The sequence below is a fragment of the Mauremys reevesii genome, linkage group 5, assembly GCF_016161935.1.
Source record: "Mauremys reevesii isolate NIE-2019 linkage group 5, ASM1616193v1, whole genome shotgun sequence".
Taxonomy (NCBI): Eukaryota; Metazoa; Chordata; order Testudines; family Geoemydidae; genus Mauremys; species Mauremys reevesii.
In genome coordinates this window covers 9,648,940-9,719,221 of record NC_052627.1, presented here as the reverse complement: position 1 = coordinate 9,719,221, position 70,282 = coordinate 9,648,940, and the positions used below count along the sequence as shown (strand labels likewise).

Sequence of the window (70,282 nt, the reverse complement as noted above, 5' to 3'; positions counted from 1 at the left end):
AGTGGACCAGAGGTGGCGACGCCGGGAAGAGGTTCAGAGGGTTTCAGAGCTGGAGTGTGCTGATTGCTAACTTGTAGAGAGACAGCAGGGCCTGCAAGGCCTATCGGGGAGGGCTTGTGTTGCCCCTGGTCAATGGAGTTGGGGAGCTGACTCCCAGCAGGCACAGCCAACGCTTCCTCACACCAAGGGCAGACAGCAGCGAGTGGCCTCACAACTCTGGGCATCCTTGGAAAGCATCACAGGGATGTTACTTGTTCAACTTCTTATTTAGTACCTGTTTTCCCTCCTCTTCTGAATGGTTGTGTATTTTGTTATTTTAGTCAGTCTAGAGCGTTTACCAATGTCAGTTATGCTGCTTCCCCTCCAGGTACTGAACAATCATTAAAACTTGTCCACAGATAAACATGTCAAATTATCAACTCACAGTCAATCCACCCATTTGTCCTGCTGACAAACCAAGTCATTTCAATCATTTTATGCTTTTTTCCTCTCAAGTGTTCTGCGGGGAGCATGTGATGGACGGCTCATGTGATTAGTGATCAAAAATTCCCTCTCCTGCACCATACCTTGTTCTTGGCTGTTGGAGTCCTCCTCCTCCTCCCTCTTCTCCCAGGGGATTGCGCTAGTGCCCTCCTCTTCTCTGTCAGAAAAACCATGATGTGCACATTCCTTTGCAGATCAACACGCTCTTCCAGAGACTCCAATCTCACTGCATAAAGCTGCACCTCATTCTCTTGATGCATGGGGACTCACTCTGCCTTCCTGCTTTTCCCACTCATTTTGGCAATAAAAAACTCTCTCCAGGCAGCAGTTTACTGTGATCTGCCCCCTGCTAGCAAAAGAACACAGATGTGAGGGCAAAGCTTTGCTGGCAGATGCTGCTGTTAGGGCTGCTGTCTGCATAGGACCAGTCATACGGGGATGATTGAGAATAGTGAATGTACGTAACAAACCTAGTTTGCAAATGGCCTCTAGTCCAGGAGAAGTTCACACAAAATGTTCCACAAACACACACATCTGAGAAGCAGCATGTTCTTGTGGATAAGGCATTGGACTGAAACTCAGGAGACCTGGCTTCATGTCCCAGCTCTGCCACAGCTTTCCATGAGCAGATTTCAAAGCACTTTACAAAAGAGGTCAGTATGTTTTATCCTTATTACACAGATGGGGAAACTGAGGCACAGAGAAGTGACGTGGTCAGCCCATCACTTACTCTCTCCGTGTCTCAGTTCACCATCCTTTCTCCATCCCTTGTCTGTGTAGACTGTCAGCTCTCACAGCAGAGGCTGGCTCTAGCTGTTTGTTCATAGAGTACCTAAAACCGTAGGGCCCCAGTCTCAGTTGAGGCTCATAGGAAGAACTGCAATAATGATAATAAATACATTTGTCAAAATCAAAGTCTTCTCATGACTCACTTCCAAACAGAAAAAGGCCAGCTCGGGCTGAAAAACAATTCATGGCACAGAGTTCACTCTGCTCTGTTTAAGAATGAACTAAACAAAATGCCATTACTAAGGCCCTACTTGAATTGTGGGATGTTTGTCAAAAAATTGCAGCTCACTTGCAGACAAGCTGTGGAAAAGTAATTACCTTGTTATTTGCAATAATAAAGTCCATTATTACTTTTCCGCCATTTTCCACTATCGGCCACCCGGGGCTGAGAGCAGGGGCCTGGGGCTGAGAGCGGGAACATGGGGCTGACAGTGGGGGCTTCCACTGTCAAAATCGTGGTGGAAGCCTAATATTGCGGAATCCCCAGTTTCTGCAAGTTAAGTAGGGCCTTGGCCAATACGCATTATAAAAGAGCTAAGCCCTAATGGGGACACAATCATGACAGCCAATCTGCAGCTGCCATCCTGTTTTCCCAATCAAGGCTAACATAGGCACCTGTGGTCTCCAAACAACCATAAGCTCAGTTAACTCTTCCACTGCCTAACACATACAGTAGGACTAGTGTAAGAATCATCCCTGCTGAGAGCTGCATGGAGATCCGGTGTGTGCATCTCCCCTCCTCCACATGTAACTGGAGCTCCAGATCCTCCCTGGCACCATCCCCCTGCACTTCCTAGACTCTGCAGAGGGCTCACTGCAGGCTCTAAGATCCACACTGGGGGAGGAGAGGGCTGGAGTAGAATCAGGGAGATGCATATCATCCACCCTCCAACTCCCCAGAAGATGCCTGAAAAAAATAATACTGTTCCAGGCCATATTGACTTATCTTGGCAGCCCTTGTCCCAGGAACCTGGGAACTTCCACAGCCACAGGGGGAATCCAATGGCACTGGCAGGGGGTTCGGGTGTCCAACAAACAAGAGAAGGAATGTGGGGCCTTTGTACAGATGGCCGTGGCCTCTTGCAGATCCCCCCAGGATCGAGGTGAATCTTGTGGAATCGAAAGGTCTGGGAGATGGCAACCTTGCTCCCTCAATGGGGCAATTTGGGTTCATCTTCATGAGGATTTTCAGTAAACATTCCCCTGTCATGGCTATTAATGCCAGAGGGGACAATCTATGTCAGTGCAATGTTAAGTCTGAGATTTTAAAACAAAAACAGAGAGAAAACTGTTGAATTCTCATGGCAGCATAAGCTGATGTGCAAGTGAATGATAGCTAGGGTGACCAGATGTCCCAATTTTATAGGGACAGTCCCAATATTTGGGGCTTTTTCTTATATAGGCTCCTATTACTCCCCACCCCGTCCCGATTTTTCACACTTGCTGTCTGGTCACCCTAATGATAGCAGGACCTTTCCTTACATGGTTTATTTACAGGCATACTCATCAGTATAGGCTGACTGCATAACAGTGGGTGATGTGACAAGTTATCGGGCAAATATGGCACAAATATGGGTTAATGAAAACTTGCAGCAGCAAAGACCTTTTCAGAGCTATTAACGTCAGTCTCTGGAGTTTGCTAATCTCTCATGACCTCCTACACCACAAAGTAAACAAGAGTGTTCTAAAGGAAACTAGAAACTCCTCTAATTACTGAAACAGCTTAAGCCACTGCTGAGTATTAGTGGGCTGAAAAGACAGAGGCCAGTACTTTTTCAACACTCTTTGTATTATGTATTATGATTTTCTCTATGGAGAGTGCTGCCATAATGGCTCTCTGGGTCTTTTGTGTAGTGCTGAGAGAGGCTTCCAAAATCAGTGATTGGGATGGATGTAGGAATCACTGGATGAAATTCTCAGGCCTGTGTAATGCAGCTAGTCAGATTAGGTGATCATAATGATCCCTGATGGCTTTAAAATCTCCAACGCAGAAAGTAACTTTTTATTTTCAAAAGCCAGTGTGATGGGGCAAGGCCGGATGGCTACAGTAAAGTACTGAGGAACAGGTATGTTAGCCCCAGGCTAAACAAATCCCTAGCACCGTGGTAACCAAATGGCAGTTTCTCCAGGTTAATCAAGACAGGCTAATCAGGGCACCTGGGGTCAGATAAGATCTTTCTAGAAGGCAGTGGAGATAGCTACACTGATTTGGCTGCTGCAAGCCAAACGTGTAGCAGTGACGTGTGTGCATGGGGCCATGAGCAATTACCCCACCATTCCAGTGGAGATAGAGGTTCAGGGGAACCCCATTGAGGCGACAGTGGGCGTTGTTCCTAAACTCCCATATCCTGTAGTTATTGGGAGGGACTATCCAGGGTTTGATAATTTACTCCCCCCGGAGAGGCTGGAGGGAGGTGGAGACCCTGTTGGCAGCGACTCATCATTGGGGGAATGTCAACCCCCAATGTTTTCTGAGTTTTCTCAGGATCTATTGTCAGCCGCCCAAAAGGCCCGGAAGACAAAAAAAGAAAGGAAGGCCGCGAAGGCTTTGGGAACCTGGATCCTGACCCAGGGCCGGAAGACCGCACTAGTAGGTAGATGGACACGAGCAGCCATCAGAGAAACTACCAACACGGAAGGTGAGCCGGAGACTGGCCCCAGCCGTGATGGCGACGAGCCGTTGGAAGAAGCAGAATCTGGCCCCTGGGAGCTCAGGCAGGTTAGTCCTGGGAGAGAGACTTTCGGACGGGACCAGGCAGAGGACCCTAGATATGATAACGTCAGGAAAGAGGTGGCTGAGATAGATGGGAAAGACTGGGATACCCTATTGCCTTACCTCATGTTCGCCATCCGGGAAGTTCCACAAGCCTCCACAGGTTTCTCCCCGTTTGAACTACTATATGGGCGCCACCCCCGAGGCATATTGGATATAGCCAGAGAAGCCTGGGAAGAGGACCCAAATCCCGGAAGGAACATAGTCGAGCATGTACTACAGATGAGGGATCGGATAGCCCAAGTTACACCCATTGTACGAGAACATTTGGAGAAAGCACAGGAGACCCAACGGACCCATTATAACCACCAAGCAAAGCTTTGACGGTTCCAACCAGGGGATCGAGTAATGGTCCTGGTGCCCACAGCAGAAAGCAAGCTGTTGGCCCAGTGGCAGGGACCCTATGAAGTGATTGAAGCCGTGGGAGAGGTAAACTATAAGGTGCGGCAGCCAGGCCGCAGGAAACCGGAGCAAATTTACCACATTAATCTTCTAAAACCTTGGCATGATCGAGAGGCATGCTTAGTCACCCAGGAGACCCTTCCCCAGAAGGATAACTTACATGAGCAAGTGAAGATATCACCCGACTTGACGTCATTCCAAAAGATTGAGGCAGCCGACATGATTAATCGCAACCGAGATGTGTTCTCTACAAAACCGGGGCAGACGACTGAGACCTATCACCATATCCGCACGATCCCTGGAGCCAAGGTAACACTGAGACCCTACCGAATCCCAGCAGCCAAAAGAGAAGAAATCAAGGCCGAAGTAAAGAAAATGTTAGAATTAGGCGTTATTGAAGAATCCTACAGTCAGTGGTGCAGTCCAATCGTTCTAGTGCCCAAACCTGATGGTACCACGAGATTCTGTAGTGACTTTCGCCGACTGAATGAAGTATCCCAATTTGATGCATACCCCATACCACGCATCGACGAACTGGTTGACCGACTGGGTAGTGCCCGATTCTTGACTACACTGGATCTGACAAAAGGGTATTGGCAGATTCCCCTGACCAAAGAAGCTAAAGAAAAGACAGCGTTCTCCACCCCAGACGGGCTATTCCAGTACACTGTCCTCCCTTTTGGGTTACATGGGGCCTCAGCCACATTCCAGCGCCTCATGGATAAGCTGCTGCGCCCCCATACTAGCTATGCAGCTGCATACCTAGATGATGTCATCATCCATACGCCAGACTGGGGAACCCACTTGGAGAAAGTTGAGGCAGTACTACGCACCTTAAGGTGGGCTGGCTTCACCGCTAATCCTGCTAAATGTGCCATAGGACTAGCAGAGGCTAGGTACCTGGGATATATTGTAGGAAGGGGTATAGTGAAGCCCCAAACTAATAAGCTAGAGGCGATTCAAAACTGGCCCCGGCCGACCCGAAAGAAGCAGGTCCGTGCGTTCCTAGGCGTGGTAGGCTACTACCGACGTTTTATTCCCCACTTCGCCTGTAGGGCGAGTCCTCTGACGGACCTGGTGAAGGCTCGAGGTCCAGACATGGTGAAGTGGCCCGACGCTGCAGAGGGGGCATTCATAGACCTTCGGACAGCCCTCTGTAATGACCCCATACTCATAGCCCTGGACTTTACCAAGGAATTTATTTTACAGACAGATGCTTCTGAGGTGGGGTTGGGGGCAGTTCTGTCACAAATGATTGGAGATGAAGAACACCCGATTCTCTACCTAAGCAGAAAGCTGCTGCCAAGAGAACAGAAGTATGCAGTAGTGAAGAGAGAATGCCTTGCTGTCAAATGGGCCATGGAGACACTGCGTTATTATCTCTTGGGCCGGCGATTTACTCTTGTGGTGGACCATGCACCCCTCCAGTGGATGCAGAGAAATAAGGAAAAGAATGCAAGGGTCACCAGGTGGTTCTTATCCCTCCAACCATTCCAGTTCCGCATACGGCACAGGGCTGGATGCCACCATGGCAATGCTGATGGTCTTTCACGAGCACACTGCCTTGCGTCCCAAGTTGCCCAACCCTATGGTGTTGAGCAGAGGGAGGGGGGATATGTGATGGGGCAAGGCCGGATGGCTACAGAAAAGTACTGAGGAACACGTATGTTAGCCCCAGGCTAAACAAATCCCTAGCACCGTGGTAACCAAATGGCAGTTGCTCCAGGTTAATCAAGGCAGGCTAATCAGGGCACCTGGGGTCAATTAAGATCTTTCTAGAAGGCAGTGGAGATAGCTACACTGATTAGAACACCTGCAGCCAATCAAGGCAGGCTAATTAGGGCACCTGGTTTAAAAAGGGAGCTCACCCCAGTCAGGGGAGGAGGAGCCAGAGGAGAGAAGTGCGTGTGAGGAGCTGGGAGCAAGAGGCACAAGGCGCTGGGACTGAGAGGGTGTGCTGCTGGAGGATTGAGGAATTATCATACAATCAAGCATTATCAGACACCAGCAGGAAGGACCTGTGGTGAGGATAAAAAGGAGTTTGGAGGAGGCAATGGGGAAGTAGCCCAGGGAGGTGTAGCTGTCATGCAGCTGTTACAAGAGGCACTTTAGACAGCTGCAATCCACAGGGCCCTGGGCTGGAACCTGGAGTAGAGGGCGGGCCTGGGTTCCCCCCAAACCTCCCAACTCCTGATCATTCACAGGAGGAGTTGACCCAGACTGGGGGTTCCACCAGAGGGGAAGATCACTGAGGTGAGCAAATCCGCCAAGAAGCGCAGGACCCACCAAGGTAGAAGGGGAACTTTGTCACACCAGGCAGATGAAATTTTTATAAAATCTATAGTTGCCTATTCCTGGTATTGACTGCAGAGTGGAGAGCTGCTGTAAATGGAAGAATAAATGTTGATATGTGCCAACTTTTCCCACCCCTTTTAACATGTTTTTTCTTATTGGCATCACTGAGACGTGTGGGCATAACAGAACCACCTATCCCCTCAATTTGTGCTTTGTTTTGGGTGGTTAATCAGTTAGCTAGAGTGAAAGGGATAAAATACAGGTATCTAGAGGGCACACCTCCACATGGTATTTTGCTCTTTTGTAACCTAATCAACTTACACCAATGCAAACTTTTAATGTACATGCAGTTAAACTGGTTTGTCATTTTTAAAGCAGTTTAGCTTGATCTGATTATTTTACTGAATTCAGAGAACCAGTATAAACATGGTTTAAAGTAGTTTAAATGTGTCTGCACTAGGAGTTTGCTCTGATTTAATAAAACAATTTAACATTGATTCACATATACTGGTGATCTTTGCTAATAGAGATAAGCCCTCATATTCGGTGAAAGGTCTGCTTTACAGCTACAGAAGCTAGAACATTCTCGTGCTTAGAGATTGTAGTCCATTATTTTGAGAGAGAGCTAGTCTCTTGCATGCAAGACACCGCCCAGGTTTAATGAGCTCTCATAAAATGATTTATTCCAGAATGAGGCAAGTTGGTTTCACCTGGCAACAACAATTTTTAAATCTACATGAAACGTCCACTAAAAAAGAAGTGGTTTCCACAGAAATGTTTATGCATTTTCAGTTTAAGAACATAAGAGTGTCCATACTGGGTCAGACCAAAGGTCCATCTCGCCCAGTATCCCGTCTTCTGACAGTGGCCAATGCCAGGTGCCCCAAAGAGAATGAACAGAAGAGGCAGTCATCAAATGATCCATCCTGTCGCCCATTCCCAGCTTCTGGCAAACGGAGGCTAAGGATGCCATCCCTGCCCATCCTGGCCAATAGCCATTGATGGACCTATCCTCCATGAACTTATCTAGTTCTTTTTTGAACCCTTGGCCTTCACAACATCCTCTGGCAAGGAGTTCCACAGGTTGACTGTGCACTGTGTGAAAAATACTTCCTTTTGTTTGTTTTAAACCTGCTGCCTAATAATTTCATTTGGTGACCCCTGATTCTTGTGTTATGAGGAGTAAATAACGCTCCTTATTTACTTTCTCCACACCAGTCATGATTTTATAGACCTCCATCATATCCCCCCTTAGTTGTCTCTTTTCCATGCTAAGAAGTCCCAGTCTTTTTAATCTCTTCTCATACGGAAGCCATTCCATACCCCTAATGGTGGTGAGGGCTACAGCTGGGGATGAAGGCTCTGGGGTGGGGCCAAGGATGAGGGGTTTGGGGTGCAAGCTGCCCCAGGGCTGCTGTGGGGAGAAAGGGCCCCCTAGCTCTCTCTCACTGCAGCAGCTTGGGCTGGGGGAGGGGCTTCTCCCTGGCCACGGCAGCTCTGGCGGGGCTGGGTTGGGGTGCCTCTCTGTGCAGGGCTGGGGAAATAGCACCGCTGTCCCAGCCCACGGTCACAAGCAGCTCCGCTCCCCGCAGCCCCTCCAGCTCAGAAAAGTTCAGGGTACGAGGCTGCCTGTGGGGCACCCCCCAACACAGCCTCCCCACACCACTGTGGGCACCTCCAGCTTCACAGGCTGCTGGCCTAGTGGGCAGCTTTGCACAGGGTGGGGTGGGGCTCTGCCTTCCGCCCCCTGTGCTCCCTGGGGGAGGTGCTCATGGGTGGGTTCAAGCTCCCCAGCTCCCACAGGAGGGGTAAAACCACCCTTGGCGGCATCAGCCACTGGAATTGCACTCACGGCTGTGCCCGCGCGTGGTTACACGCGCCTCACGAGCCACACAGGGGATCAGCCTTTGCCTCCCTGTTGCCGGCACAGAGGGCCCGAGGCAGCAGCAACAGTGGTTCGTTGCCCGGTGTGCTTCGCTCCAATAAACACACCAAGGTGGAGAAGCAGACAAAGTTTATTTGAGCCCAAATAAGGTGCAAGGGAGACATAGCAATCTCAAATCCTGCACACAGATACAAGCCATTTTCCCCTTTTTATACATGATTTCAGCTAAGCATTCCCATTACCCCCACACTACTTATCCCCCTTTACCCCCCCCCCCCCATTTCCCATATAGCAAATACATTATGCAGCTAGCGATTACACTAAGCAGGTTAAATCATACTTGGCAAAAACCACTTTAGCTCGTTAGTAACTCTTCTGTGAACAGTTACCTTGTTTTACTTTCCTGGATCTGTTATTCTGCCCCCCCTTAGCCAGGTGCAAGCAGGCCTCATCATTATCTCCTGGCAGTATCAGGGTTGAGCTAGCTGTTGCACATTCCATTCTCGGTTACTGGCCTGCTAGGTCGATTAGAGTTTAACATGGGGGGCCCTCTAGGCAAGCATAGAATAACTTTGGTTCATTCAGGCCTAATACAGATGCCTGATGACACCAACATCCCTGATCCCACCGGCTGACTCGCAAGGTTGGGCGAGCTCAGGGGCAGGCCTGACACGCTGGGGGGCAGCAGCCACGGGGAGCCCAGGGCAGTGTGGCATTTCATCCCGCGGTGTGCAGCTGGGTCTTGGGGCGGCAGCTCGGGCACTTCCCGCTAACTCGCAGTTGCTCATTAAACCCACCGCATGAGTTGGCTGAAGCACAATGGGCAGGGGTTGCCGCTGCTTGTCTTGGGGTTTTAATTCCTCTCCACTCCATATGACCCGTCCCGGACCTGGCCATGGCAGTTTCAGATAGGCTGGGCCAGGCGAGGGACGCTTCTCCCCGGCTGTGGCAGCTCTGGCTGGGCAAGGTAAGGCTGGGGTAGGCCAGGGGAGGGGACCTCTCCCCACCTGTGCAGCCCTTGGTAGCCTGCTGCATGGCCACACAGCTTAGAGAGAACTTAGGAGAGGACCTTCCCTTTTATCCCATGGCAGCTTACTTTGCTTAATAGCCTTTGGTGAGGGACCTTGTCAAAGGCTTTCTGAAAATCTAAATATGCTATATCCACTGGATCCCCCTTGTCCACATGCTTGCTGACCCCCTCAAATAATTCAAATAGATTGGTGGGGCACGATTTCCCTTTACAAAAATCATGTTGACTCTTCCCCCAACAAGTTATGTTCATCTATGTGTCTGACAATTTTGTTCTTTACTATACATTTCTGCGGTGATAATCTTTCTGTTTATGTAATGGATGCCTCTTTCAATATACCTTAAGTAAAACCATTGTCATATAGTGCAGCATGACCTGCAGCTAGCTTAATGGCATTCACCCAGCTGTTCATCGCTGAGTCAGGGGGTTGATTTTTGCATTATTTTTTATGTAGGAAAAAGAGTACAAGGCCCACATCCTCAGCTGGTTTAAATCAGCACTTACACTAGCACCAGCTGAAGATCTAATCTTAATAATAATCATTTCTATCATGGCTCGTGACGTTTTGTGAGGATTTCAAGTATCCAATCTACCTGCCTATTTATCTGTCAATCAGACTTACATGCCCCACAACATTTCCATAGGATCTGAGTGCCTGAACGTCTTTAATGTATTTGTATTGTGTGTGGGAATAATTGGCCAGGATCATAGCTCTCATCAAACAAAATTTGTTCTGAAAATTAGATACAATCAAGCTGTGTTTTAAAAAAGTGCAAATATACAAGTCTGGGCTATATGTAGTAACTTAGGCTATTTTATAGGATCTAAACGGAGACAATTCATTCAAATAAAGAATTAGATATATATTGCTAAAGATGAGGGATCACAATCTGACCCTCTTACTCATGTCGAGTAGGTGGCAGAATCTGGCCTTTTATAAATGAAAATGCTAGGTATCGTTATTGTTGTTTTTCTTCTTGGAGCATGCATAAATTCCCATTAATGTTCTGGCTAGAATCAAAATGTTGGTTCCCATTATAGTCATTTACTGTAGTGTTCTGAGTGCTGTTTTCCTGCCTTCTCAATAATATTTGCAATCGGTTCAAAATTCTACAACTTGCTTCATTTTTTCCCCCCTGTCCCCACTACTCTCATCTTGTTCCTTCCTTCAGCTGAGAGCATGGCTACTTCTGCTGCTGAGAATTAGGATAGAACTCTTCTAACATTCAGGACTTTATGGACCAGCTCTTCAGTAGCGTACAGTAGAGCCCCATTGACTTTATGCCAATTTAAACCAGCTGGGGATCTGGCCCAATGAATATGTAAATTGTGCTTCCCTCTTCTAGGGATAGGCTTAAGTCTATTTGCCACGTCACCTTCTAGTGGCAACATTCAACATTGCACACAAGCCCTAAAACTATTACACAAGCAGGAATGTTGCTCGGGTTATCACTAGCAATTTAATATTGACAAGTATCCCAAACTCCACTGTGCAAAATAAATGCTAAGTGGAAGAGAGGGTTCCCAGCACTTTTTAATGGGAGCAGACCACTTCCATTTACATTCTTTTCTCTTCCTTTAGCCTAGCATTACCAGGATGGAAAATGATGAAAGTGTATTAAGGAGGAAATTAGAAATGGTCTGTGGTGTTCCCCTATTCTGGAGTATTGTTGAAGAATGGGCCCAGGTGGAATCATTCCAAGCGAGGCCAGATGACCTTCTCATTTCCACCTACCCGAAATCAGGTGAGTGCCACTGATCTATTAGGAGATTCTTCTTATGCAGCTAAAAGGCACAAACCCAGGGCAGAAATGGAGGCTACTGCCCAACTCTTATACTACATATATGCCACATTCACATCATAACCCCTTTATCAATTCCTCAGTTAGGTATAGAAATCTCTTACTCAAAGCCTCCTCCATCTGTGCCTTCGTGATCCCTTTTTATTGAAGAACCCTATTCAAAACACTGCAGTATACATGGGTTTTACTTGACCTTGTCATGTAGGGAAGAAGCTAAGAAGCCTACCAGGCCAAAACTATAATGGGATTCAAAAAAGAACGAGATAAGTTCATGGAGTACAGGTCCATCAGTGGCTATTAGCCAAGGTGGTCAGGGATGCAACCCCCATGCTCTGGGTGTCTCTAGTCTCTGACTGCTAAAGCTGGGGGGTGGACAACAGGGGATGGATCACTCAATGATTGCCTGTTCTGTTCATTCCCTTTGGGGCACCTGGCATTGGCCACTGTCAGAAGACAGGACACTGGGCTAGGCGGACCATTGGTCTGACCCAGTATGGCCGTTCTTGTGTTCTTAGGAATGTAGTAGATTTACAGCCAGAAATTGGCTCAGTAGCTGGTCCCTGTGAGTAGAACTGGGCCCAGCTCTTCTGCATCAGAGCACGTGAGCCCAATCCATCCAATTAAAGGGGGCTGGGCTACTCCTGGGCCTATAAAGGGCTGCCAGAGAGCAGGAAATAAGAGGTGAAGGAAGTGGGTGGGATAGGCTGTGCCTGGGGAAGGGAAGCCATGGTGGAGTAGAGCTAACTCCTGCAGTGGGTCCCTGGAGCAAAGGGCTAGGTGCTGAGGAAAGCAGCGCTGAGCCTACTGCTCCAGGAAGGGAGCAGAGCTGATTAGAACTCAGTGGGGAACTACCAGGAGGAGAAGTGCCAGACTGTTTTCTGTTGCTCTTCTTGCCTGTGTTATGCGAATAAGCCTTCTCTAAGGTGACTGGGCAGGGCAGGGAGTGTTTGGAAGCTGGGGAGAAGCCATGCCCTGGGACAATGCTGTGCATAGAAAGAGAATAAGACCACAACCCCCTTTGTCCTAACAGGTATGTGTTCAAAAAGTGGCAAAATATTCCTTCCATGTTGCTCTCTTACCATCATTTACCATAGACTCTCCGGTTGCTGAATGCCATAGACTTTGTGGGCTAACACTGGAATGCCCTTACTCAGTGTTCAGGAAGGAAAATTGTCAACTTGATTCTGACCAACATGAGCCGGGGGTGAGTTCTTCTTTCACAGGATGGATGAAGTGGCTTTTTGCCCTCAACATAGGCTCAGCGCTGAAGGGTGGCAGGATTCTATCAATTCACACCTCCATTTGTGAGTAATTTATTTCCCACAAGCCTAGTGGGAAATTTGCACTGGGTCTTCAGGCAGTAGCAGAAACATTGTGATGTTATATCAAGTTTGTTGATATTGGACTTCCATGATGATAGGCCCTTTGAGTCACTTTGTTACTGACATCACATATTCAAGCGCAGGCCAAGAAAGCCCAGGAGCACTGATTTCACCACCCTCAGTCTGTTGCTAAAGGCCAGAGGCTAGAAGGGATCGTCATCTGGTGTAAATTGGCATAACTCCATTGTCTTCAATTTACACCAGGAGAGGATCTGACTCCGTGCTTATGACCTGCCTACTGCATGCTAGAAGAGTATTTAGTGAGGTTGCTTTATATTTCCAGGCACAACCTGGATCAGTGAAATTGTGGACATGATCTATAACAACGGTGACGCAGAGAAGTGTAAACGGGATGCGATTTACGTTCGGGTCCCTTTCATGGAGCTGATCATCCCAGGAATTTCAAATGGTAAAGATTCGCACACTGCAGGCAGGCTCCCGGAGAGATCGGAGCTGCAGCTTTGACAACCCTCCCTTTAGGAATTGTGTTGCCCAAAACTGAATATGAGGATATATACTTACCTGTTGGGAGGGTTGGTTAACTGGCGCCAAATTCTGTCCTCAGATATATACAAGCAAATCTCCTTGACTGTGCTGGGAGATGCACGTATAGATCTGAGGATAGAATTTAGCCTTTACTGTTTCTAAAGCACTCTGAGTTCTTTGGAATGAAAGGCACTCTGAATCTGATCCACAGTGCACTGAAGTCAGTGGAAAGATTCCCACTGGATCTGACCCTATATAAGTGCAAACTGTCAATGGCATTAGGATCCTGTGCACAAGGAACTTAAATATGAACTGAAATGTTTTAAAAATAACTTAATACAAAAATGGATTAAGGTGGGATTTTCAAAAGTTTATAGGAATTAGGTGCCAAATTCCCAGTTATGGTCAACAGAGGTTGAGCACCTAACTCTCATATTTTCTTTTGAAAATCCCACCCTAAAGTTAAGTTTTCCGCTGTTTGCAAGAGGAGTTGTTAGGTGCTGAGCTCTTTTGAAAATCTGGCCCTAAAAGGGGTATAGAATATTATATGTTCACACCCTGACATTTTTAAGATGTGCTACTATGTTTTTACAGAGCTATAGTCACACCCCATTAAAAGATGGGGGTGGGGGACAGAAGATTTCTCATACAGCTTCACATAAGTACATTTCACTAGAATCAGAAAAGTTAGAGATGCACAAGGCTGATTAGATGATCTAGTCTCACTTCCTGAAAACTACCCCCTGTGGAAACTCTGCCAGATGTGCACACAACTTGCCTACCCAGCAGTGAGGGAGATTTCACCAGCTTCACTTTCAGAACCAATGTATGGTTCTTTAGTTGCTTAAATCTACTTCTATCCTTATCCACATCTATCTGGACTTCATCCAGTAGAGAGAGACAGAATGGCAGCTCAGGATTATTAGTGGCTGCGGGCCCAATTCCTCTCTTCGTAACAATGGCCCTCTGAGTATAAACAGTTTACGATCAAAGCTGTAATAGTCCTGTTTTTTCCTTTAATCCCTTTTGTATTTTTTAGGTGTCGCACAGCTGGCTAAAATGCCCTCTCCCCGATTAGTAAAGACCCATCTTCCTGTTCAACTCCTTCCTGACTCCTTCTGGGAAAACAACTGCAAGGTGGTTATTATTTCTTTGCATTGCGGTAGCAGAGGCTCCAACCAAGATGGACATCCCATTGCGCTACACTCTGTGAATACACATGCAAGAGAAAATTCCTGCCCTGCAGAGTTTGCAATATAAATAGACAAAGGAAGCACTACTATACCCGTTTTACAGATGGGGGACTAAGGAATGGAGAGATTAAGTGACTTGCCCAAGATCACATAATGAACCTGTGAGAGATCCGGCAGCTGAACTTAGATCTCAGGCAGTGCCTTCTCCATATGAGCAGCCTTCTATCTGAGATTTGCCACTGGAAATTAATACACTAATGGATTAAGCTGGAGTTTCCATAGGATTCTAGTGCTACTGTGTGTTTAGTTTTTTTTTTAAACACACACAAAGATTCTCAGTGACTAAATCCAACCACCATCCTAAGTACTGATGGTCAAACAATGCATCACTCAAATGAGCCTAATTTGACTGAGATATCATCCCTGAATTTCAACAATCCATGCACTTTGCAGACATATTTGATACCCTCAGCAGTGCTGGAGAGGAGGATTCCAGGGCCAGGTTATAGCAGGGACTTAAGGTATGTCTACCCTGCAACCAAAGGAGTGATTTGAAGCACAGGTTGGCCTACTCACTCTAGCTTTAATCTAGCTAGCATGGCTAAGAATAGCAGAGAGGACATGGGGGTGCAGGCTAGAAATGTGAGTACATCCTCAGGATCCCCGGCATGCATGTACAGGCCGTGCTGAAGCCCATGTCCCGGTGTCCTCCCTGCTATTTTTAGCTGTGTTAGCTAGATTAAAGCTAGAACAGGTATATCTTCTGCGGGCTGCAATCACACCTCCAGTTGTAAACATACCCGGAGGGTGAAATCCTGGCCCCACATTGACTTCAGTGGGGCTAGGATTTCCCCCCTGAGAGCAGGGTGCTCTTTTCTAGGCAGCTGTGAAGGAAATTCTGATTGTTGGACTCAGTCTCTTTCTCTCTCCCCTCCAGCTTGATTCTTTGCATTGATGGGGGAGGCAGCAGTTATGGTTAAAGAACAAGAGTAGCCATTAGGCCTACTGGGTACTAGTCACAATTCTGCCACTCCTGCTTAGTGTACCTCCCTGTACCTCAGTTTCCCCATCTGCAAAACACTACATTACTCAAGGCTGTAAAGTGCTGTGACTTCCCTGGGTGAAAGCTTCGGTATAGCTGAGGAACAATAGTGTTGCCTACTCTGCCAGTCCCCATCAGTTGACTGTGACCTTGTGAATTTCTGCCACGCCCCTTTGGTTCTGAGCAGTTCATTTTTTTCACGATTTGGAGGGATTTTCCTTTTAATGCCATGACTAAGCCTGAAAGGGATTGCTCTTAGAGTGATTTGTCCAATGAGATTTACAGTGACTCTGGTGAGAGACCTACAAACAGCTGAAGTGCCTTAAACACTTGTAAAAACTGGTCACATTTTTTTTGGAAGTTTGGTTGGAAAATTGATGGAAAAATAGACACAGTGTTCATAAATCTCCCCACCCCTCTCTTTTTTTGGCCAATGTCAGAGCTAACTGAAATGTTTAGAATTGAAAATATGTCAGATTTCAATGAAAATATGGGTGGGGAGAAATCTGAAAATATTTTTGCAAATTTATTTTCTTGTTTTTCAATCAGTTTTGTTACTCTAACATTGACTCGATTGATCATGGTAAACATCCTTCTCTTCTCCACAGATCATCTATGTTGCCCGAAATGCCAAGGATGTGGCTGTCTCTTATTACCATTTCTACCAAATGGCAAAGATGCATCCAGAGCCTGGCACCTGGGATGAATTCCTGGAGAAGTTTGTAACTGGGGAAGGTAAAACTTGAAGCTAGAGTCTCCCTACAACACTGAGCTCACAGGCTGTGACACTGCTAAGCCAAGAACTATGGAGCAGATCCTCAGCTGCTCTAAAGATACTTTATTATACCACATGAGAATCTCTTCCCATGAGTGTATCCAAATTTCAGTTAGACAGAAGCCCCTACAGGGCAAGATAAAAGAACATTAACACATCTCCCATCAACCTCCACTTCTTGGTTTCTGGTCCAGAAACAAGAACAGGATCACCTAGAACATCTCTAAGGGTATGTCTACACTATGAAATTAGGTCGATTTTTAGAAATCTATTTTATACAGTCTATTGTGTCTGTCCACACTAAGTGCATTAAGTTGGCGGAGTGCGTCCTCACTACCATGGCTAGCGTCGACTTACAGAGCAATGCACTGTGGGTAGCTATCCCACAGTTCCCGCAGTCTCTGCCACCCACTGGAATTCTGGGTTAAGCTCCCAATGCCTGATGGGGCAAAAACATTGTCGCGGGTGGTTTTGGGTACATGTCGTCAGTCGCCCCTCCCTCCGTAAAAGCAACAACAGACAATCGTTTCGCGCCAGACACCAGGGCGATTAGAAGAGCACAGCCAGGCACGCTGCGCATCAGAGAGGCTTTGAAAACCAGTTTCATGAATGGCCAGGCTTCAGTGTGACAGTTGTGTGTGTTTCTCCTTGATGCAAACCTGCCCCCTTTGTTGATTTTAATTCCCTGTAAGCCAACCACCCTCCTCACTTTGAAATAAAGTAACTATTGTTTTGAAACCATATGTTCTTTCTTAATTAAAAAAAAAAGAGATAACAGACAAGATAGCCCCGGTGGGGTGTGGGAGGAGGGAAGGACAAGGCCACATTGCTTATTGTAGCCACACTAAAAATCAAACTGCTTGAATGACAGCCTTCTGTTGCTTGGGCCATCCTCTGCAGTGGAGTGGCTGGGTGCCCGGAGCCTCCCCTCCCCCCCGCGTTCTTGGGCGTCTGGGTGAGGCGGCTATGGAACATGGGAAGGAGGGCAGGCGGTTAGACAATGGATGCAGTGGGGGTCTCTGCTCTTGTTGGCTTTCCTGCAGCTCCAACAGATGCTTCATCATGTCCGTTTGCTCCCCCATTAGCCTCAGCATCATGTCCTGCCTCCGCTCTTTGTGCTCACTTAATTCTTTCCTGGCCTCTGCCACTGAAGGCCTCCATGCATTAAGCTGGGCCCTATCAGTGCAGGAGGACTGCATGAGCTCGCATGAGCATTGCGAGTGAGTTTTTTTCACCTTCTAATCTGCGATAACCTCAGGGACGGAGATGATAGGGGGAGCGTAGAAACATTCTACGCTCTACGATTCTGGGGGGACTGCATGGTCACCTGTACTGCTGAGCTCGCCACGCTGACCAAACAGGAAATGAAATTCAAAAGTTCCCGGGGCTTTTCCTGTGTACCTGGCTAGTGCAATGGAGTTCAAAGTGCTGTCCAGAGCTGTCACAATGGAGCACTCTGGGATAGCTCCCGGAGGCCAATACCATCCATTTGCATCCGCACTACCCCAAATTCGACCCAGCAAAGTCGATTTTAGTGCTACTCCCCTCACTGGGGAGGAGTACAGAAGTCGATTTTAAGAGCCCTTTAGGTCGACAAAATGGGGTTGGTTGTGTGGACACATTCATTTTTAAATCGACCTAACGTGGCTAAATTCGACCTAACTCCGTAGTGTAGACCAGGCCTTAGATGCTCAGGCAGTCAGCTTGCCTAGCTAAAGTCTCAAATTATCCATTCCTGGAGGGGGGACGGGAATGAGTTGTGTCAAAAGGGGTGTCATCCAGCACCCCCTTATTTCCCTATCAACCCATTATCCTGGTATGATTGTGCCATTATGGGGTTTTTTTGAGTCACCCAAAATATTCACTATTTAACCTGACTTCTTTGCTGATATCACAGTGAATCCATATTAAATGTGAATGTTTCCCTTCTCTTCTACTCCTCTCTTTGCTTTAGTTGCGTTTGGACCTTGGTATGATCATGTGAAAGGCTGGTGGGAGAAGAGAAAGGACAAGCCGATTCTGTACCTGTTCTATGAGGACATGAAAGAGGTGAGGGAGAGAAAGAATATAAACTCATTGGCCCCACATGCGTTGTTTGTTTGCATGAGTATAACAAGTAGGAAGCAGCTATGCCTATCAACAATACTTATTCAGAGAGCAAGAGAATCAGGCAAAGGGATCAGGCTTCACAGGTAATATGCTCAAGTTCTGAAAAGAGTTACATCACAGCTGACAATAGGCATGTCTCCAAGATCCAACTCCTGTACATTCAAATAAACAGAACTAGCCAATATAATTTGCAATAGTGCTATCTGGTGATTCCTAATAATATCACACAAGGGATCTCCCTTTGAAAGGAAAGGCCAAACCCCTCCATTCTCGCTGTCCCCAGTCCCCACCACCTGGGCTGAAAAAGTGACATTGTACCAGCACCTTTTAATAGTTTCCACATCATTCTGTATGGCATCTGACAAAGTGTCTTTCTTTCTAGGATCCTAAACGTGAAATACAAAAGGTGTTACAGTTTCTGGGAAAGGACTTGAAGGAGGATGTGGTGAATAAAATCCTCCATCACACCTCATTCCAGGAGATGCAGAAGAACCCCACTGCCAATTATAAGATGGTATCAAAAGCTCATATGGATCACAGTGTGTCTCCCTTTATGAGAAAAGGTGAGAGCCCCCTGACAAGAAAGGAGGAATGGCTGGTGTCAAAGTTAGACTCAGGACTCACAGTTTGTCAGACCACTCTGTTTTATTAGCACAGCGCTCTGCTAATAACACCCAGATAATGTGAGCACCATGCAAGACACAAACTATCTTATTTATACAGATAAAGGGTGAGAACGTAACAAGATAACAAAGGGAGCAGAATCAGATAAGTTTACCTGGGCTAGGCATGCATAGCTTATTTCCTTACTAACTATTACCCATCTTCTGTTAATGTTTCGCCATTAGCACCATTGTTTATGCCTAATGTTTCTTTTCCTGGCACCTGTATTTCAACATTTCTTATTTCTGCTTAAAGGTACATACAACATTTCTTTAATCCATTCTTATTTTTACAATATAATTCATTCTACTTTCACACTGGTAACATGGAAGCAGGGCCAATAACAGCTATAATCTGAGGAAAAACCAGCCACTAGTTCTGCTTCCATAGGTGGGGAAAATCTCAGGATCCAAGTTTTATTCTTTACCAGCCAAACCTGGCTAATGATGGAGCTGCCTAGGAAAAACACTGCTCAAGGAGAAATGGAACTAATGGGGAATTAGGGTGAAAAATTGTCACCATTTAACCAAGCCCTCGTGAGATCTCTGAAAGAGGCAAGAGACAGAAGAGGGAAAGTAGACTATAGAGTGAATCATTCCTTTGTTTTCACAGATTTATAGGCCAGAAGGGACCATTATGGTGATCATCTAGTCTGAACTCCTGCATAGCACAGGCCACAGAATTTCACTCAGTGATTCCTGGTTTTCTCCTCCAGGTATTGCGGGCGACTGGAAGAATCACTTCACCGTGGCCCAGAATGAGGCATTTGACTCAGATTATAAAGAGAAGATGAAGGGATCGACACTGCAGTTCCGAACGGAGATCTGATGCAGCAGTAGCTTCCTTCCCCCATCTGGCTTAGGTGTTTAGTTGGCTTGGACAAGGGAGAAACTGAAATTAAATGGGGGCACCAAAGCGAACAGCAACTGTTAACTACTTTAGATATGATTTTTTCCATATGTTTCTATTTTTGTGGGGTCTTCAGTTCCATAACTGCCATTTGGATAATGCAGATGGGACTTCAAGCCCCACCCCTCTGGACTGTCACTAGGATCAGTGATGGTTTCAGCTGTTGTGTGCTGAGATTCTCAAATAACCACATGACTCCAGGGGCTGGGGCTTGAAGAAAACCCACTAAACATCATGTGTCTTGTGGTAAAATCACAGGAGATGGCAATACTGAGGTTACTCCACCAGAGTGATTATGCAGCCACTATCATTAGCAAACAACAGCAAGCTATCTTTGGGAATCTTGGCCTCAGTTTTTAAGGTCTCATGTACAAGGCCCTACACAGTAAACTACATGGTACCGAGTTTGTCTGCTAAACCTGAAAAGCTGAGCTGAGCCTGCTGTGACTCAAACCACCAGGTTCCAGAAAGTCTAGCTGTGCCAAAGCTGATGTGTAGACCGTTAGGTGCTTTGAGAGGAAAAGCACTGGAAGAGCTAGATATTAAGTGATGCCCTCCAAAAGAGTCTTTCATTCAAACTGCATATGTATGTCAAATGTGCCTGCCTGTGAGCACACTCACACACACACGGATTAAAGGCTGTCAATCTGAGTTTGCTTTCTACTACATTTGACATTGTCAGTGAACCCCCATAATGTCTGGAGGCAGGTAGCCTGGGCGATGTGACTTCCCCATGGTTTTGTAACATGACCTGCCACACGGCCATGGGGGTGGCCCAGAAAAGGGGCATCCCTAGACCATATGGCGCTCCAGGTGAAGAGTGTCTTCAGCGTCCCCCCTCCATTTGTTAAACTTTTGAATACCTTGTTTTTTATTGCACAATTTGCATGCATGATTTATCCCTGTCATATAGGATGACAAATTTGCATGCTAGGATCTGTATGTCAGTATTTATAAATGCCCTATATAAGCAATTTTTAAAAAATGGTTTCCTCTCAGCTTATAGAACTTTTTAATTTCAAGAATAACTGAAATGTACTAACATCAAATAATTGAACTGTGCACCAACATTGGGTGGACCAGTACTAAACAGTGTTACAGCAGGGGACAGCCTTAGAATATTAACCCTCGTCCTTTAGTTCAAAAGTCCTAAGCGCTGCCAAACAGCTGTTAGGTGGCGTGGGGGGATGAGGCGTGCTCGGGCGGGGGAGAAGGAGGCGAGGAGGGGGGAACTTGGCTGCCAGTGGGTGCAGAGCACCGATAGTTTTTCCCCATGGGTGCTCCAACCCTGGAGCACCCATGGAGTCAGCGCCTATGTTCCCATCACATTTGCACCTTGCTGCAATGCTGAGCCCAATACTGAGCCCCTGAAGGCTTTTTTGGGGACATCTTTTATTTTCTATGGGGGAAAACAGACAGCATTAGGGACAGCAAAAGTCTTAAAAAGTCATCAAACATTACGTATTATGCATGGCAAGAGAAGTAACGGTATTTCTTTTATATTGTTGCACAGATAGGGGTTCGATAGATATCTCTGGTGTCTCATTAAATATGCCCTTTATTAGTTGCTACTTAGACTCTTCAACTCTTAAAACACAAATACACTGTCACAATATTGCAGCTGGGCTCTCAGTTCGCTTCACTTCATTCTCATATCTCACTGACTGACTGGCAACGCCCCACCCCTTATATACCTGTGGGCCATGGCTGATAACACTCTAGGGGGTTCAAGGAAAATGTGGTTCTGAGAAAGTCTGGAAGATTCCATGAACTTCTACAAAGGCCCAGAACATTCTAGGAGGTTAGTTAAAAATGAATCCACAACATTTCACTTCAAACATTCTATTTTCCCAGCACCCAGCGCCCCTCAAGCCTGGCAACCCAGGCAGTCGCATGCGTCGCCTGCTCCTGAATACGATCTTGACCCAGAAGAAACACTTGCATTCCTCACTGCTCTTGGAATAGCCATGGGGACATGGTGACCCTGGCCTCCTGCCTTTTCCAGTTGGCCTCATTGTGAAGCCTCTCAGCAAGCTGAATGTATTCCGCCCTGGCCTTCTGCAGAGCTTGTCTCTTATCCCAAGCTCCTCCCTCTCCAAGACACTGTTCATAGAACTGGGAGGTTGTGTTTCCCTTGGTTCCTGAGGGCTTTGAGCCCGCCCCAATACTTTCACAATCTCCTTGTACAGATCATGCACATTTACATACAGCCTTTCCTTCTACCTACAAGAGCAGCACCGCCAGAGGAGAAAGGTAAATTCAGACTTCAGCTCTTTGGCCTGTTACTGTTAGGAGTTTGTCTGTCTGTTCTGTTGTTGGAGCGAACAGCCAGGCAGAGCAGCCTGTCTAGGACTGGTGGGATACACATCCAGGAAGAAACCTGGGCATTTTTAGTAGGATTTGACACTGCAAGCTTTCCAGACCAGAATGTTCAAGGCACAGGCTCGTGATTTCCCCCTTTAAGAGCATGGAAGAGGAGCTGTGTGCATTGGGGAAGAGTATGACTGGATGCACAGTTATAAAGTGGGTCTATAATTTTATTGGGGCTTCAACACTTGACTCATTTTAGTCTGGGACCTCAGAAATGGTCAGTGTTGCAGACTCCAAGCTTAGGTTTTGTAAAAGGAGAGGGGGGCAGGATTATGAATTGCCTGGTGATTTACATATGAATTTAAGACTCACAATGGTCAATTATTTGCTAGTTTACAGCATCTTTATTTGCCTTTCTCTAACGGCAAGGGGGGAGGGATCAATACTCAGTGGTTTGAGTATTGGCCTGTTAAACTCAGGGTTGTGAGCTCAGTCCTTGAGGGGGCCATTTAGGGAACTGGGGTAAAAATCTGTCTGGGGATGGGTCCTGCTTTGAGCAGGGGGTTGGACTAGATGACCTCCTGAGGTCCCTTCCAACCCTGAGATTCTATGATTCTAAAATTCCTTTGCTCAGCAGCTTCTAAAATGTGACTATTTCTGAGCAGCAGCTAAAATATTCTTAATTTGCTCTTTTCAGAGGAAAATGAGGTCTGAAGAGGCAAAACTGAACTTTCCTCTCCTGCCTTGTGTGTTGGCAGGAATGAGGAGGGTTCATGAAGGCTAATTAGAATTGACACTGTCATTTGAGAGTGCTTCAAAGCCAGCTGATTTCAGGCTGAAGAACACTTGATTCCCCATACACACAAGTAGTATCAGAGTCTGCCATTGTCACTAACTGGAACTAATGAGATTTCCTTACTGCTTAAAGTTTATTGTTCAATCAGTGAATGAGAGTGCTGTGTGTTCCTTCTGGTCATGGTGCTTGCAGCCCTGCTGCCCTGCTCGGCTGAAAGTTTTATTATTAACTAGTTATGGGGTCATAGAACGTGGTTACTTGACTTGCTGCAGATAAGTTCTCTCTTTTTAGGACTTAATAGTTTTGAACTGCAGATTTCACAAAATGCATGTTGTGAGATTTTCAAAAGCGCTTGGTGTTGGCCTAACTTGGGCCATGAAAGTGCCTGCACCCAGGTCTCATGCTTTCCTGGAGTCCTTCCTCTTTCCTTGGGATAGGGCTACGCAGCAGTTAAACACATGCAGCTGGCCCATGTCAGCTGAGTTGGGCTCATGGGACTCGGCCGCAGGGCTGTAAAACTGCAGTCATTTAGACTTGGGCTGGAACCCATGCTCTGGTAGCCCATGATGAGGAGGGCTCCAGCCCAGCCCCAAACAGCTACACTGCAGTTTTACAGCCCAAGCTTGCAGGCTTGACTCAGGTGACGCAGGCCAGCTATGGGTGTTTAACTGCTGTGTAGACGTACCCTTGAGTCTGGAGCAATAACTCACTCCAGGACCTGCATTCCTAGGGTGTAACACTACATCCCTGGTGGCTGAAGTTACTGGCACTGGGCCTGGCCTTTAGAATGTGCCCAGCATATGTAAGTAATAAATCTGGAGCACTGGACTCTCCACATTTTTGCTTGATGAAAGCACTCGGAAGCAGCCTGAATTAATCCAGTGGTCTCGCCTGAGAAAGGGCTGTTACAAGAAATGATTAATATTATTTTTATCATGGTAACAGTTAGAGACTTTGATTAAATTCAGGGCTCCATTGCGTTAGGAGCTGTACAAACACGTAGAAAGTCAGGCTCTGCCCCAAAGAAGAGAGAGATCTGAGAGAGCCTGCATGCACATCAGACGTCTGCACACCCCCCACCTCCACCCCCCTGTACACCTTTGTGGTGACAAAGGAGACAGTAGCTGAGCAACAAACTCTTTTGAAGCATGCTGCTGGCTGCTGCTGTCTGTTATGTAATGTGGTACAGTGTGTGCTCATCAGAAATTCCTTGGCTGCCTCAGTTTTCAAAGGAAACATAGCCAAGGGCACGCACTATTAAACAGTTGGAAAGGGACTGGCCAGCTACTGCAAAAAAAAAAAAAAGAAAAGAAATATCCCACCACACTCAACTGAGTGTCTGGGAGCACTGGGAACATAACTGAGCTTCCTGTCCAGCTGCTCTCCCATTTTCTCCCCTCCAGTTATACTCTGTTGAACTCTCCCCCCCAGCATGACTTCACCAGAAGATTACCTTCGGCAGGACTGGAGGATAGTCCATGACATTCCAATGGTCTGCGCATTTTCCTACCACTGGGAAAGGATTGACAACTTCCAGAGCAGGCCAGATGACATCGTGATAGCCACGTACCCCAAATCTGGTGAGTTTTCATGGCTTTCAGGATTAGGAGCCACAATGAGTTCTTTGGTCCTGGAAATGTAGGGGGGGTCCCTTAAACCCCATCATGCTCCCCTTGTGAAAGCTAAGCAGCTCCACTTAGTCACAGCTGTTGCTAACAATAATGAGCAAGAATGCCAAGGAGCCTTTCCAGTATTTCACAGCTCCCAGCCTACATTTTGCTCATTGGAAACCAGGGCTGGCTCCAGGCACCAGCTGAGCAAGCTCGTGCTTGGGGCGGCAGATTCTATGGGGTGGCATTGCACCCAAACCTAGGGTGGCACGGCCGCTTTTTTTGTTTTTTGTTTGTTTGTTTGCTGCTCTGGCTGCCCTGTAGGGGGCGGAGGAGGGGCGCGCCCTGCAGCAAACTCGGCAGCGCAGCCCACGTCCTTCCCTCCCCGCTGACCGGAGTGGAGCGGAGCCCTCCCGGCAGGCGGCGCGGTGGTTGGGGCCGCGTGGCGAGCGCCCTGCTGAAGCACTGGCTGCCCCCCTTCTCTCTCTCCCCCCTGCTCCCTCCTCCTCCCCTCCACTAGACCGGGCGCGCACTCTGCAGCACAGGGAGTCCCCCTGCACCCTGGCTCCAGTCGCCCTGCAGGGTTTTTTTGTTTTGTTTTTTAACCCTGCTTTGCTGGCTGCGCCGTGTTCCCCGCCCCTGCTTTGCCGCTCCAGCCACGCCGTGTCCTCCCCCCGCTTTGCCGCTCCAGCCACACTGTTCCTCCGCCCCACCGCTTTGCCGCTCCAGCCACGCTGTGTTTCTCCTCCCGCTTTGCCGCTCCAGCCGTGCCGTGTTTCCCCTCCCGCTTTGCCGCTCCAGCCGTGCCGTGTTTCCCCTCCCGCTTTGCCGCTCCAGCCGTGCCGTGTTTCCCCTCCCGCTTTGCCGCTCCAGCCGCACCGTGTTCCACCCCTGCTTTGCCGCTCCAGCCGCGCTGTGTTTTCCGCCCCCTACTTTGCGGCTCTGGCTGCGCCGTGGTTTTTTTTTTTTCCCCCTGCTTTGCCGCTCCAGCCGCACGGTTACCCTCCCTCCCGCTTTGCCGCTCCGGCGGCGCTGTGTTTTTGTTTGTTTTTCCCCCCTGCTTTGCCGCTCCGCCCCCCCCCCCCCACTTTTTTTTTGTGCTTGGGGCGGCAAAAAAGCCAGAGCCGGCCCTGTTGGAAACGATCACATCAAATTTAATGCCAAACCCTTCTGGACTGGGATTGGCTCCTTTCTGAAATTATCTTTCTATGGCCTCCAGCATCTGAAAGAGGAATACCCAGGCACCATGCAGTCACAGGGAGATGGATGGGCATGTCCCCTCCCTGAGAACGTAAAGGCACAAACTTAACATAGTACACCTCTACCTCAATATAACGCTGTCCTCGGGAGCCAAAAAATCTTACCGCGGGATATATAGAACTTGCTTTGATCCACCGGACTGCGCAGCCTCACGTTCCCCCGATCCCCCCCGCCGAGCACTGCTTTACCACGTTATAGCTGAATTTGTGTTATATCGGGTCACGTTATATTGGGGTAGAGGTGTATTTTCTTGGGCTGTCCTAGTGTTTGGTGATGTGCCTTGCTAGGCTGGAGACTCAGGCCTGGTCTACACTACAAAGTTAGGCTGACATAAGCTGCGTTAGGTCGATTTATTAATGTTTGTTTCCAGTATAACACAATTCAGTTGTAAGGGGCTGGAGACTTTGTGAAGTCACTAAGGTCAGGTCCTGGGATACTTTGAGTTGTTCTGGTTGATTGAGGAGGGAGACCAATGCATAAACTGTGATCGCCGCAGTGCAGCGCCTTAGAGCCCAGGTGCTATAGAAGAAGAGGGAAATTGAGGCACCCATGAATCATTTAACAAGTAAAAGGTCTTTGGTTCCAGGGACGGGTGAATTCTGAGCAATCTCGGGCAGTTCATTTGCCATCTGACCAATAATGTCTTATTTATTTCTTTATTTATTTAATTTTTACTGGTTTTTGCAGCAGTTTCTGTCACTGTCCCTCATGCTGATTAGCACTTTCCTGCCGGGGATAGCTCCCAGAGTGAAGTAATATTAAATGTAAGCAACACCGGCAGAATCTGGCCCTGGAATTGATAGGTTGATTTTGAGTGGTTCGTTTATTTTACTTTAAGCATAAACAAAGCAGCAGGCTCAGAAGAGGTGGAATTAAAGGTCTGGATTTTCTCCATTATGCTGTGGATGGTTTAAATGGTTGTGAGCCAGAAGGGCTCAGAGTTCAAATGACTGATTTATCTTTCCAAACAGAGATCACCTACCATTCCAGCAAGGAACCAGTCACGGTCGGCAAACCTTGCTGTGACTCTATGGCATAGCTTGGAGGATTGTAGCACAAGCAGCTCTGCTGCACTGGCTCATAGGGAAGCGGCAGGGGTAGAAGAGGGGAAATTAAGATGTTGGGATGTGAGAGGGGGCAGCAGCATCTCTCTTGTCCCACATTAGCTGGAATAGGCCAGTGTGGTGCATTATATAAATGGTAAACTCCCCTCGGGGCTGCAACCATGTCTTCTCCTGTGTCATGTAGGCAGCTGCTGAGCACGGTGATGACACCCATCAAAAACATAACAATGGAAAATCAACTAGCAGTTGTGTTGGCCTAGGAGAGGCCTCTCGCCATCCCTGAAAATGGGTGTGGTGGCATGGGCTTGCAGGCCTGCCACAAAAAGAGCTGTGGAGTGAGCCGCTTGCCATCAGTACCTGCATTTGACAACGCTGGCACACTATCATGTTTGACTACAGATTAATGCTATTCCATTGCTCCTCAGCCTCAGGCGAGCAGAAGAGATGTCGCTAGAACGGCGGTTCTCAAACTTCATTCCACTCTGCAACCCCCCCTTCTGACAACACAAATTGCTACATGACCCCAGGAGGGAGGACCAAAGCCTGAGTCCACCGGAGCCCTGCCGCCCCGGTTGGAGGCCATAGCCAAAGCCTGAGCCCCGCCCCCACTGCCTCAGGTGGGGGAGGGGCCCAAAGACAAAGCCCAAGGCAGGGGAACAGATGGTGGAGGTCCCAGCAAGTCTAAGCCAGCCCTGGCAATTCCATTAAAATGGGGTCATGACTCACTTTGGGGTCCCGACCCACAGGGGAGAACCGCTGAGCTAGAATATTGAAGATTCTAAATGAATAGGCTGAATATCATAAGTGCTGTTTTGGCTGGAAGAACAGTGGATGGGGTTCCTGCTTGACTGTTCCTTGTGGGATAAACTTGTGTCAAAGTTAGAATCAAGACTCACAATTTGTCAGACCACTCTGTTTTTATTAGCAAAGCGCTCCGCCAATAACATTCAGATAATGTGAGTGGCCATGCAAGACCCAAACAGTCTTATTTATACAGATAAAAGAGCGGGAATCAAACAAAGGGACAAAGGAGAAAACAGCAAAATTCACCTGGGGCATAGCATGCATATCCTACTTCCTTACTAACTCCTATCGATCTAAGGCTAATGCTTCACCAATTGCCCTTAAACGGTGCAAATTGTTCTATGTTAATGTCTGTTTTCCTGACACCTGGACTCCAGCATTCCAGCGACTTTCCTTAAAGGTACAGACAGCATTTCTTTAATCCTATCTATTTTGTAACATAATTCATTCTACTTTCACAATCCCTCCTTTTGGTCAAGCTCACGCCATGACCAAAATTCTACTGGGTTCCACATATTAACCGTTCTTTATCTCTTTGTTCATCAGCATATTCAAAATCATCACATTAGCACTCTGTTTTGGGGCAGTCACCTGAGTGGCATGCCTTACGCAATTTTGGGTACAACAGGAGACTAACTGAAAACATACGAAAATTATTAGGATTCCAAACAGGATAGTCAGGGCTCCCTGAAACAACCAGTTTCCTATGCCAGAGAAATTGAACAGGTTGCTTAGCCACTTCCATAAAGAACTCGGCTCTTCATGGGGAAGATATGCAATTTTGTTCTAGGTGGCTAGCATGATCTATTACCTCATTGGTATCGTCAGGTATAAACACACAACATTGTTTTTCAATGAGAGCACAGGTCCCTCCTTTGGCCGCCAGCACTATGTACAATGCCTGACGGTTTTGGAGGCCACCTGTCGGATTGCCCCTGTTTCTTTGGCCAGGGCTCTTAAACTTTCTCCAGTTTTATTTGCCATTATTTTAACTACTTCTTTTAACCTCAGGAGCCTTTTTGCCCAGTGTATTACTCCCCCAAGTGGGTTAAAGGAACTGCCAATAGTCTCTTCCCAGGTGTCATTACTGTTCCATATTGTATTAAACGGACGAGGTCCTCCAGTGAGGTCTGGGGAATTGAGTGGGATAGCCAGGACAGGAACATCAGTTTGACAGTGGGCTGGGATGTGGCTGCAGACCCAGCATTTAGAAATATTAAGGGTCTGAGCTATCCACACTTGCTGCTGGATAAAAGAATTGTCATTGTGGACTCCCCCGACCTTCAGACACCAACAGCCGAGGAACAGGCACCACATGTTGGAGGCAGGGCCCTTCTGGTTCTGACAACCTCAACTGAGGGAACTGTAGTCACAGTTTTATGTCCACCAGGCAGCAGGCGCTAGGCTCACTACTGCTTTTTCTTGGGCCTTGCTTTAGGTAGTCGTCTGCTTCTGGCAACCCTTACGAGAACGTAGATTGTAAGGTATTGCAGGCTGTTCCTCTACGTCATCTTCTGGAGTCAAAATTGACTCTGCGTGGTCCTGAGGTGGTGATTGGTTCGCTGGGGGTGGTGCATTCTTACACGGCAAAGCATGTACTCATGCTGCGGATGCCAGACAGTTTAACAGCCATCTGGGTAGTAAGCAGTGCCTGATGATTCTTTGATACTCTTTAAGTCTTTTTGCTTCTTTCCTTGACTCTGGCTATAACAATGGCTTTCACACCTTATCTTTTCCTGATGCATTCATTCCTCATTCACACAAACAGATTGAGAATACAAACAGTAGTATTTTATATAGAGCAAAAAAGGCATTGCAAATTGAACCTTGCTAAGTTTTACAATTAATAACCAAGACAATTTACATTGAGACCCAGCCCTTCAATGTTTCTCTAATTTACTTAACATAGACACAATAGAGAATCCTGTCTCTTACTACCTAAATCTTAAAACAAAGAGTTAGAGAGAGGGCCCAATTTGTAATGCATATGGGAAAACAGAATCTTATAGTCCCAGAGGGTCATTTCTTTCTGCTATTCAAAAAGGGTGGCTGGTAGGATGAAATCAAATTATACATTATAAAGTCCAGCTCCTACATATCCCCCTTTTGACACTAAGATTATTAATCGCCAGTGTCACTTCTTATGTAGTAAAATACTGGGAGGTGATTTGGGCCTGTGGCTCTAGCTTTGCATACATTTGTTTTATCCACCAGCATATTTTAAACATTTCAATTAAACACATACAATTTAAAACCAAAAACAATTAGGGGTAGTAACATTAGTATGCCAGTAGTTGTGGGAGACCATCCAGATAATATGAATGGTTCTGTTTCCCACATTGTTTTGTTACCTTTTTAAACAGATAATGGGTAACTGTTTGCCATTTAATGCCAAGACTGATAGAGAACTCAGCTAAATCAGTGCTTACAGTAAGCTGAGACTTTTTGGTTGTGGCAAATAGTAAATGTGATTATTGGTAAACACAGTACTTACATTACATGTACATTTGTCTACTGGTGGGTTGCTAACACTTTTATTCTTTTAAAACACTTCTTTCCAAGAATTAACACACACATTGCCCGTTATACAATACTTTGGCCTAATTATTAATTGTATCCCACATACAGGATCCTAGTGAGATGCCTTTACTACAGGGCTTTGGAGCAACAGGCATGGATAAGCATACCCACTTTTGAGGAGTTCACTTGGTACAACCTCTAGTGTCCAATAGTTTCCCTTCCTCCCCAGCCCACTGGCTTGAGGTTTGAGGTAGCCAGAAGGATCCCAGGTGCAATCTGTGGAGTGGGCTAACTTTTCATTTTTTTTGCTTCCAGAGCCTGTTGGTGTGCAATTTTAACAACAATTTCTTCACTTAACAAATTTTGTCTTACCGTACTGGAGACATACTGCATCCAGTTATATTGATAGTTATTAAACAATAATCTTTTCCTTTGATTTAACAGATGCATCAAAACCTTAATATTTTCTGATATTACCCAAAACATCTTATGTTCTAATTATCTGCATTTTAGTACATTTCATAGCTATTGCAGTATGTTTTTGTTTTTGTAATAGGTTGTTCTGTAGCTGGTATTAGCTTTTTCTGATTTTCTGAAAGACATTTTTCTACCCCTTTCAGGGTGGCATTGATTGTTGCTTAAAATATTCCTTTCTTTTACAAATACCCTTGCTGATTGCAGGCAAAACAGAGGAATTACCCCCATATTTTCCTGTGTGTGTGGTGGTTTTTTTTTTGTTTGGTTTTTTTTTTTTTTTATATAAGCAGGCTAGGTTTTAATGGATTTTACTTTTTAAGGGTTATGGGGAAATTATTCCACTGTTTAGTTATTAAATTCATGAGATGGTGTACCTCAAGTTTTTTTTTTTTTTCTTATATAGCAGACCAAGTTTGTAATGTTTTTCCTGCTGTGTTAAGCTTTAAGTTTATTCACAGGTAATAGCTGAGAAGCATAATTACCATATTACCTTCAAGGATTTTTCCAAAAATCATACACACTATACGTTGTTACAGGGGTACTTACTAACATTAAATTTATTTCAATGTTTAATATTAACAATAACATTTAGCATCAAATCTCTTAAAGGGATCTTGTTATACCATGTCTTTTATTTAGGCAATTTCTTTTGTGCTGGCAGTTTTCACCTTCCTTTATCAGTTAGGTAATTTGCTTCAACACAGGCTTGGCGTTTGGATTCAAAGCCATCAGCAGAGCTCAGAGACTCTGTCTTAAAAGGGACACAATCAACTTCCACCAGAGTTTTGATTTCTTTCCACTTTCAACTCCTGCTTACAAAACACACACAGATCTGAAAAAGAAAACAGTCTATTGCGGCTCTTTTTGGAGCCCTAATAGGATTTTAATTTAGTAGCATATGTCATTTGTATTTCTTTTACCCCTTTTTACAATATACACTGCACATGTCCTAGGGAAAAAGCACAGTCCTTCTATACTACAACTTTTTTTTTTTTAAACATTAGCCATATTAATTTTTACATACGATGTAACTGTTTCTTTTTTTCTTACAGAGTTTTCATGTACCCTTATCAAAAGTGACAGTCTGATTACACAGAGCCATTTTAAGGCTCAATTTTTTTAACATTGCTTCTTTTTGTTTTGTGCACCTCACCTGATGCTTCAGAGGGGCACTGTTAAATTTTTTTTTATTCTTTCACTACAGCTCTTATCTGCTATTGTTACACAAAAAAACCCAACAACAACCAACAAGACTCCAGAATCTCTCCCTATTCTCCTGATTTTGACTGCCCTATTGCAGCCATGACTTGGTTTTTATTAAAAAAACATTTTAAATTTTATAAAGAATCAAATTACCCCTTAAGGGTTAAATGCTAAATCCCAAAGCCAAACAACACTAATTACCTGTGTCTTGCAAAAAGGTCGGTCAGTTTTGCAACTTTGAATTAACGAGTCAAATGAATTTTTAGTGGCATTAAAAACAAAAACAAAACCAATTTATCTTACACCCACAAAACAGGAGTTTTACAAACCAGATGTGCTGGTTTAGATTCTTAGAACTTTACATATTTTCACAGACAAATAGATACATACACATTTTCTATTCCTTTACACTGCTTTGTTTTTACATAGCTCTATATATATTTGGATTATTTACAGGCATTCTTTTGGAAAAGGGCCCATTTTCCCTTCAGAATGGCTGCAAAGAAACCAAGAATTCTCTCTCTTTAACATGGTCCTTTTTAACATTTTCACAAAGTTTAACTGCTTAATTCTCTCCAGCCTTTGTAGAGTTAACTTTTCACTCTCTTTCCTTAAATCACTCGTTTATCTCCCAAAATAACACCTTTATCACCTCAGATTTCACCATTTTAAGTATTGTTCCAGGGGTTCATGCCTGCACTTACTGCTTTTCTTACTGCCAACACTATGCCCTTAGGGCTTCCAACCTGTTTTTCAGTTTCTTTATCTGTTGCTTGCCTGCTTTTCTGGGCCCGATCCTGCTTTTTTCCAATGAACCGTTTGTGAGTGATATTGTGGTCACTTCACAATTTTGAAATAAATGTTTAAGGAAAGGGACCAGGAAGGGTGGGGGCTAGTTGAGGAGCCAACCCTCCTTGCTGAATTGGTAGTGGAACTCTAAAGAATCAGTTTTTGAGGCAGACAACAAAGGGGAACAGAACAAGGGGCTTTTTGTCCTTTTTACAATGAGATGGGAGTATTAAGGGGGTTGGATCGATCCGGGGTGGGTTTTTGAGAACGGGGTAAAGGGGAGCGCTCGGTCTGGTGGTGGGAGAGGAGGCTTTTAATAAAGCTTTCAACTTATTATTTGAATATTTGAGAGAGGCGAGTTTTTGATTTTGTCCAGCTACGATTTGCCTCTTCCCACCACTGAATGAAACAATTAACCTCTTCTTTAGCCAATTTAGTTTTAGGTTGGCCGAGTTTGTCCTTTAAGACGTCCACTCGGTCTTTGTTCCAAGATTTTAACAGTGGCCACTGAGTTTTGGGATCCCCCTGAGTTAGCCTAGACCATTTTTCCAGAAATTTACAGGAGTCCGGACCCTTCTTACAGGAGTCTGGACCCATCCTAAATACATACATGAGCCGGAGTTCGTTTAGGGAACTGTCCCTACTTAGACGTCTGGTTACCCATACAGGAGGACTTCACACACCAATCGCACAAGAAGGAAATTCGGGTTCATCAGAGCAATGCCGGGTACAACACACAAAAGGAGCCCACAGGCTACTGCCTCAATTGCCCTTGCTTTCACACCCAGGGGTTTTACCCAAAGTGTGGTGCGGCTGCAATTGTGCAGATTCCACTCACTCAGACTGCAGGGACAGGAACCCCTTGGTCGGCCGATCCCCGGACGGAGATGGCACCCAGACTCAAACACTCCACAGTTAGACAGATAGACACAGAGACAGGACAGTCCTCAGTCCGGACAAAACACAGAAATAATTACCTGACAAGATTCCTGATGTCAGATCCTGGGATCCCTACCAGAACAGAGTGGGAACCAACAGGTTCAATGACGTAGACTTCACTGTGGTCGTGCACCTTTCCGTTCTGGTGGAGGACCGCTCGGGCCAAATGCCCAGGTGCCGGCTGCCACGGTCGTCCTACAAAAACAGTCAGGAATCACACAGCCCCAGTGAAGACGGTTGCCATCTCGGTGGAACCTCCAAATTGTCAAAGTTAGAATCAAGACTCACAATTTGTCAGACCACTCTGTTTTTATTAGCAAAGCGCTCCGCCAATAACATTCAGATAATGTGAGTGGCCATGCAAGACCCAAACAGTCTTATTTATACAGATAAAAGAGCGGGAATCAAACAAAGGGACAAAGGAGAAAACAGCAAAATTCACCTGGGGCATAGCATGCATATCCTACTTCCTTACTAACTCCTATCGATCTAAGGCTAATGCTTCACCAATTGCCCTTAAACGGTGCAAATTGTTCTATGTTAATGTCTGTTTTCCTGACACCTGGACTCCAGCATTCCAGCGACTTTCCTTAAAGGTACAGACAGCATTTCTTTAATCCTATCTATTTTGTAACATAATTCATTCTACTTTCACACTTGGTTCTTGACTGGATTTTTGTTCTCTCGTCTTCTTTCCAGGCACTACATGGATGAGTGAAATTGTGGACATGATTCTGAACGACGGAGATCCTGACAAATGCAAGAGGGATGCAATTTTCAACAAAGTGCCCATGTTGGAATTTGCTGCCCCTGGAAAGATGCCACCAGGTAAACGTAGCACTAGTGTCGGGTGATTCCAGACAAAAAGGGCAATGATTCTGTGTGGCTGGCTTGCAGCTCAGGAGAGGAAAGAAGGGATTGTGGCTAGAGCACTGGCCTAAGACTCAGAAGATCTAGGTTCGGTTCCTGACTTTCAGTGAGACTTGGGTGCTTTTGGAAATGTTACCTTTAATGCCTTCTCTATCGGCATCAATGATCCCTTTGAACCTCTGCTTACCAGGTACAGAGAAACTGGCCGAGAAGGCATCTCCTCGTTTAGTGAAAACCCACCTCCCAGTCCAGCTCCTTCCAATGTCCTTCTGGGAAAATGGCTGCAAGGTAACCAGTAGCTGGGAACTCAGACCTTCTGGACAATAGGATGATAGGGGAAGTATCGTGTGCCTTGAGCACACAGAATACTCATGGTAGTCCCACCCTCCGCCAGGTTCCTCTTCCTCATTTTTACCCACTGACTCTTTTCTCCAGTGGGAAGAGGTTTAATTGTGAGTTTCCATGGTGATATCTACCTAGAGCAGCATTTTTGCAGCTTTACCTTTACAACATTGGGCTGCAAGTTTGTATTCATAGTTAGGCTGAGATTTTCAAAGATCCCTAAGGGATCCGGACGTCCAGTTCCCATTAAAATTGGCCTCATGGGATTCCAGTACCTTTAATTGAGTGTTTTTCCAGCCTTCAGCTTTGCAGGCTCCCCCTGGGATCTGACAATCAGACTGGGTTCTTTCTGGCTCATACATCACCATCAATAACAAAGATCCTGGAAAGTAAATTTTGCCAACATCACCAACATCTGTGCAACACCCATTGTCTTAAAATACTGTTTCCTGGGCAATCCCCATTGTCTTCAATGAGGTTACCCACCCATAACTGCGGGGTAAATGTGGTCTTGCAATTGCAACTCAACTAACAGTTCCGCCTGGTGGTGTGAGAGCCAGAGTACAATCCAGCTCACTCCTCTGTAGCCATGTTGGCCCTGTATTTTGCCACGATATGAATGGCTATGTCTGAATACACATGGGAGCAGACCCACTGAATGCTACACCCAGGGGAGTAGGACGATGTGCCCCAAGGGCAGGGCACATCGAGATCGCATTGTTTCCATCCTTCAGAGGTAGGCTGGTTTAACCTGCGACTCAGGCTCCATAGGAGGTCCCCAGGGGGGATGCACTGACTTAACTAATCCCCCAGGAATCCTGGTCACAATCCCTCCTTGGCAAACACCACTCCCTTTGGCAGTTGTGCTGACCACCTGTTGTTCCCCTAGTGGAGTACTAGTACCGCCAGAGTTCCCATCCCTGCGGGGCCTGTGCACTAGGTTACACTGGCAGAAATGTGTGGTGTTGTTTTCCCCGTTTTTACAGATGGGGAAGCTGAGAAACAGAGAGCTCGACCCAAGACCACAGAGCCAGTGGAAAAGCTAGTGTCCGAGCCAGGATTAGAGCTCCTGTAGCTTCCATTCCCATGCCCAGTCCATGGTGCGCTACTCTCAGACCACAGTGTCCAGGGGAGCTTCCAGTCCCTGCAGCTTTAATTTGGGCCTTGAGTCACAGTTTGGATCCCCTGCAGTAGAGCTGGGATTTTGAAAGGAGACTAAGGCAATTAGGCACCCAACTCCCTTAGGCACCTCTGAAAATCCAAGTCTAGAGCCACTCAGAACTCAAGGACACTGAGGCAACGTGGATTCTTCTCTTCTTCCTGCCACAGATGATCTATGTTGCCCGAAATGCCAAAGATGTAGCTGTCTCCTTCTACCATTTTGACCTGATGAACAAGCTGCATCCAGACCCCGGCACGTGGGAGCAATACATTGAGAAATACATGGCAGGCAGAGGTGAGACTGACATCTGTTAGCAATTCATGTTCCTGAGGTTTTAAATTGATGCTGCTTGAAGCATAAAGGAAAAGAGACTTGCAACTGCAGGTGAATTTCTCCAGGCCAGGTTCTGCCTCTTGGTGGAAAAATTGGATGCTGTGCCTTTCAATGTACTCTCTGTATACTAAGAAATGCAGTGAGAACTGAGGGAGTGAATTTTCCTAGTAGACCAGAGAGTTTGAATAGCCTCCCCTGCATCTGTGCTCCCCTTCAGAGGGAGCAGTGGTTGGGGAATCTGCATAGCAGTGCGTCCACTGGCCCAGACCTTATATAACTATAACGTAGGGCCAGATCCTCAGCAGCTGTAAATCAGCATAGATGCATTGACTTCAAGGGAGTACACCTCTACCTCGATATAACGCTGTCCTCAGGAGCCAACTTTTTTTACCGCGTTATAGGTGAAACCGTGTTATATCGAACTTGATTTGATCCGCCAGAGCGTGCAGCCCCACCCCCACAGAGTGCTGCTTTACCGTGTTATATCCGAATTTGTGTTATATCAGGTGGCGTTATATCGAGGTAGAGGTGTATGGCTAATTTACACTAGCTAAGGATCTGGCCCATTTACTTTAATGAAGCTATGCTGATTTACAGAAGCTGTGGATTGACTTCATTGAAAGTATGCCAGTACCAGCTGGGATCTGGCCCTAAGCTGTATTTATATAAGAGTTTGTTAATATCTAGTTTCTGCTCCAGTCACACAAAATAATAGATGAAGATTCTAACCTGACAGTGGAACCAAAGGGACAAAGATTTTGACCTAGTGTAGGCGAATAGCTGCAACTGGTGGTTTGTGCCCAGTTACCCAATTTACATGTGATGTCATAGTAATTGCACACACAATGCATTTCAGTGGCGTTGAGCCAAAAGAGAACATGACCCCCAGGGACCTGACACGCTCATGTTACTAAGAGTATTTGTGTGTGTGCCTTTTTCTCTAAGTTTAGTTGCGTATGGTTCCTGGTATGACCATGTGAAAAGCTGGTGGGAGAAGAGAAAGGACCATCCCATTTTATACCTGTTCTATGAGGACATGAAAGAGGTGAGAGGGCAAGAGGTACCCACTTGAGATGCCACTCCACACACACCAGGATGGAGGCAACGAATCTGACACCTGTTGAATGCCTTACCCTACTGTGCAATGTCCATCTGAAGAGCAGTCTGGCTGTCCTGAAGAGAAGTTGTCTCTCTAGGGTAGTGCGGTCCACCATGAGTAAAAGGGCCAGACTGTGACTCGTTAAATGCTTTGGCTGGTGCTAATACTACCCCTGAGCTCAACTCCTTCCCCACTTATTCTCCCTTATCTAGAAATGTGTTTAGATTTATCATGAGCCTCATGATATCAAATGGATTTATCCTCATAACACCCCTGTGAGGGAGGTCAGTGCTGCTATTCCCCATTTTTATGGAACTGAGGCATAAAGAGGTTAAGTGACTTGCCCAGGGTCACACAGGAAGTGTGTGGCAGAACAAGGAACTGAATCCAGGTGTCCTGCGTCCCAAGCTAGTGCCCTAACCACTGGGCCATTTTGCTTTCCGAAAGCCTCTTGCCCATGCTGGAGTTCAGGCTTGTGGGAATGCATCTCTTGAAGAGCAAGCACCAAAAGAGAGCTCCTTTCTTTAAAGAGACTTTTAACCCTCTCATTTAAAAATGCTGAGGTAGCACATTTATTAAGAGGCAGGAAGGGGAGGGGGAAGTTAGGGAAGCATATAATTAAAGATGGGGGAGCTAATCTAGAAGGGACTTAACCTCTTGCTCAGGCCCAAGTGAACCTTAGATGGGGATTTGAAAAAGAACAGTTGTTCCTGTTCCCTTTAATTTCACCCTGGAATTCCTGGTTTTAGCTGGGAGAGGAATTGGGTATTTCTAACCCAGCAGTACCAGAAATCTCATGAGAGCCTGATCTTGGGTGATTTCCATACCAGAGAGATTTGGATTAACATCCCAACTATAGCTTTGAACCACACGAAATGGAATGAATCACTACCTTCCCAAGTAACAGTAATATGGGCTAGTATCTGGAGCTGGGTTATCCTGAAGCTTAGCATCCACGTATTGCTGAAGAACAGGAAGTGACGTTTGAGAGTAAGGGCCAGGTCCTTAAATCAGCAGAGTTCCACTGGTGTAGTTGTTAGGGCTGCAGCAGCTGCGGATCTGGCCCTAAGAATTCTGTGCCTGGCTGGGGAAGATGTGGCTGAAATGAGGGTCCCTCTGGAGTGGCCGTCTGCATCACTTTCTAAATAAAGTGATGGGACTGGTGAGTTACAGACCAGTCTTGGTCTCTCTCTCTCTACACATCTTGCACCCCCCAAAAAACTATGTTAAAATAACATTATTTGGGTTGCAAAGCCAAGTACTCAAAAGTTAGGCAGAGCCAGACTTAAGCTGGCCTGTGCAATGTGCTAATGCTAGGGAGGGAGACAAAGAAGGGTTTTTTTCTTTTGGGGCTATTAATCTCCTTTCTATTTTGGGAAAGGGTGTAAGAATTGGGTGCAAGGTTGATGAAATGTATTGATGGGTTGCTGGATATTAGTTTTGATACAGTGGAACAACTAAGGTTGCTGGCATCTCATAAAAGTTCTAGACTTTCACTGTGTTACATGGTGGTAACCTGACTAGTTGAGCCACTGGGTCCCACCACCTGAAGTGCCACTTGTTTTTCTGTAGGATCCAAAGCGTGAAATTCGCAAGGTGATGCATTTCCTGGGGAAGGATCTGAAGGAAGAGGTTCTGGACAGGATCGTCTATCACACTTCATTTGAAATGATGAAAGAGAATCCCACCACAAATTATAAGATGACCCCAAATGATGTTATGGATCAAAGCATCTCCCCTTTCATGCGTAAAGGTAAGGATTCGCACAGGCACTAGCAACCATTTTTCTTCTCCACAATTGTAACAGGAAGATACTTTTTCATCCAGTTTTCCTTCGTACGCTACCCAGAAAGGTGGTCATGTTTATAACTGATAGCTTTTCAGTGGCTTGTCTAAAACAGGTTGGTGGTACCGTTTCTAGTAGATAGGTGTTTATATCTCACAGATGCCTTGACAGAAGACACTAATTAGCAATCCCAGTCTCATGAAAGCAGCCAAGGACCGAGTGGGCATGGAGACTGAACGACACTCTCACCCCTAGAAGTAGTCACCCGAAGAACAGAGCAGAGTGGCATTGCGGAAGCCTGCACGCTGCTGCTGCTACCTGTTTAGAACTTGATCTTTGACTAAATGGGGGCAACAGAGCCAGATTTTCAAGAGTTCGGCTCCAGTTAAACATCAAAACGAAGTGACTGGATTTTTCAGAAGTGCTGAGCATCCAGCGGCTCCCCCTGAGAACAACGGGAGCTGCGGCGTGTTAAACCCTTCCGAAAATCTGGCCACTTTTTTCGGTGCCTAAATGGGAGCTATGGTCTTTCAAAATTTGACCCTAAATCCCCACGTCTCCATATGATATCTTTGTCATGCCTCACAGTCACTAGAAAAAGAAAAGCAAAGAAGCACGTTGGCCATAGGAGACAACTGAGGAAAAATAAAAATAGAACCGAAGGGAGGAGTGCAGATTGTGACAGACCCAGACCAGTTGGGTGCAGGAGTCTGGTAGAAGGAAAACATACTGGACACTGGCTGATTAGTATTCTGTTCCCTGAGTGATCAGGGCAGGGTCTGCCCCAGAGCAGTGAGGAAGGTGCTAGAAGCAATTAAATCAGGCAGACTCCATAATTAACCAATTAAGAACGGATTAGAAGCAATCAAGGGAAACAGGCTAATCAGGTCACCTGAAGCCCATTTAGAACCGGCTCGGGTTAGTTTAAAAGGAAGCCCCCTCAGTGAGGTTGGCTGGTAGGAGGTGGGAGTAAGCAGGTGTGTTGTGGGAAGATGGCAAGAATGAAGGTGTGCAGTAAGAGACCCTGGAGAACAAGCGTGGTCAGGTACCAAGGGGGGCGCTAGGAGGGGCCATTTGGGGAAGTAGCCCAGGGAAGGGCTATAGCTCCGGTAGTGTAGGAAAACTACCTGTTGCTGGTGCCATTAGGGTCCCTGGGCTGGTACCTGGAGAAGAGGGTGGGCCTGGGTTCCCCCCAACCCTCTCCACACCTCTCCAAAAGTGCTCCCTGAGTAGGAAGACAGGGAGTCAAGAGGGCTCTGACACCAAACCCATTGACTGACCGATGCTGAAGGTGGCTCAGTAAGCTGTAACCCTCCTCTCTAGGAGGGGAGAGAGGCTCAATTGACGGTCACAGCAAACCTCTGAGACCAGCCCTAACTGCCTAGAAGCGCAGGACCCCCTGAGGCAAAGCCGGAGCTCTGCCATAAGACAGAATGATACAGTGTGAGCCATTTGGGACTAAGCCTCTTTATTACTCTGTGTGTACAGCGCCTAGCACAATGGGGACCCAGTTTTGCTGTTCCCTAGACACTACTGTAATAAACATGTTTACTAATAATAATATAGGTGAGAGGGAATAATTTCTAAACTAAGGGGGGTGGGATAGCTCAGTGATTTGAGCATTGCCCGGCTAAACCCAGAGTTGTGAGTTCAATCCTTGAGGGGGCCACTTAGGGATCTGGGGCAAAAATTGGTCCTGCTAGTGAAGGCAGGGGGCTGGACTCAATGACCTTTCAAGGTCCCTTCTAGTTCTAGGAGATTGGTATATCTCCAATTATTATATTTAAAACAATCAATATGGAATGCAGGATCTGGTTAGCTGGTTTGCTTTCTCTGGCATCCACCCAGTGCTTCCACAAACTGTTAGAAAATTGACCAATACAATATTTCAGTTCACCAATTTTCCAGTGACTAATTTCCAGTTAAAAGCTAATTGCTACCAAAACATTTTTTTCAAAGTCTGCTCTTTTTATCAATCCACCATCCTGGACACCAGCATTTTTCTTGATGCCTTTTTGTGCTCATTATATGGAAAAGGTGCTCAAAGTGTTAAGCTGTTAGGAGTTTTTATCTAATGAACACTCAGTTTAATTATATTTTTGTTTGTGATGCATAGAAAAATGTATTCACTTAATAGATCGAGGTTCAAATTCTCAGTTACACCCTCACAAATCTTTTGGAGCTTGAGGCAGTGGTTCTCAAACTTTTGTGTTGGTGACCCCTTTCACATAGCAAGCCTCTGAGTGTGACCCCCGTTATAAATTAAAAACGCATTTTAAATATCTAACACTATTATAAATGATGGAGGTGAAGTGGGGTTGGGGTGGAGGCTGACAGCTCATGACCCCCCATGTAATAACCTTGTGACCCCCTGAGGGGTCATGATCCCCAGTTTGAGAACCCCTGAACCAGAGAAAAGAATGTAACTGAGAGTAGAATTTAGACCATTAGTGTTTTCTTGATACTCTTTTTCTATTGCATTTCCACCACTTGGAGTTCTTTTGCTTCACCAAGAGCTCTGCTGTTTCATTCACTGTCTTTTTTTTGTTTGTTTGTTTGTTTGTTTTTGTTTCAGGGATTGCTGGGGACTGGAAGAATCACTTTACTGTGGCCCAGAATGAGACATTCAATGAAGATTACGAGAGGAAAATGGCTGGGACCAACCTGCAGTTCCGAACAGAGATCTGAAGGAGCCTGGCATCTTAGTGCTGTAGTTCTAACACACGGTTCTCTGTCGTTTCTGTTGAGAATAGCTTTTCTCCCGCCCCCCTTCCTTTCTTCAACTAGAAGTAGTACACTGAGAAGTGTCTGTGCCCTGGTGATGGTCAGACACTTGAACCTGGAGTCCTGGGCCATCTAGACCATGGTGCAGTTACACTCCAGAGCAGAGGAATTGTTCCAAGAGTCTGGGATTCCATATAGGGGCTGAGTAGCAGGGAAGACTCCTTGTTCTATGGTTAGCCCCACCACACACACACCTTCTTTTATGTTAGACTTTGAATACTGGCCAGGTTCAAGTGAGGCAAAGGACTCAGGCCCAGATCCTCAAAGTTATTTAGACACCTAGCTCCCAGTCCTTTGAAATGAAAGGGAATTAAGCACCTAACTACGGGTACGTCTACACTACGGGACTATGCCGAATTTGCATAAACCGGTTTTGTAAAACAGATTGTATTAAATCGAGTGTGCGCGGCCACACTAAACACATTAAATCGGTGGTGTGCGTCCACGGTCCGAGGCTAGCATCGACTTCTGGAGCATTGCACTGTGGGTAGCTATTCCGTAGCTATCCCATAGTTCCCGCAGCCTCCCCCCCCCCTTTGAATTTCCGGGTTGAGATCCCAGTGCCTGATGGGGCAAAAATCATTGTCGCGGGTGGTTCTGGGTAAATGTCGTCAGTCACTCCTTCCACTGGGAAAGCAACGGCAGACAAGCATTTCGCGCCTTTTTTCCCTGGATTGCCCTGGCAGATGCCATAGCATGGCAATCATGGAGCCTGTTTTGCCTTTTGTGACTGTCATCGTATGTGTACTAGATGCCGCTGACAGAGGCGATTCAGCAGTGCTACACAGCAGCATGCTTTTGCTTTTGCATGACAGCAGAGATGGTTACCAGCCATACTGCACCATCTACCAATCCATAAATTGGTAAAAAGATGAGCATGGCTACCAGTCGTTTTGCACCATTTGCTGCTGTCATAAGTGCCCCTGGCTGCTCTTAGTCAGGGCACAAAGCTAAAATTGGGAATGACTCCCAGAGTCAATCCCTCCTTTTTGGTATCTAAAAATAGAATCAGTCCTGCCTAGAATATGGGCAAGTGTACTAGAGAACCACTGTATCAGAGAGCACAGCTGCTCTGTGTCAGATCCTGCAGAAATTATGAGCTGTATGCTATTCACAGGGGGTGCTCCTGCAACAACCCCACCTGTTGATTCCATTCTTCCCCCAGCCTTCCTGGGCTACCATAGCATTGTCCCCCCACTTGTGTGATGAAGTAATAAAGAATGCAGGAATAAGACACACTGACTTGTTAGTGAGAAATGAGTGGAAGGCAGCCTCCAGCTGCTATGATAGTCCAGACAGGACAGTAAGGAGTGTGGAGCAGAGGAGCCCAGCATCCCTCTGCTAGTCCAGGGGCAATTGAATCTTTTTTTTACACATGAAGGGTGGGGGCTGACAGAGCTCAGCCCCCTGTTGCTATGATGACGATGGTTATCAGCCATACTGCACCATCTACCAGGAAAAATTAGGGCCAGGCACCCTTGATAGACCTCACCGATGCTAGTCTGCATGGTTACCAGTCCTTTTGCACTGCCCCATGTGCCAATAGGCTGATGACGAGGACGGATACCAGTCATATTGCACCATCAGCCACCCATGGCGGGGGGAGCAAGGATGTTGGTGTTGAGTGCTGCAGCATCGGGTCTATCTGCAGCATTCAGTAAAGATAGGGTGACATGTTAAAGAGTCAAGAGAGGATTGTTTTCCCTTTCACTTCTGGGGGTGGGTGGGGGGGTGCGTAAATTGCCGAGCTATGCCCTGACCCACCGCAGACACTGTGTTTGACCCTAGAAGCATTTGGAGCTCAGCCAAGAATGCAAATACTTTTCGGAGACTGCAGGAACTGTGGGATAGCTTGAGTCCTCCAGTCCATGAGCGTCCATTTGATTCTTGGGCTTTCCATTACGCTTGTCACGCAGCAGTGCGCTGAGCCCCTGCTATGGCGTCTGGAGATTTTTTTAAAATGATTTTGAATTTCGTCTTCTGTAACGGAGCGCTGATAGAACAGATTTGCCTGTTCTATCAGCGATCACATCCGCATGGCGGGAGCTCTTTCTTTATTTTGATTTTTAACTGCATCGCCACATGTGCTGATCTGAGCTCCACGCTAGGCAAACAGGAAATATTCAAAAGTTCGCGGGGCTTTTCCTGTCTACCTGGCCACTGCATCCGAGTTCAGATTGCTGTCCAGAGCGGTCAGTGGTGCACTGTGGGATACCGCCCGGAGGCCAATACCGTCGATCTGCGACCACACTAACCCTAATCCGATATGGTAATTCCGATACTAGCGCTACTCCTCTCGTTAGGGAGGAGTACAGAAACCGGTTTAAAGAGCCCTTTATACCGATATAAAGGGCCTCTCAGTGTGGACGGGTGTGGCATTAAATCGGTTTTACGCTCCTAAAACCGGTTTAAACGCCTAGTGTAGACCAGGCCTATCTAGACCTGAATTATTCAGATGCATGAAGATACCACCATTTGGGCATATCTAGCCGACTTTTTGACCACTGTTTATTCAGCCAATGCTGTAATGCAACAGTTTGCAAACTCTGGTCCATAGATAGAGCACTTAGTTGGTCCTTCTCTACATCAGGCTCACCCTGTAAAAACAGCTGGAACGATGGAAGGGCAAACCTCACAGCCTTCACAAGAATGTCACAGCCTTCACAAGAAGCTTCTAAAACTCTAAAGGAAGAGGCGCCTATAGTCATTACTGGGGAAAGAGCAACATGTCACCAAGACACCCAAAGCCACCAGTGAGGCTGAAGCCAGGCAATTGCTCAATAAGACACTTTAACAAGGGAGTGGGGCAAACAGGAGGGGAGAGGTAGCTTGGTGGGGAGAGAGGTGCTTTTGGAATTTGGTTTGGGAAAGGAGGCTTTCTTGATTTTGAAGGTATTAATTGTAGATGTACAGATTCATCGAGTATTGTAATTTCTCTAGAGAATGGTGGCTCATAAAGGGGATAGTGCCAGGGAGGTGGGCGACCAGTTCTCTCTTAAGAAGTGGTCCCCATTCTGACTATGTATAAAACTACTTCTCCTTCTTCTAGTTTATGCTGACACAAAGTCAAATTCTACAAATCTGCTTAAAACTGAAAAGTGCTTGCTCACCTGTGTAGCTTAGTCTATTCAGGTTCTTGTAGCCTTCCTGTCACCCTGGTATCTGTGCACCTTCCATTCACCAATGCAAGAAGCAGCGTGTGCCTCCTTCTTCAACCCTCTTCCCCAAGGGGAACACTTGCAAGTGGGGACTTTTGAGTGTGTGCCTGGGTGCACAATGGGATCTCTTCTGCAAATAAGTGCTGCTTAACATGAGGAAAGGCTGCCCCCTAGTTTTGTTAATGAGCAGGGCAGTGAGCAAAAATATCAGCAGGGTTCACATGAGTGGAAAATAAAATGTCTTTATGATGAAGTGTTACTTAAACTGGTCATCTTCAACTGCACGTTTTCACACTTAACGACTGGCCTTGTTTGACTTGTGCTGCTCTGAAAACCTGGAGGCCTACCAGCTAGAATATATATAGAGAGAGTTCACTATTATGAGCACTCCTAACTTTATAATTATATTTGTATTCACTGTACAAAGAAGTTTTGACTATAAATCTCAGTTTAACAAATAATTAACATGACTGTTCCCTTCTGGGGTGTCCCCTGGGTGAGTTCTTTGTAGGGTTAATCACTGAGAAAGGGTTGATTAAACACACCAGCAATTAACTAGTCTCACTACTCTTTAAATATAAAGTACCCCTAGAAAAGAATACTTCAAGAAATCAAATTATACATTCTTGGTATATGTACATTACAAGAGTTTGTTATTTTTTATTGGCAGTTACTGCACTTTGTTCTGTTTTGCTAAAAATCAAATAAGAATAGTACATTTTAATATATATCCTCAAAACGAATGAATACTTCTTGTTATGCTCTTCTTGCCTGCCTGCAAAGAGATGATCAGTTCCAAATCACCAGCTCCAGTACTGCAGATAGATTAGAGTGGTGAATCCATATTGCACATGGGCCATGCTGATGAATCATAGTACAAGGATTACACTGCTGAATCGACACTGGACATAGCTTGTATTCCTGGATCCACATCGATTACAGCGCCAGATCGCCACTGGCTGCAGTGATACAACCCGTGAGCGATGTCGATCTGGCAGCAGTACAATCATGTGGACGCAGCAGGGCAGTGCACACGGATGAGCCTGCTCGATCCACGTTGCGCGGAGACCGGATCGCTGACTCCGGAGCGCAGCGGGGCGAGCCGGCAGCCTGCAGCCCTGCCGTGCCCACCCCAAGCAGGACGCTCCTCTCCAGCTAAAGGCGCCCGGCTGTATTGCGTGCTGGGTATTTGCCCACGTGACGTCAGAAAAGCCCCTCGGGACGTCACGGGGCCCCTGAGTTTCCCATGGGGCGGGAGGGATGGCGGGGGTTTAGTGCGCGGGGCGGAGAAGGCAGCCAGCCAGCGCCCCCCACCGGCTGCCCAGCCCCACTGCGTGGGGCTGAGAGGGGCAGAGGCAGCTGATGCTATGGGGGAGAAGAAAGGTGAGAGGGACCAGGACATCTGGTCACCCTAAGAGGGAGGGGGCTGTGCCCTGTGGGGCTTCCCTGCACAGAGACCAGGCTGCCCCTCTGCCGCAGCGGGGCGCAGCAACCCCAGCTATAGGGCACAGGGCAGGCTCCCAGCTCTCCCTGTGTACCCAGCCTCACCAGCACTGGTGTCCCAGCCCACACTCAGCTGGCAGCTGCCCTGGGCCCCAGGCTGGAAATGCTGCCGGCTCCCTCTGCTCCCCCAGATGTATTTTAAATGACACCCATTGCGCTAGCATCCAGGGAGCATGGCAGCAGTTCAAGCCCAACTCTGCCCTCAGGAGTCGCAGTCCAAGTCAGCTGGCCCAAAATACTAAACTGCAGATTTACCAGTATGATGATTCCTGAAAGGCCTGCCAGAACAAATATACCTTGGACCCAGAAAGGGGGAAATTTGGATCCTGACCTGGAAATGCCCTGGCCAGACAATAAAGTACTTGTAGCAAGTCCCTGAAAGCTGGCCCAAAATACTAAACTGCAGATTTACCAGTATGATGATTCCTGAAAGGCCTGCCAGAACAAATATACCTTGGACCCAGAAAGGGGGAAATTTGGATCCTGACCTGGAAATGCCCTGGCCAGACAATAAAGTCTTGGGACTTGTCGGCAAGAGCAGCCCTGGTGATCTAAGAAAAGCCCCTCCATCCAGACAAGTCCATGTGGCTAAAACTCAGGAAAGCTTTAGTAAGCCACAGATCCCCAGGAGGTGTGTTTACACTTCTGTTTCGTGTCCTTCTCCTGAGGTTGTTTAAAACATGGTCTGTGCTGGGGTTTATACCAGTTCAGGGAGTCTATGTATTTCTCTTGGTGTATAGTAACAGTGCTTGAAAAGTCACTAGCATCTTTGGGTTTCTGATGTGGGAGCCTATTGTCATTGTGTCTCAGTCCTCTGATGTCTCCTGAGCGGCTCAACAAATCCATGGATTTGGCATCATGCTCTGAAGCCTTTACTGAGTTATATCAAGGCAGAGCTGAGATACCTAAAACTTATTTCACAAAGTACCACTTTATTATTATATTATAGCGCTACATCGCATATGAGAAATGTTGGGGTCCCTCTATGGTGCTTCCAAATCACCTAATTGTCACAAGGATTCTTGCATGGCATTTTTGAGGAATAATTGGTACACTATGCAACTTAATTTTTTACGTTCCATTCTATGCATCCGAAGAAGTGAGCTGTAGCCCACGAAAGCTTATGCTGAAATAAATGTGTTAGGGCTTGGCTACACTTACAAATTTGCAGCGCTGCAGCAGGGTGTGAAAACACACCCTCTCCAGCGCTGCAAATTGTGGCGCTGCAAAGCGCCAGTGTGGTCAAAGTCCCAGCGCTGGGAGCATAGGCGGCAGGTTTGTATAATTTTTGGTGGGGCCCAAAATGGTGGTGACCCCCCGCTCCCGCCCTGTAAGCCGATATAAAATGAAGCTACAATGCATCAGTGCCACAAGATTACAAGGGTCAATTAAAAGTGGAAAGTCAGAAGCAGCACTTGCCTACTTCAATATACAGTATTATATTTTGTTGCATCTGTTGTGATGAAGTGGGAATGTTCTTAATATTTTCTCTGAATACTGTGTGGGTGCCTCAGTTTCCCCTGCAAGATGCCAACTGAAGGTGTTGGGGACAAAGAGATCAGGTGGCCTCCTTGTCCGGAAGAGAGACAGAGGCCAGAGGAGGGAGTGTCAGTTTGGAGCTGGCTGGGGAAATGGGGAGAGACCCAGAACTTGGTTCTGGGCTCCCCACCCCCCAAGATGGACCTGACAGAGGGGTTCTGTTTTCTGTACCAACAAGCTCTGTTTAAACTGTGTTCCCATCATCTAATAAACCTTCTGTTTTACTGTCTGGCTGAGAGTCACATCTGACTGCGGAGTTGGGGTGCAGGGCCCTCTGGTTGCCCCAGGACCAGCCTGGGCACACTCGCTGTGGAAAGTGCATGACGTGGAAGGGCATGCTGAATGCTCCGAGGTCAGACCCAGGAAGGTGTAAGCTTCTTGCCCTGGAGACAGTATGCTCCAAGAGAGGAGGCTCCCCCAGAGTCCTGACTGGCTTTGTATGGAGTTGTTCCAAAGCATCACAGCATCCCCTTCCACACCGTGCACTTCCCAGAAGTCCGCACAGGCACTGACACTCCCTCCTCCGGCCTTTGTCTCTTTTCCAGGCATTAGGAGGCCACCCGATCTCTCTGTTCTCCAAAACCTTCAGTTGGCACCTTGCAGGGGAAACTGATTTGGAGAAATGAAGTAAAAGCTGCCCAAACCAAGCTTGAGCACTCCTGAATTTTGAGGTGTTCAAATCTGGAAGGCAGGTGCTGGGGGTGGGAGAGGGCTGTGGGCTCCATGGGGGAGCATGGCAGCAACTGTCTGGAGCTGCACGGAGCCAGACACGCTGGTCTGAGTGGCACAGTAAGCGGTTTGGGGGTTGGAGAAGAGGTAGGGAGTTCCGGGGGGCAGTCAAGGGACAAGGAGCAGGGGTTGGATGGGGCAGAGGTTCGAAGAGGCAGTCAGGGGACAGGCAGCAATTGGATAGGCATGGGAGTCTAAGAGGTTTATCAGGGGACAGGTAGGGGGTGCGGTCCTGGGGGGGAAGTTGGGTGGGGTCTCAGGAAGGGGCAGTTGGGGACAAGGAGAAGGGAGGCTTAGATAGGGGCTGAGGTCCCAAGGGGCAGTTAGGGGCAGGGGTCTCGGGAGGGGGTAATCGGGGGACAAGGACCAGTGGTGCTTAGAAAGGGGGTGGAGGTTCTGGGGGGCAGTTGGGGCAGGGGTCTGGGGAGGGGACAATCAGCGGACAGGGGCTGGGATTCAAAGGGCTCTGGGCTGCTGGCAGCCGCGGGGATCCCAGAGCCCTTTAAATCCCAGCCGCGGCCGGGAATCAGAGGGCTCAGGGCTGCCCGCTGCGGCGGGGAGCCCAGAGCCCTTTAAATCTCAGCCACTGCTGGGACTTAAAAGGCTCTGGGCTCCCCGCAGTTGCAGGCAGCCCAGAGCCCTTTAAATCCTGGCCGCGGCTGGGATTTAAAAGGCTCTGGGCTCCCCGCAGTTGCAGGCAGGGGCGGCTCTAGACAGTAGGCTGCCCCAAGCAGCGCAGAGCGCTGCGCCGCCCTTCCCCGGTCCCGCGGCGGGTCCCCTCTTCCCGCGGCTCCGGTGGAGCTCCCGCCGGCATGCCAGCGGCAGGTCCACCGGAGCCCGGGACGAGCGGACCTGCCGCAGTCATGCCTGCGGGAGCTCAACCGCAGCCGCGGGAAGACGGGACCCGCCGCAGTCATGCCTGCGGCAGGTCCGCTCGTCCAGGGCTCCGGTGGACCTGCCGCAGGCATGCCGGCGGGAGCTCCACCGGAGCCAAATGCCGCCCCCCCGGGAAACGGCCGCCCCAAGCGCCTGCTTGGCGCGCTGGTGTCTAGAGCCGCCCCTGGTTGCAGGCAGCCCAGAGCCCTTTAAATCCCGGCTGCGGCTGGGATTTAAAAGGCTCTGGGCTCCCCGCAGTTGCAGGCAGCCCAGAGCCCTCTGATTCCCGGCCGCGGCTGGGATTTAAAGGGCTCTGGGATCCCCGCGGCTGCAGGCAGTCCAGAGCCCTCTGATTCCCGTCTGCGGCTGGGATTTAAAAGGCTCTGGGCTCCCCGCGGTTGTAGGCAGCCCAGAGCCCTCTGACTCCCGGCTGCGGCTGGGATTTAAAGGGCTCTGGGCTGCCAGCAGCGCAGAGCAGGGGAGAAACCTAGCTCCAAATATTGCTGGAGCAGAGCCCCTGTCTGTGAATATTCCTGGGGCTAAAGCCCCAGGAGCCCATATAAGTTGGCGCCCATGGCTGGGAGCGCGGCTCCCAGCACTGTACATTATTCCCCACAGTGAGGTGGAGTACAGACAGCGCTGGGAGAGCTCTCTCCCAGCGCTGGCGCTTTGACTACACTTAGCGCTTCAAAGCGCTGCCGCGGCAGCGCTACCACGGCAGCGCTTTGAAGTGCTAAGTGTAGCCACAGCCTTAGTCTCTAAGGTGCCACAAGTACTCCTGTTCTTTTTGCGGATACAGACTAACACAGCTGCTACTCTGAAACCTTACTTTTTTATCTCTTTCATTCAAATTGTATCCCAAATTGCTTTGCTTAGTTAAACAACACAATAACAGCAGAGAGAAAAGTTATGTTTCCACCAGCTGTTTGAAATGAGATGGATAACTGGAGAGGCAGAGAGATACAATCAGGCTGTTTCAGATGGCAGTAACGGCAAAGGAGAAGCCTCCTTCACAGGCAGCACCCAGTTGCACGGAGGGAAGCAGAGGCGGCCACATTAAAACAAGAGATGTGAAAAGTGAAAGGAGAGGGGCTAGACAAAATCTGTGAGATTGGCATCCCAGGGGCCTGAGTTAAAGTGGTCAGTTTAGAACTGGATTTTGCAATGCATAGGGAGGCAGTAGAGTTGTTTGATGATGGAACTAATTTGGTCATGTCTTCCCACTCCAAAAAAAATGCTCACTTAACAGAAACAGGAGTCCCCAATGACTTTAAGATTTTTCTTTTCTGAATGGCCTTGTCTAGAAGAGTTTCCACTGTTGCTAATATTCCTGTGTTAGCCATGTGAGGAGGTGTGTCAGCACTGTGTCAACTAGGCTCGCTTAAATAAGCTGATGCTGAAAATGGCTGATAGAGCCAGAAAGCTACCTACACTGAGGCTCCTAACATTGCAATGGTAGCAATCTTTTGCAAACATTTCCTAGTATAGACCTAGCCTATGCGTATAATCAGCACCAGTTGCTCAGTTTGTGTTTAGGTTTAGAGAGTTCAGCCAGAGTCAAGGTTCATCTTAATACGGTGTAAATTTTTAATGGTGAGTGTAATCAATCATGGAAACAATTTACCATGGTAAAGTCTCCATCACTGATAATTTTTAAATCCAGATTGGATGTTTTTCTAAAATATATGCTCTAGGAACTATTTTGGGGGCATTCTAGCGCCTATATTATACAGGAGATCAAACTAGATGTCCCTTCTGACCTTGGGAAGCTATAAATCAATCGCTTTCCAGGTTTAGGGTATATTGAAATCCCTGGGATGAATAAACTGGAAGGCAAAAGCCCTACTGTCCTTCTGTCTTTCGCTGTTCTGCTCACAGGGAGCTGGAAACAATGTTTTTGCTGTGCTGGCCCTCCGCAAACAAAATCTTCAATAAGGTAAGGCACGTTTCTGTTTCTAAGGAATTGACTAACTTGAAAGTTTTGTTGGCTTATCTATCTAGGTAGGTAGGGTGGAAAAATTGCCCCCTATCTGCTATAGCAGCTGTGCCAGCAAAAACACTCATGTAGATGCGGTTATACTAATATCCTTTTGATGGTATAGCTTATTTTGTTTAGGGAACTGGTATAAGCAGTAAGAATTCTTTTGCTAGTTGTGGTAAACCCAGGACAAACAGCTGCCGGGGGGGATTAGTCCCAGGGGGTTAAAAGGACTCAGCCGACCCACTGCAAGAGAGAACCACGGGGAAATAAGGTTCAGCTGGAAAAGGGGTGACCAGGGAACTAATTAGGTTCAGCTGGCTCCAACTGCTTGTGATCTTTTTAAACCCTCCCCTGCATGGAGGGGTGAGAGAAGCAGGGAAGGTGCCAGTAGGCTAGGTGTAGCAAGACATTGAACCCTTCTAGGAAGGAAGGCTGCACTCCCTCCCCAGAAGGGATTGACTGAGGAAAGGACTAGCCAAACCCTGTGCTACCTGTAAGGATTTGCCTTGCCCAAGCCTGTGTCTCTGAGGGCTGGTCTACACTACGGGGGAATATCGATATAAGATACGCAACTTCAGCTACGTGAATAACGTAGCTGAAGTCGAAGTATCTTATATCGAATTACCTACCGTCCTCACGGCACGGGATCGATGTCCACGGCTCCCCATGTCGACTCCGCTACCGCCGTTCAGGTTGGTGGAGTTCCAGAGTCAACAGGAGCACATTTGGGGATCGATATATCGCGTCTAGATGAGATGCAATATATCGATCCCCGAGAAATCGATTGCTACCCGCCGATACGGCGGGTAGTGAAGACGTACCCTGAGGCTAAAAAGAACTGAGCCTGCTGAGGAGAAGAAGGTACTTTGCCACACAGTATAGACTGTGTCTCCCCTAAGAGTGTTTTTCCGCTATAGCTAAATAGGCACCCCATCTAGTGTAGACAAGGCCTTAGTTGTAAGTCTGGTATGAGACAACACGTGGCCCTGGGGAAGGTAGGGGAGAGATGGGGCCCTTTTAATAGGGAGATGTTGGCATTTCCAGAACAGTTCTGCTTTCCATGGCTTTGTTCTGCCCTTTGATGGAGGGCTGAGTGGTGTTAGACAGTTTAACAATACATTGCATATATAATCTTGTAAAGCACTTCAGGAAACCTTGAGATGAAAGGTGCTTTATTACCTTTATTACCTTTGCTAAACAAAGTTGCTGCAGGTATTTTGTAAAAGCAATGCAGTTTGTGATTGTCAGAAGGTATTAAATGTGTGACTGGTTATGGGCACAGTTATGCATAACAGTATGTAGGGGTCACTTCATCCTTCACTGAAATGCAGCCACCTCTGTGGTAGAACACGGCAGCTGTTTAATTGCTCACAAGAACACTACACAATGCTTTAAGAAAGGAAGTGAGGAAGATGCTGTGATTATGGTATGTTGTTTATTCCCTTTTCCTCATAGCTCTGCTGTAGTCCCTTACCTTTTGCATTTGTTATGCTCCCTTTTAATCCTTATGTAAGAAAATGTACTATCAGCAATTTATTTTTGTCTTTAACAAAAAGTTGGTAACTGAAATACAATACAGTAATACTGGGTGTTCATCCTTATCAAATGCACTTTTCCAGTGCTCCCAAGTCCTGTACAATGCCATCAATTACATGCAAAAGTTCAAACTGACTCAGTTCAACCATAATGATTCTTCCCAATACATAAAATTCAGAGCCTTTCCCCTTAGCCCTTCTCTCCCATTCACCCATCTTCTTGGAAATAGCATGTTTATAATAATTCCTTGCAACACTCTGAAAGTCAGCAAATGGTGGCCTAGCTGGACCAACAGGTCCCAAACTCTTTACCATCTGACCCTGTTCAAAGCAGACAAAGCTTGGGCCCGACCTTCCTGCATACTAGGGACAGTGTTCACAGCCATCAGCTACTAATGCAGAACGAGGATACTACGGTCTGTATGGATATCCCAGCCCTGGCTGTGGCATGTTTCAGGGACACGGTGCAGGTGGTTTGAGTGCACAGAGCTTATCCCGCTGGGACAGAGTGACCCAAACTGAGACTGGGACTGACCTGCCAATCTCCCGCTTCATGGAAGGGCAGAATGGAGGTAGAAGGGCTCAAGGGGAACCCCCATGTTCCTTCTTGGAGCTGCTGTCCCTCCACCTTGTTCCCTCTTAAGTCCTCTTCCCTCCCCTCAGCCAGCCCCCCGAGCAATCTGCCCCTCATTGTGTCTGTCTTACCTGGCTGCTGGCAAGGCCCTGTGGCATCCAGCTGTGCCCTCTCCATGGCTCCACGGGCAGGGTGCCCACAAGGAAAAGAGGCCATCTTGCTGCCCTTGGTGCTAGCACCCTGGCTGCCCCGGTGGGCAGCCAGGCCTGGAGCAGCTGGGCAGGCAGGGCTGTGCTGGTGGGGTGTGGAGGGGTGCGCGCTGAGAGGAGAGAGAGAGTCAGGAGGGGACTCTCAGGGCCAGCAGCCACAGGGCGGGCCAGGGAGAGTGAGTGAGTGTCCAGGCAGGCGCCGCCCCCAGCAGACACAATAAGGGGCCGTCGGCTCAAGCTCCACCAGCTGAGGTAAAATCATGAGGCGAGAGCCCAGCGCCAGTCTGAGCTCTCTGTCCTACGCCCAGCACAGGGAGGGTGGAGGGGCTCAAGGTCGGCTTTGTTCTCTGTCCTCTGGGCCCTGCCTGACCCCTTCTGACAACAACATTTCTACGTGATCCCGGGGGGGGGGGGGGGCAGGGCCTGGGCCTCTCACTGCGCTGAGTGGGGGGAGATGGGGCCGGAGCCCAGGCCTCTTGCCGCCCCAGGTGGAGGTGGAGCTCTGATTTCAGCTTCAGCCCTGGGTCGCTGGCCCTGGCAACCCCAATAAAATGGGGTCACAGCCCACTTTGGGGTCCTGACCCACAGTTTGAGAACCGCTGCCGGCCCACACTCCATTTCCCATAGCCCTCAAGGACCCAGCCAAGCAGAGAGTAGCTGGAGCACAGTATTGTTGGTGTCACTAGGCCTAAGTAAACCAAAGTTGTGACTGCAGGCCTGAGTGAACCAGAGGTCTTCCATGCTGTGAACTTTAACCAGCCTAAGATGCTAACAGACAGCAAGCAAAATGTGTAACTGTCAGCTGTCTCAGCTTGCAGATGCAGGAGTTTGAAACAGCAAAAGCGGCGGGGAGGAAGGGGAGAGGGGGGAGAAAAGTCTACATGTGCCTGGGCCAACAAGGCCAAAGATAAGCATGCGAATGGGAACTTTTCTAACACGCTGAGATGTAATGTTTAAAGTAACTGCTGTTGGGAAGGGAGGGGTGAGGGGGAAAACCAAACAAAAGGCTTACACAAACAAGGGGGGTATAAATGCTGGGACCCCGCCTGCGAGCGGGTGTGCAGGATTTGAGAATGCTTTTTCTCCCTGGCACCTTATTTGGGCTCAAATAAACGTGGTTTGCTTCTGCACCCTGGTGTGTTAATTAGTGCAACGCACACCGGGCAACGAACCCTGCTGTTGCTCCGCCTCGGGCCCTTTGAGCTGGCAACAGTATGCTCTGGCTCCAGCCCCTTCGTGCCCCCTGCCCCGACATGAACCCTGCACCTGGGGCTGGGGACTGGCTTAGTGCTCCTCCAGCAGCTCTCCACCAGTGGCTAGACAAAAAGGGGTGTGGGACTGTAGGCAGCCAAGTGTGAAGTAGAACAGCCTTGAGGTTGCTCTACTTTATGCTGGGGGCCAGACTGACAGCCAGCTGGCCCTGTGATTGAAGATTTCGCTGCAAAGAGGGCTTAAAACCACCTTTGCCATCACCTCTGGCCCTCCATCCAGAAAGCATGTTCAGCACTGGATTGTTAAAGATGGAAATTCAGAAAGGACAGTTTTGTGTTTTGCTGTTTGTAGGTATAGAGATGTGTAGCAAAATCTCCAGTCCCTGGCCTAGAGAGTGTACAGTCTAGGTGTTGGTGTCACTAGGCATAAATCTAGGTAACTCGGGAGGATGGAAGACCATGAGTGTCGATGAAGTCTTCTTCTAAACTCGGGGGTTGTACCGTTTGACTGGAGATTAGCTAATATTGTTCCTATATTCAAGAAGGGGAAAAAAAGTGACCCGGGTTACTACAGGCCTGTTAGTTTAACATCTGTAGTATGCAAAGTCATGGAAAAAATTTTAAAGGAGAGAGTGGTTACGGAGCATGAGGCCGATGGCAACTGGGACAAATTACAGAATGGATTTACGAAAGGTAGATTGTGCCAAACCAACCTGATCTCCTTCTTTGAGAAAGTAACAGATTTTTTAGACAAGGGAAATGAGGTGGATCTAATATATCTTGATTTCAGTAAGGCGTTTGATACGGTACCGCATGAGGAATTACTGGTTAAATTGGAAAAGATGGGGATCGAAATGAAAATCCAGAGGTGGATAAGGAGCTGGTTAAAGGGGAGACTGCAGAGGGTCGTATTGAAGGGGGAACTGTCAGGTTGGAGGGGGGTTACCAGTGGAGTTCCTCAAGGTTCGGTTTTGGGTCTGATTTTATTCAATCTATTTATCGCTGACCTGGGAACCAAGAGTAGGAGTGGGCTGATAAAGTTTGCAGATGACACCAAGTTGGGAGGTATTGCAAATTCGGAAAAGGATCGGGATATCCTCCAGGGAGATTTGGATGACCTTGTAAACTGGAGTATTAGTAACAGGATGAAATTCAATAGTGAGAAGTGTAAGGTTATGCATTTAGGGATGACTAACAAGAACTTTAGTTATAAGCTGGGGATGCACCAGTTGGAAGTAACGGAGGAGGAGATGGACCTAGGAGTCCTGGTTGATCATAGGATGACTATGAGTAGGCAATGTGATGTGGCTGTTAAAAAAGCTAATGCCGTCTTGGGATGCATTAGGCGAGGTATTTCTAGTAGGGATAAGGAGGTGCTAGTCCCGTTATATAAGGCGTTGGTAAGACCTCATTTGGAGTATTGTGTGCAGTTTTGGTCTCCCATGTTTAAGAAGGATGAATTCAAACTGGAACGGGTACAAAGAAGGGCCACTAGAATGATCCGAGGAATGGAAAGCCTGTCATATGAAAGGAGACTTGAGGAGCTCGGTTTGTTTTCCTTAACCAAAAGAAGGATAAGAGGAGATATGATTGCACTCTTTAAATATATCAGAGGGATAAATACCAGGGAAGGAGAGGAATTATTTCAGCTCAGTGCTAATGTGGACACGAGGACAAACGGATATAAATTGTCAGTCAGGAAATTTAGGCTTGAAATTAGACGAAGGTTTCTAACCATCAGAGGAGTGCAATTCTGGAACAGCCTTCTGAAGGAAACAGTGGGGGCGAAGGACCTCCATGACTTTAAGATTAAGCTAGATAAGTTTATGGAGGAGATAGTATGATAGGATAACGGGCTTAGTCAATAGGTCAATAACGTGCCACACTGGTAATTAGTACAATGGGTCAATGATAGGATATTGTTAGCCTTTTTCCAGAGGGTATGGCTGGAGAGTCTTGCCCGCATGCTCGGGGTTCAGCTGACCGCCATATTTGGGGTTGGGAAGGAATTTTCCTCCAGGGTAGATTGGCAGTGGCCCTGGAGGTTTTTCGCCTTCCTCCAAAGCATGGGGCAGGGATCGCTTGCTTAAGGAGTGGGTGGATCGGCTTATGTGGCCTGCATCTTGCAGGAGGTCAGACTAGATGATCATAATGGTCCCTTCTGATCTTGAATTCTATGATTCTATGATTCTATGATTCTTGCTCTAGGTCTATGTGAACCAAAGTACCTCCATGTTAAGCGCTTCTGTTAGCCTTATTAAACTTTTGTAACCTCCTGTGCTATGTGCTGACTGCTAGCAGCTGCAAGGCCGGTTAGCACTAGATGCAGCCAATACTAGATAAAATAGGCGGAAAGCAAATGCAGTAATCAAGGTTATATGCATGAGAAAGTAGCCCACACAGTGGGAAAGTACAGAAAGAGAAAAACAAAGGGGGTATAAATACTGGGACCTCGCCTGCATGCGGGTGTGCAGGATTTGAGATTGCTATTTCTCCCTTGCACCTTATTTGAGCTCAAATAAACTTGTGTTAGCTTCTCCACCCTGGTGTGTTTATTGGCGCGACGCACACCGGGCAACGAACCCCGCTGTTGCCCCCGCCTCTCGGGCACTCTGTGCCGGCAACATAGGGGTGAAATCTTGGCCTCATTGAAGTTAATGGCAAAATTCTCATTGACGTCACTGGGACCAGGATTTCACATATGACAGGATGTGCTAGGTGGACAAAACAAATGTGGCTTGCAGAGAGGGTGTTGGGTTGAAGTTTGGAAGGTGAAGTAACAATAAAATGAAGGTTTAGCAGGAAAGCTTAAGTCTCAGCTTGCCGGTTGCCTGACAAAATGCCAGACAGGAGGGATTTATAGGTGTTTTGGCAGAGGTGGGTTTTAAGGAGGGACTGAAAGAATATAGGGTGGCAACTTTATGCATTTGTATGAGGAGGTTTTCCTACACATAAGGGGTGGCAAGGGAGAAACCACAGCACCTCTACAAGTATCATTCCTTCCTGTGCCAAACGTGAGGGAAAGACATTCTGCTTGAAGTCACCCCAAAATTGTTAGAATCTGTTGGGGTCGTGTCCTTCCTATTTTACAGATTTTCTGTGTTGTGTGTTATGATAGCTACGCATTATTTTATTGCAGGGGTCCCCAACCTTTTAGTGTGGCGGGTGCCGGACAAGCAGCCGCCGAGAACCAGCGTCATCAAGAGGCGTCGCTGCCGACCTGCCGTCGAGAACCAGCGTCGTCGAGAGGCGTCGCCGTCGAAATGCCGCCGAAAATCAGCGGCATTTCAGCGGTGACACTTCTTGATGACGCTGGTTCTCGGCGGCATTTCAGCGGCTGCTTGTGCGGTGGGCAGTAGGCGGGCGCACAGATGCCCCGGCGGGCGCCATGGTGCCTGCGGGCACCGTGTTGGGGACCCCTGTTTTATTGTATTAATTAAATGCACCATTACTGAGAGATTAACAGGCTCTGAATCTCTCTGTCCCATCCCGTGTTGCAGTATAAATATAAACAATGTTGAGCCAGAGGAACCTGCTGAGGAGGCAGAAGAAATAAAACAGGTAAATATTTGCATGAGCAGAAGCACCTGTGGTGAGTGGTAGCTTTAATTACATATGCTCTTTTAAGTAAATAATGCATGACACAGCGCGTGTTATATATAATCACATGGGTTGTGTGCACTTTGAGTTGCATCTTTCCGACAGCCTCTCTGCTAAATTCACTATGATAATAGACATCATCTAGAGTGCCTTTGGGTTATAATATCATAGAAATCATAGACCTATAGGCCTGGAAGGGATCTTGAGAGGCAGAACCAAGTAAACTTAGACCATCCCCAGGTGTTTGTCCAACCTGTTCTTAAAAACCTTCAGTGATGGGATTCCACAACCATCCTTGGAAGAGTATTCCAGAGTGTAACTACCCTTATAGTTAGAAAGTTTTTCCTAATCTCTCTTGCTTCAGATTAAGCTCATTACTTCTAGTCCTACCTTCAGTGAACATGGAGAACCACCCTCTTTTGTAGTAGCTCTTAGCATATTTGAAGACTGTTATCACGTCTCCCCTCAGTCTTCTTTTCTCAGGACTAAACATGCCCATTTTTTTTAACCTTTCCTTACAGGTCAGGTTTTTTAAACCTCATTTTTGTTGCTTTGCTCTGGACTCTTTCCAGTTTGTCTGCATCTTTCCTAAAGTGTGACACCCAGAACTGGACAAGTACTCCAGCTGAGGCCTCCCCAGTGCCGCGGGACAATTACTTTCTGTGTCTTTCAAATAACACTCCTGTTAGTACGTCCCAGAAAGATACTAGCCTTTTCGATATGTCCTACCCTATTTGTGTGTGTGCATGGATTTTAATGGGATTTGGGCATCTACCTCTCTTAGGCGCTTTTGAAAATCACAATATATATCATGTAAGGCTAGCCCCTGATACCCTTACTGCACGCTGAATGCTAGTGTACTCCGGAAGTAGTCCCGTTTATTCATACAGGTGCTACTTGTGGAGTAAGGTCCTATTCATTGGGAGTACCTGTATCAGAATTTAGCTCTTAATAGCTTGCAATTTATTGTTATGCTACAGAGAATGAGTCCTTTTAAAATTTAAAGAAACACTGTCAAGGGATATAAAAGTAATTTTATTCTTCCATTGATTTCAAGAATAAAATGTCTTTCTGTTTTTATCTTTTTTCACTGTGCACATAATGAAATCCTACAGCTCCTCCCACCCTCCTGTTTCTAACAGGATTTGGAATTTATTTGTCCTTTGATTTGTTTCATGTGTTTTCCCCCACCATCCAATAATCTTTGATTACTCAATCCAGATCCCCTCTTAAGACTCCTGAATTTTACCCTGTAGGCTTCAGTTGTAATCTGGAACGGTTTCAAAACCAGTTCCTTAAATTTACCATAGTTTGAAGCATCAGCAATAGGCATCTTATTGAATATGTCCAGAGCTCTCCCAGTCAATTTTGCAACCAAAGTGGTCATTTTTTGGTCCTCAGGAATCGCATGTAGAGTGCATGGTCTCTCAAAGGTGATGAAATATTCAGCAATATATCAATGGATTCGTCATACTGAGGGCATAACCGTTCCCATTTGTGGATTCTTGGGGAAGTGGGGCCAACTGCTGGAGGGTTTTGCCTCTTCCACTCCATTACAGCCAGTTCATGCTTCTGGGCCGCAATCTAGGCCTCGATTTCTTTGTCTTTTAACTCCAGGGTTAGCTGCTTCTCTCTTTCCTTCTTCTCCTGAGCATGCTGTCTCTCTTCTTGAGCAGCTTGTTGGGCTAAGCTGAGGGCTTCCATGGCTCTTTCGTGAGCAGCTTTTTCCCTGGCAATTTGCTCATCAATTTCCATTTGTCTTAATTCCATCTGTCTTTTATGTTCATTTTCCTTCTCAACAGTCTGAAACCTGTGCAGTTCTAGCTTCTTCTGAGCTTCACTCTCACTCTTTTTGTTGATTTTCCTGCCTCTATTTCCTTTACCCGAAATAAGCAAACAGAAAATAACAAACCAGTATCCATTTTCTGTTTTCTGGCCACCACACTTAAAAATCACTACCAGTGTCTCAAAGCTATCAGCTGTGCACAGATTCTGCTGACTGCACCACTGTGACGGGTTCCGTCACAGAGAACCCCTTGGGACTGTCACCTGACATGCTGGAATTACTTCTGAGCCCACTCTCCCTGCCAGCTTGGGACTCCAGAACCCTGCCTTGTTGAGCCAGACATGCTAGCCTGCTGCAACACAGACCCAGGGCTGGTCCACACCCCCAAAGCTGCAGACTTTAACCAAAAACTGCTCAGCAGGTCCCCTATCTCCAGCACCCAGACACCCAGTTCCCAATGGGATCCAAACACCCAAATAAATCTGTTTTACTCTGTATAAAGCTTTTACAGGGTAAACTCATAAATTGTTCACCCTCTATAACACTGATAGAGAGAGATGCACGGCTGTTTGCTCCCGCAGGTATTAATCACTTACTCTGGGTTTACTAATACATAAAATGATTTGATTAAGTATCAAAAATAGGATTTAAGTGGTTTCAAGTAATAACAGACAGAACAAAGTAAGTCACCAAGCAAACTAAAGCAAAAAACCGCAAGTCTAAGCCTAATACATTAAGAAACTGTTACAGGTAAAATCTCACCCTCAGAGATATTCCAATAAGCTTCTTTAACAGACTAGACGCCTTCCAAGTCTGGGCCCCATCCTTTCCTTGGTACAGTCCTTGTTAGTTCCAGCTCAAGTGGTAACTAGGGGATTTCTCATGACTGGCAGCCCCCTTTGTTCTGTTCTTACCCCCTTTTATAGCTTTGGCCCAAATCAGGAATCTTGTTTCTCTGGGTCCCCATCCTCCTTCTAAATGGAAAAGTACCAGATTTAAGATGGATTTCAGCATCATGTGACATGGTCACATGTCCTGTGAGACCACCAGCCTCCATTCATGCTGGGCTGGCCGACACATACACAGGAAGGCTTGCAAGTAAACAGAGCCATTTACAACCAATTGTCCTAGTCAATGAGAGCCATCAAGATTCTAAATCACCATCAATGGCCAACACTTTGCATAATTACAATAGGACCCCAGAGTTTTACTTTATATTTTTCTAACTTCAGATACAAGAATGATACATACATACAAATAGGAGGAATATATTCAGTAGGTTATAACCTTTGTTATGATACCTTACAAGAGACCTTTTGCATAAAGCATGTTCCTATTACATCATATTTACACTCATAAGCATATTTCCATAAAACATATGGAGGGCAACATCACAGGAGCTTCATTTTTGCTTTGAAAAGTAGATGGCCATATTTATGGGGGTTTGTTTTTTGTCGTTTACAGCAAATTGCAGAAGACTCATTCTGTGCTGATGTCCAGGTGCAAACTTCCTATGTCGAAATGCCACCAGGAGATAGGTGGCGTTGGTCGCGATTACAAACAGAAGCTCAGGTGCAAACCTCAAATCTTGAACTACCAGACGAAGAGACTTTCCTCCCATTTGAAAGTGAGGTCCAGGTACAGACCTCAGATCTTGAAATATTAGAGGAGGAGACTTCATTGCCATCGCAAACGGAGGCCCAGGTGCAAACATCACTTATTGAAGTACTAGATACGGAGAGTTTATTCCCCATCGAAAGTGAGCCCCTGGAGCAGACCCCAGATCTTGACTTTCAAGACATGCAGGTGAAGAATTTATTCCCATTATTTGTTGAAGTTGAAGTGCAAACCTCATATGTAGACATACCAGCAGGGAATAAGTGGCGTTCGACACGACTACAAGCCGAGGCCCAAGTGCAAACCTCAAATCATGAATTATTAAAGACACTTCCTTCCCTCTCACAAAAGGAAGCCCAGGTGCAAACCTCCAAACTTTCAATAACAGAAGCAGAGGAGGTGCCTCTTTTCCCATCACTAACCGAGGCCCAGGTGCAAACTTCAAGACTTGCATTAACAGAAATGGAGGAGGAGGTGGCCCCATTCCAGGTAGAAGAAAAGCCTGTCCCCACAACTCAAAGTGAAGCTGCTGTGCAAACCTCGTATGTGGACATACCAGCAGGGAATAAGTGGCGTTCGACACGGCTACAAGCTGAGGCCCAGGTACAAACGTCAAGTATTGAGTTACTGAAGACGCTTTCTTCCCTCTTAGTAACTGAGGCCCAGGTGCAAACGTCAAGTATTGAGTTACTGAAGACGCTTTCTTCCCCATCGCTAACCGAGGCCCAGGTGCAAACCTCCAAACTTGCAGTAATAGAAGCAGAGAAAGTGCCTCTTTCCTCCTCACTAACCGAGGCCCAGGTGCAAACCTCCAAACTTGCAGTAACAGAAGCAGAGGAGGTGCCTCTTTCCCCTTCACTAATCGAGGCCCAGGTGCAAACCTCCGAACTTGCAGTAACAGAAGCAGAGGTGGAGGAAGCCCCATTCCCAATAGAAGAAAAGCCTCTCACCAAAACCGTAGCTGACGCTGCTGTGCAAACCTCATATGTGGACATACCAGCAGGGAATAAATGGCGTTCGACACGGCTACAAGCTGAGGCCCAAGTGCAAACCTCAGGTATTAAGTTACTGAAAAAGCTTTCTTCCCTCTTAGTAAACAAGGCCCAGGTGCAAACGTCAAGTATTGAGTTACTGAAGACGCTTTCTTCCCCATCACTAACCGAGGCCCAGGTGCAAACCTCCAAACTTGCAGTAACGGAAGCGGAGGAGATGCCTCTTTCCCCCTCACTGACTGAGGCCCAGGTGCAAACCTCCGAACTTGCAATAACAGAAGCAGAGGTGGAGGAAGCCCCATTCCCAATAGAAGAAAAGCCTCTCACCCAAACCGTAGCTGACGCTGCTGTGCAAACCTCATATGTGGACATACCAGTAGGGAATAAGTGGCGTTTGTCACGGCTACAAGCTGAGGCTCAGGTACAAACATCAAGTATTGAGTTACTAAAGAAGCTTTCTTCCCTCTTAGTAACTGAGGCCCAGGTGCAAACGTCAAGTATTGAGTTACTGAAGACGCTTTCTTCCCCATCGCTAACCGAGGCCCAGGTGCAAACCTCCAAACTTGCAGTAACAGAAGCAGAGGAGGTGCCTCTTTCCCCCGCACTGACTGAGGCCCAGGTGCAAACCTCTGAACTTGCAATAACAGAAACGGAGGTGGAGGAAGCCTCATTCCCAATAGAAGAAAAGCCTCTCACCAAAACCGTTGCTGCTGTGCAAACCTCATTTGTAGATGTACCAGTAGGGAATAAGTGGCGTTCGACACGGCTACAAGCTGAGGCCCAGGTGCAAACGTCAAGTATTGAGTTACTGAAGATGCTTTCTTCCCCATCGCTAACTGAGGCCCAGGTGCAAACCTCCAAACTTGCAGTAACAGAAGCAGAGGAGGTGCCTCTTTCCCCCTCACTAACCATGGCCCAGGTGCAAACCTCCAAACTTGCAGTAACGGAAGTGGAGGAGGTGCCTCTTTCCCCCTCACTAACTCAGGTCGAGATGCAAACCTCCAAACTTGCAGAAGCAGAAGCAAAGACGACCTTTCCTTCCCCATCACAAACTGAGGTTCACATCCAGTCTTCGTATTTTGAAGTACCAGAGTTGGAGGATGAGATGCCCACAACCCCAATCAAAGAGAAGCCCCTCCCCCTAACACTGATGGAGGCCCAGGTGCAAACTTCGTATGTAGACATACCAGCAGGGAATAAGTGGCGTTCATCACGACTACAAGTGGAAGCCCAGGTGCAAACCTCCAGGCTTGAATTGCCAGAGGCAAAAGAGAAGGCTCCTTCTCTATCCCAAACACAGGCTGAGATGCAAACCACCAGGGTTGAAATAACAGAAGAGAAAGCAGCACCTCTGACTCCTCCAGATCTTAAAATATTAGAAGAGGAGACGCTGAAGGAGGAGGTAGAGCTGAAGCTTCCATGCCCTGAATATACTGAGGCCCAGGTGCAGACCTCGCTTGTTGAAATACCTGTGGGGCAGAAGTGGCGTTCATCCCGTTTATGTACCGAGGCCCAGGTGCAAACTTCATATCAAGAACTCCCAGTTGTGAAGAGCAAGACTTTGCCCCCACAAGGTACTGGGGTGGTAAAGAAGGTCACTGAGCGTGCAGCATCAAAGAAGTAAGTAGAAAAAGCTAGTTCTGCCATACTTTCCCTGCTGCAGGGCTGAGCATCCAATCTTTTCTTCTAGATCAGCATTGTAGAAAGCTAATACAGTGTTCGGTTTTGTGCAGATTTGAAAGGATTGGGTCGAAAGTTAGCTGTGAAGTCATTTACCGTTTACTCATCTCTTCAGAAAAACCTGTAGCTCTTGTACCACCAGTACATTCTTTGTATCCATAGATTCAGAGGATTTGAGAGCAGAAGGAGCCATTCGATCATCTAATCTGAGCTTCTGTATAGCACAGGCCATTACATTTCACCCAGTTACTCCTGTACTGAGCCCAGTAACTTATTTGGCTAAAGCATCTCTTCCAGAAATTAGGCTGTCAAGCGATTTAAAAAATTAATCCTGATTAATCATGTGATTAAAAAAAAATTGTGATTAATTGCATTGTTAAACAATAATGGAATACCATTTATTTAAATATTTTTGGATGCTTTCTACATTTTCAAATATATTGATTCAATTACAACACAGAATACAAAGTGTAGGGCTCACTTTACATTTATTTTTATTACAAATATTTGCACTGTAAAAGACAAAAGAAATAGTATTTTTTAATTCACCTCATACAAGTACTGTAGTATAATCTCTTTATCATGAAAGTTGAACTTACAAATGTAGAATTATGTACAAAAAATAACTGCATTGTTTTATTTTTCAATGTAAAACTTTAGAGCCTACAAGTCTGCTCTGTCCTACTTCAGCCAATCACTCAGACAAACAAACTTGGTTACAGTTTGCAGGACATACTGCTGCCCACTTCTTGTGTACAAATATCACCTGAAAGTGAGAACAGGCATTTGCATGGCACTATTGTAGCCGGTGTCACAATATATTTACGTGCCAGATGCACTAAAGATTCATATGTTCCTTCATGCTTCAACCACCCTTCTATAGGACATGCATCCATGCTGATGATGGGTTCTGCTTGATAACAATCCAAAGCAAAAAGGACCGATGCATGTTCATTTTCATCATCTGAGTCAGATGCCACTAGCAGAAGGTTCATTTTCTTTTTTGGTGGTTTGGGTTCTGTAGTTTCCAGATCTGAGTATTGCTCTTTTAAGACTTCTGAAAGCATGCTCCACACCTTGTTCCTCTCAGATTTTGGAAGGCACTTCTTATTCTTAAACCTTGGGTCTAATGCTGTAGCTGTGTTTAGAAATCTCACACTGGTATCTTTGTGTTTTGTCAAATCTGCAGTGAAAGTATTTTTAATACAAATGTGCTGGGTCATCATCCGAGACTGCTATAACATGAAATATATGGCAGAACATGGGTAAAACATAGCCGAAGACATACAGTTCTCCCCCAAGGAGTTCAGTCACACAATTTTAATTAACACCTTATTTTTTAACAAGCGTCATCAGCATGGAAGCATGTCCTCTGGAATGGTGGCTGAAGCATGAAGGGACATACGAATGTTTAGCATATCTAGCAAATAAATACCTTGCAACACCGACTACAAAAGTGCCATGTGAATGCCTGTTCTCACTTTCAGGTGACGTAAATAAGAAGCGAGCAGCAGCATCTCCTGTGAATGTAAACAGACTTGTTTCTCTTAGTGATTGGCTGAACAAGAAGTAGGACTGAGTGGACTTGTAGGCTTTAAAGTTTTACATTGTTTTGTTTTTGAGTGCAGTTATTTAACAAAAAAAAATCTACCTTTGTAAGTTGCACTTTCATGATAAAGAGATTGCACTACAGCAGTGGTTCTCAAACTTTTTTTCCCACGGACCACTTGAAAATTTCTGGGGGTTTCGGCAGACCACTTAATGATCTTTCCAAATATTGTTTGTACAATTAGCTAACTATTGTAAAGTGCTTTGGATAAAAGCGCTATACTGTATTTAAAAAAATATATTTAATTTTTTTTGTTCTACAAATAAAAGCACACAACTCATATTTTAATATCAGTAGTGTTACCTTTCTAATGGATGTGCCCTCTCTCCCCCACCACAGCAGCCCCTGAGCTGGGGGTGGGAAGGAGAGGGCTCTCTCCCCCACCACAGCAGCCCCTGAGCTGGGGGTGGGAAGGAGAGGGCTCTCTCCCCCACCACAGCAGCCCCTGAGCTGGGGGTGGGAAGGAGAGGGCTCTCTCCCCTGCCGCAACAGCCATAGAGCTGAGGCTGTGAAGGAGGGACAACTCTCCCCAGCAGCCACAGCCCTGGAGCTGGGGAAAGTCTCCTCTTTCTCTGGCTGCTTCAGCCCTGCATGTCCCAAGTTCCCCGCACTCGCTCATTTCACTCCACTGCCCCCTTCCACCTATGCCCTATTCCCCCCAAGGCCACCGACTCACCTTACATGTGCGTCTTCTCCAGGGTCCAGGCACCTAATTAGTGGAGCCACGCTTGTGTGGCTCCACTAATTAGGTGGGTGGCTCTTCATTCTCTCATATGTGGCCTCCCAGATGCACACCTTAGAGGAACTATCCATGGACCACCTGAATGGAACTCATGGACCACTGGTGGTCCATGGAGCACAGTTTGAGGAACCTCTGCGCTACAGTATTTGTACAAGGTGAACTGGCCTGCTAAACCCAGGGTTGTGAGTTCAATCCTTGAGGGGGCCACCTAGAGATCTGGGGCAAAATCAGCACTTGGTCCTGCTAGTGAAAGCAGGTGGCTGGACTCAATGACCCTTCAAGGTCCCTTCCAGTTCTATGAGATAGGTATATCTCCATATAATATTATATTCTTTCTTGTTTATCATTTTACAGTGCAAATATTTGTAATAAAAATAATATAAAGTGAGCACTGTACACTTTGTACTCTGTGATGTAATAGAAATCAATATATTTTAAAATGTGGAAAAACATCCAAAAATATTTCATAAATTTCAATTGGTATTCTGTTGTTTAACAGTGCGATTAATCGTGATAATTTTTTAAAATTGTGATTAATTTTTTTGAGTTAATCGCTTGAGTTAACTGCAATTAATTGACAGCCCTACCAGAAAGGCATCCCATGTTGATCTGAAGACATCAAGAGAGGGAGAATCTGCCACTTCCCTTGGTAGTTTGTTCTAATGGTTAATCACCCTCCTTGTTAAAAATGTGCCTTTTTTCTAATTTGAATTTGTCTGGCTCCAGCTTTCAGCCATTGGTTTTTGTACTGTCTTTCTCTGATAATTAAAGAGACCTTTAGTACCTGTTGTTTTCTTCTTGTGAAGGTACTTAGATGCATCTGAAGAAGTGGGGTTTTTTTTACCCATGAAAGCTTATGCCCAAATAAATCTGTTCGTCTTTAAGGTGCCACCGGGCTCCTCGTTGTTTTTACTTAGGCCAGGTCTACACTGAAGGGGATCGAGCCAAGTTAGGCAACTTCAGCTACATGAATAACATGGCTGAAGTCGACATACTTAGATTGACTTATCATGATGTCTTCACCATGGTGCATCGACTGCTGCCGTTCCCCCGTCGACTCTGCCTGTGCCTCTCACTGAGCTGGAGTACAGGAGTTGATGGGAGAGCATTTGGGGATCAATTTATCATGTCTAGTCTAGACACAATAAATCTATCCCCGCTGGGTCGATTGCTGCCCGCAGATCCGGCAATAGTGAAGACATACGCTTAGATACTGTAATCAAGTCCCCTCTCTATCTGCCTTTTGATAAGCTAAGCAGCTCTTTAAGTTTCTTACTGTAAGACATTTTCACCAGCCCTCAAATCCTTTTTGTGGCTCTTTTCTGCATCCTCTTCAATTTTTTGACATCCTTTTTAAAATATGGCATCGGTGTGGATGCAGTATTCTGGTATTGGTCTCACCAATGCTGTGTTCAGAGGCAAAATCACTTCCCCTGTTTACACACTCAAGAGTCTGGATGTCTGGAGACTGGTAATGGGGTGGCTTTTTGGGGGTTTCTCAACTGTCTGAAAGAGTTCGTTATAACGTTCAGTGCATAGCTCTTTTGTATGTTCAGAAAGATTGAATTTTTAACTGAAGAGTAGGTTGTATTCCCTTAAATGCACCTAAAATGTTGGATTGTTATTCATGTGCTCATCCTCTTTAGGCAATCGGTGTATTTTAATTTTTTTATGATAACGATATGTATGTATTTATTTTACTTTTAACATTACGTGCTTTCAAGATGAAAAGCACTATATATCTACCAAAACATTCTTATTCTTATTATGATTTATTTATATTTGGAGAGTAATTTCTTTTCTCCTTTGGAATGACTCCAGTTGCTCTAAATAACCAGCATTTCCTGGCAGAGAATCGACCTAGCAATGCCTTATCTCGCCCTCATCCCTAAACAAATTATTCGGTTTGAACCCTGATTGGCAGCTTGAGATGCTTGGCAGCTAGAGATGGGTCAGAGCCTGAAGCATTTATCTATTATGCCCTGAAACTGTGGGGATGTGGATGTAAAGGTCCTATATCCAAAGCACCTCAGATTTGGGTTTTGTTTGCCTAGAGCAAAATCTTGAGGAGCAAGTTTTGCAGAAGTGCGCCAAAAAGAAAATTAGAATTTGCCCAATGTTATTGTCAAAATTTTCAGATGTGTTGACCTATACCAAGTGAGGTTTACAAACCTAGGGGATTTGGTGCTAAAAACCCATTAATTTTGGCAAGAACTGATTGTCCTGATCTTTTAAGCAGCTCTGAATAATCTCAGTTACCATATTTTATAGTAGTCCCAGCCAAAAAATGAGGTGGCACCACCTAAGGATTGAAAATGAGTATATATCACAAGGCATGGATAGTTAAACCCCTTTCCTTTTATTGTTTGTCTTTTTGTTGCAGACTAGCAAAAACCTTGACACGAGCAACACCAGTATCTGTGCACTTACATGTAAAGATGACTCCACGGCGCCGGAATGGGAATAAAAAGAACTAGTAAAAACTTGAATTTAAACAAATAAAACCTTGTAAAATAACAAACTTAACCTGTGAGATTTTTCTGGAGATGGGCCTCATAGTTTGAATGCACAGAGCCATGCCCCAGCTAGTGTATATTGTCATAGCTTCACTGAAGTAATTGGAGTTGTGTAGATACACACCACCTGCAGATCTGACCTGTAATTTCTTACTTCGTCATTTCATAATCTCTGTTATAGTTAGTTGCTTGGCATGGTAAACTCCGGTTTTGGTCCTGTCCCCATCCTTACTATTTTGCTAGATTGCACACTGTGTAA

General features: G+C 46.5%; 3 protein-coding genes across 11 annotated transcripts in view; all 3 read left to right on the top strand.

Moving 5' to 3' along the window:
• The window catches only part of LOC120406284 (sulfotransferase 1 family member D1-like), a 24,265-nt gene extending 3,596 nt beyond the window's left edge, over window positions 1–20,669 (top strand). Inside the window, exons 2-8 of one of the 3 annotated variants that reach the window (XM_039540853.1) lie at window positions 11,240–11,402; window positions 13,125–13,250; window positions 14,367–14,464; window positions 16,171–16,297; window positions 18,292–18,386; window positions 18,829–19,009; window positions 19,825–20,669. In XM_039540853.1, the coding sequence (XP_039396787.1) occupies window positions 11,255–11,402; window positions 13,125–13,250; window positions 14,367–14,464; window positions 16,171–16,297; window positions 18,292–18,386; window positions 18,829–19,009; window positions 19,825–19,937 (888 nt within the window). In that variant the 5' untranslated portion in view covers window positions 11,240–11,254 and the 3' untranslated portion in view covers window positions 19,938–20,669. Of the gene's footprint in view, window positions 1–11,239; window positions 11,403–12,205; window positions 12,664–13,124; window positions 13,251–14,366; window positions 14,465–16,170; window positions 16,298–18,291; window positions 18,387–18,828; window positions 19,010–19,824 lie in introns of those variants that run through there. The other 2 variants (XM_039540855.1, XM_039540854.1) reach the window with 2 other exon arrangements.
• A 1,484-nt stretch (window positions 20,670–22,153) lies between these two features.
• LOC120407199 (sulfotransferase family cytosolic 1B member 1-like) lies at window positions 22,154–42,611 on the top strand. Of its 2 annotated transcripts, none has more exons than XM_039542710.1 (8): window positions 22,154–22,271; window positions 24,556–24,704; window positions 34,490–34,618; window positions 34,851–34,948; window positions 36,332–36,458; window positions 37,448–37,542; window positions 39,169–39,349; window positions 41,958–42,611. In XM_039542710.1, exons 2-8 carry the CDS (start codon window positions 24,557–24,559, stop codon window positions 42,068–42,070), a joined length of 891 nt encoding a protein of 296 aa, XP_039398644.1. In that variant the 5' UTR covers window positions 22,154–22,271; window position 24,556; the 3' UTR covers window positions 42,071–42,611. The 2 variants fall into 2 exon arrangements, with proteins under 2 accessions (XP_039398644.1, XP_039398645.1); XM_039542711.1 differs by having other exon boundaries at window positions 22,167–22,271; window positions 24,528–24,704; window positions 41,958–42,094.
• Window positions 42,612–46,589: 3,978 nt separating this feature from the next.
• On the top strand, window positions 46,590–70,028 carry LOC120406052 (selection and upkeep of intraepithelial T-cells protein 5-like). Of its 6 annotated transcripts, none has more exons than XM_039540218.1 (6): window positions 46,590–46,707; window positions 51,850–51,907; window positions 58,982–59,042; window positions 62,332–63,087; window positions 63,151–65,096; window positions 69,891–70,028. In XM_039540218.1, exons 1-6 carry the CDS (start codon window positions 46,692–46,694, stop codon window positions 69,982–69,984), a joined length of 2,931 nt encoding a protein of 976 aa, XP_039396152.1. In that variant the 5' UTR covers window positions 46,590–46,691; the 3' UTR covers window positions 69,985–70,028. The 6 variants fall into 6 exon arrangements, with proteins under 6 accessions (XP_039396152.1, XP_039396157.1, XP_039396151.1 ...); XM_039540223.1 differs by having other exon boundaries at window positions 62,332–63,522; window positions 63,955–65,096; XM_039540217.1 differs by having other exon boundaries at window positions 62,332–65,096.
• The last annotated feature ends 254 nt before the right edge of the window (window positions 70,029–70,282 follow it).

Bases quoted from the DNA above. Each gene is read 5' to 3' on its own strand.
- LOC120407199 (XM_039542710.1), top strand. From the start codon at position 24,557: ATGACTTCACCAGAAGATTACCTTCGGCAGGACTGGAGGATAGTCCAT. The intron at 37,543-39,168 runs GTGAGAGGGCAA...GTTTTTCTGTAG, and splicing joins TCTATGAGGACATGAAAGAG to GATCCAAAGCGTGAAATTCG. The intron at 39,350-41,957 runs GTAAGGATTCGC...TTTTTGTTTCAG, and splicing joins CTCCCCTTTCATGCGTAAAG to GGATTGCTGGGGACTGGAAG.
- LOC120406052 (XM_039540217.1), top strand. The intron at 59,043-62,331 runs GTAAATATTTGC...TGTCGTTTACAG, and splicing joins AGGCAGAAGAAATAAAACAG to CAAATTGCAGAAGACTCATT. The intron at 65,097-69,890 runs GTAAGTAGAAAA...TTTTTGTTGCAG, and splicing joins GAGCGTGCAGCATCAAAGAA to ACTAGCAAAAACCTTGACAC.